This window comes from Patagioenas fasciata, chromosome Z (assembly GCF_037038585.1).
Source record: "Patagioenas fasciata isolate bPatFas1 chromosome Z, bPatFas1.hap1, whole genome shotgun sequence".
In the NCBI taxonomy this organism is placed as follows: Eukaryota; Metazoa; Chordata; class Aves; order Columbiformes; family Columbidae; genus Patagioenas; species Patagioenas fasciata.
The window spans coordinates 21,357,913-21,426,048 of record NC_092560.1 but is presented as its reverse complement, the minus strand read 5'-3'; the positions used below and the strand labels follow the sequence as shown (position 1 = coordinate 21,426,048).

The window sequence follows — 68,136 nt, the reverse complement described above, 5'->3', positions numbered from 1 at the left end:
ATTCAAATGTACAGAGCCAAAGGATCTGTTTCCTGGAGCTGACCTTTAATGATTCTTTAAGATGTTGCTTCACAGGAATAAAAATATGTGGAGCAATATTGTTGCAATCATATGTCTTTGCATGTGTTCAGAAATGGACCTTATGAATGAATACTGTGTCCTCATACTCTAAACAAGCAGATATGTGTCTTTCAGCTCCAGACTTTCTACCTACTTTGAAAATGTACTGAAAAGCCTTTATCAGTATGCTGATGGAGAAAAGATGAGCATTTCGGCTGAGCAATATCTTCATTTTCAGATTTAGACTTATTTCAGAGAGAAAGTGACCTTGGTTAGCTGGCCATGTGTGCTGTTTTTAGTGCTGCCTAGTTCGTTGGTCACAGAAATTTATGACAAGAGACGTTGAGCTAATTCAAGATGAAAACATTTGAGTGCAAACAACATCAGACTCTTCAGAATTCTATTTACATTTTACAGTAAAATGTATGAACCTTGGCAACTGGAGAGGGGCTAAGTATGTTACAAATTATTAAGTGTAAAGTCTGGGCTTCACTTGACAAGTGATTACTGGATACTCCCAAGAAGGAAGAGGTTAAAAGCTTATGTTATCTATAAGCAGGAGGATTTCTTATCTGCCCTGAAAACTGAATTTTCACAACCAATGCAGTACCCAAACAGTTAGGAAACAGGATCAAACTCTGCCAAAGTTGTTTTCAGAGCCCATTGCACGTAAGCACCAAGCACAGGAAGAAGAAATAAGAGGTGGCAGTGACTGGAGATACCTTCCTACAGGAAATAGGGCACCTGTCTTCTGACCTGGTGTGTTCTCACAGGGGATTTGTTGATTGCCAGGTGCTCACATGTGGGATGTTGGAGGGATATTGCCAAGATCTGTCCAGGTGTCAAACTAATATCCCATGTTGATCATCCACATGGGCAACAACTGTACTGTGAAGGGACACTTGGAATAAGTGAAAGGGTACTAAAAAATTCTGGAGGCAAACATGAGATTAGACAGCTACCAGTGGAAGCCTGAGTAGTGTTCATCTATATCCTACAGAGGAAAAGGAAAGTCTTGAGTAAAAAAGGGCAGAACTTGTAAATTAACAGCTGGCTGAAGGGCTGGTGTTACATGCAGCACTTTGGCTTTTATGGTCATGAGTCACTCTGAGGAAGTTAGACCACAGAAGAGATCTGCTTGACAAAGCAGATTAAGAGTATCTTTGTCAACAGGCATGTCAGCCTGACAAGAAGGATTTTAAATTAAGTACCAGGGAGGTTGATGGCAGCTGTTTGCAGTTAACTCACAAAGCAGAGGTCAAATACTGTGCTCAGTTTTGGGCCCTTCACTATAATAAAGACATTGAGCTGCTGGAAAGAGTTCAGAGAAAGGCACCCAAGCTGGTGAAGGCTTTAGAGAACGTGTTTTATGAGGAGCGGCTAGGAAAATGGGACAGTTTAGCCTGAAGAAAGTGAGGCTGCGGGTAGACCTTATCACTCTCTACAGCTACCTCAAAGGAGGTTGTAACACGAGGAGTTTTTGTCTATGTTCCCAAGTATCAAGAGACAGGATGAGAGGAAATGTTCTCAAGATGCGCCATGGAAGGTTTAGATTGGATATTAGGAAAAAATTCATCATGGAAAGGGTTGCCAGACATTGGAACAGGCTTCTCAGGGAAGTGGTTGAGTCACCATCACTGGAGGTGTTTAAAAGATATGAAGTTCTTAGGGACATGGTTTAGTGCCAGCATCAGGTTAACATTTGGACTCAATGATCCTGAGGGCCTCTCCCAACCAAAATGAGTCTATGATTCTATGATATAAGCAGAGAGCGGGAGGAAGGCAGCTCTTGAAAATCAAAAAACAGATTAAAAAGAAACTCACCTCAAGTGCCTGCACATAAATGAACATAAGCTTGGAGACAAGCAAGAGGAGTTAGAGCTCCACATGTGATCACAGAGCTGTGCCACTACTAAAATGACTGAGACACTCCACAGTATAGAGTTCTCTAATGATGGGATACAGACTGTTCAGAAAAGACAGGCATGGATGACAGGCAAGGATGACAAGCAGGAAGGAGTTGCCATGTATGTGAAGGAAGAGTTCAAATGTGCACTTTTTAATGAGATGGATTACAGGTTAAATCATGACAGGAAGCCTGTGATTCAGGACCAGGCTAATAATGATGACACCATGGTGGGAGGGTATCCACCCAAACAGGGTAAAGAAGTGCACAAAGCCTTCTTTAAACAACTGCAGGAGGGGTCCAGGTCAAAAATCCTGGTATCCATGAGGGTACTTTAACCTCCCTGACATCTGCCAGCAAGGCAGCATAGTCAAGAAAATTTCTATATAAGATTTCTAGATATCAAGAGATTATAAAGGATACAGGTACTCAATGGGTCAGCCAGGACTGGCACACAATTGGATCTCTCATTCATTAATAAGGAAGATCGTGTTGTAGATGTGATAACCAGTGCTTGTGTTAACCATGAAACAATGAACTTTGAGGTCCAAAGGAGAGAGAGGAATGAAAGTATCAGAGCACAGACCCTGGGCACAACTGGTAGGGTGAGTCCCACTGAAGGCAGCATGGAAGGGCAAATAAAATCTGGCAGATATTGAGGACAGCATCCTTCACTCACAAGAGCCATACCTCTTGATGGAAAAAGGAATAGGCACAGCAAGAGACCAATGTGGACAAACGGGAAACTCACAACAGCTGTTTTCAAAAAGGAATGTGTATGGGAGGTGGAAACAAGGACTGGCAACAAAAGAGGAATATAGAAGAAACTCTGCCTAGGCATGCAGGGATGGTGTTAGGAAAACCAAAGACTGGCACAGTTGGAATCTTGCAATTAACATCAGGGGCAAGAGGAAGAGCTTCCACTGTCACACTAACAGTAAGAGCCTAAACAAGGAAAATATGTTCATGCTTTGGTAGTTAACGAGCAGGGTACCACAGGGCCTATCCTGAAACTTGTATGGCTTGCTGTTTCTTTCAGTGTCCCAGAGGATGAGGCAGAGGGCAAGTACATCAAATGTGCAGCTGACAGCAAAGTGGGGGCATGCTTGTGCCAGCAGGGTGAGGGAGCAGCTCTGGGAGATGCCCATGGATTGTCCTCTCTGCTCAAGGCTCACCAGATTCCTGCATTAGAATATGTTCAAAGGTGGCCATCAAAATGGTGCTGCTGGAGCCCTTACCCCACAAGAAGAGGCAACAGGACTGGAGCTGCTTCAGCCAGAGAAATGACAGCCTTGAGGGCACCTAAGAGCAGCCTGGCAATGTTGGCTTCCGAAAACACAGGACAGGTTCTGGCCTGGAGTAGAAAGCAGAAACATCCACCTCAAGGACAATCCAGCAGTGGAACTGCAGCACAGAAGTCATATTACAATTAATGATCTAAGTGAGTATAGCCATGCTGTCTCCTGTAAAAGATACTGCGGGGCTAGCTGTGAAACTGGTACCATAATCAGGACATTTAATATATTCTATGGCTCCAAACATGATACTTTTCTTGTAGACATGAATGTTTATTTGGGGATTGTTAAAACACAAATCGTTAAATTCACAACTTACAATAATTCTTCTTTTTTTGTGTAATCTCACATTCTTTTTATCTGTTTCAGCTACCTAACCATACAACATTACGACTGTGATGACATATATAAACAGGTAAACACTGCTACTGAAGGATTCCCAAGAACAGCTCAAGAGCAAGTACAGTGTGGAGTCCCAGGTTCTCCCACTGGGTAGCACAGAGCAGCTGTCAGGCTTAGCACACAGTGGCACCCTTGCAATGGTGGAGACATAAGGCTGAAAAGTGAAGGTGTCAGTGAGGAGCAAGGGCTGGCTGCTCACCTGAGAAGGGAGACAGAGCTGAGGGTGAACGCCAGGCAGTTTGGGCACTGACACGGCTGCTGAGCAGCTGCAACAGGCTCAGGCTGGAGCAGCAGGAACAGCCTCTGCTGAAAAGCAGCTCTCCAGTGAAGGAAGGCAACCCAGGCTTCTGTTTCCTCATCAGTGATGGAAGTGACCTTCAACTTACTTTCCTTCTGAGCACCTTAACACATGCCACTGAGTCCCTTAACTCATCCCATGGAGGGAGGAGTGGGTATGTACCAAGGGTGCTGACAGAACATGGGGTCCCTACTCAGATTTTTGACAAACATTTCAGAGGTTTTGTCAGCTTTACTAGAGGAGTTGGTCTTCTATTTTTGCCTCCTAATGTCCACAGGAGTATTGCAACTTCAGTTGAACGTTTTTCTTCTTTAGAGGAGAAAGGAGGAGAAACGGTTACAATGACCTTCTTTCTTTAACTCTGAATGTTAAAGCCTTATTTAGTCAGAAAAAAAGAAAAATGTCCTTTCTTATTTTCCTGTGTATACATCAAAGATTATGACATATCTCAAGAAATGTCAACATTTTCTGGCTGGGGTAAAGGTCTTGCAGTACTATATGATCCAGCGGCAAATTCTAGCACATCTGCCATCTCAAGTAATTTCTGTCCATGAAAAATGCAAGTTTGCTTTTAAAAATGACTGATTGAACTATCTTTTTTTCTGATACTCTTCTCCTGACAACTTGCCTGCACTTTCAAGACACCTTATTTTATTTATGTGTAGCTATAGAGCAAAGCAAAAGTGAGCCATCTGTGTTAACAATAATAACAATCTTTTTTATAAAACACTAGAACTGTATATCATGTTCAGTGAATAAAATGTCAGTTTTATACATAAATCTCAGAAATTATATTTTCCACTTCAAATGAAAAAATTACAATGGCTTCCCATACTCATTTTAATATATTTGTAATATAAAGAACTAAAAGAACACTTTCTTTTAATTTTATTATATAATGCATATGTTTTAATTCTGGAAAATTATATTTTCATGCTTTCATATCTAGACACAGGTAAAGGTTAAGTGTGCTTTGCTTACTTGCTTTTCACAAAGAAAGATCCCATGCAGCATTTGGATTCATATGTGAACCTAAATTTTCTGAACATTTGTGTTTGTACTGAGGTGTTCCAATAGAGCAAACAGGTCAGTTCTGACTCATCTTCAAAGACTCCACTTATCATATAAGTGACATTAAGATCTGCTTTTTTCATAAAAGGAGCATTGTTTGCTTCTGCTGGGAAGCAAAAAGAAATTCAAGATAACTGAAAGCTGGCTCTGTAAACTGAGGACCTGGCTTGTTTTGTGAAAAGTTTGACTGAAAATGGCATGTAAAATGAAAAGAAAAAAAAAAAACCACAACAAAACCCCTAAAACTAACAAAAAGAAGCTAAGGCATGTAAGAGATTTGATCATGGATCGGTTTACACTAGATGAAGATGAGCCTTTTGTACCTTTTTTTCAGATACTCATTTCCCCACTGCCAATTTCATCCACTTGACCATTCAAATATTCAGTTCACAAACACCTGCAGTGTGGTGTCAGCACACCAGAGGTGATAGACAAATAACATTAATAGCACTAAACTACTTCCCATGCAACTTAGGCAAAGTTGAAAAAAAATCTAATTTTTCAAGGGGTCCATGTGTCTTGAGATTGGAGAATAAAAATCTTAGTGAACTATGGTAGCTCTCAAAGCACATCATATTCGAAAATTTGTAAATCTTTGGCACTGGGTAAGTACCACAGGGTAGCTCCCAGAGAACTGGTGGTTGACTGCATAGCTAACAGCATGAGGTAAGGCAAAACCAGCACATCAGTTTTCATCACTACTCAAGTACACATAGAACTTGCTATATTTTCATAACTTTCTTCAGTAGGTTAGGATACAGACCACAGCTAAATCTCATGTGTCTACATGGAGACCTACTCTCAGCATCAAGAGATATTGTTTAAACAAGGAAGATTGCACAAATATATGTGAATTTCTAACATATTAACTAACTCTCTTTGCCTAGCTTTTAATTCATACAGGCAATTAATGAACTAGGGGTTCACAGACCACCTTCTCCTCGTTACATTGCTTAAGCAGACAAGCCCTTTCTGAACAGAGGCAGAGAAACACGGATATTGAGCATTTGGGTAATCTCCAAGGTCAAATCTTTCCACGCACAACAGGGGAGCAGGAGTCTCTAAGGGCAAGAATACCAAAATAAAGCCTATAAAAGGGATTGCATACCGCCAAATTGTTCACCAAGGTTTCCAGCATGAAATCCAAGGGAGTATATGGGCGCAAAGAAGAGAAATGATCTTCAGATATTCAGCTCTAGTAGTCTGGTGAACAAAATTCATAGGTGTTGGCTATGCAGAAGGTTTACAAAAGGTCTGCATCATGTCCACCTTTATAAGGGGAAGTTTTATGATGCATGGCAACCTCAGTCAGTGTGTTTGCTCTTTTTTACTGGTCCTGTGTCTAAGGAGCAGGATTTATCCTTTCTAAGTTTATTATGAATTTGTTGTATTTGCTAAATATTCATAGCTAAAACCTGCATGCTGCTTCTTTGATCTGGCAGTTGTTTTCAGCTAAAATCCCAAGAGTCTTGTTACTAGCTCTGGTTAACCTTCTGATGTGATAATAGTGTCTTTGTGTCACGTGTGTGTCAATAGACATGTACAAAGAGAAAAGGTTTAAGCTTGGAATGAAGTAGGGTGCAAACTAAGCTAATAAAGAAAATAGGCTCAAATGGTGAATAAAATGAAAGTCAGAAAAACAGTTTCATTTAAAGATTATTAAATATTCATTTCTTCAAATGGAGAATGAATCAAAGACATGGAGAAGTGTACTAAAAGCCTTGGTCCTACACTGAAGGAAAATATAGCATATTTGGTTATACAAGACACAGATGGCAATGTTCATTTCTGTGGCCCATGGCAAGTTGGCAAGAATAAACACAGAAAAAATGTACTTCTGTGACCTGCAAGAATTGGGTGCACTCTGACATTTTGACTTGATTGTAGAGAAGCAGAAGAATGAGTAGGTAATCCTTTTTCTGCTCAATGTCAGTTAAACTATGGTTGAACCTTTTCCCAGAAAACTGCATAGTGTGTTGTCTTGGTGACAGTTAAGATGTTTCTTGACAAAACATCCTCACCTCACTGAAAGTCATCCTCACTGACAGAGCAGGAAGAGAGTAAGAGCTTGAGTAAGGCCAGTTTTTCTGAGGTGAAATTGTCCTTGCAAAGAACAGAGAAGCCTTTCATTCATTTCAGAGTCTGTTTATTTCTTCATTTCATTATGCTTCGTAGTACCTGCTTAGAATTTAGCATTTCAGGATGCTCAATATGATCATTGTCTTTTTATTTGATTATTACAATAAATGGTTAAACTGAAAACTGTAAGTTTAAGATTGGAATGTTTCATTTTCTGAATAACTTATCTTTGTTACTTCATCCTGATCTTGAAAATGCCATTTGAAGATTTTTTTAAGGTCAGTTACATGTGAATTTCCCCAGTGTTCTTTGTGTGTTTTCAAGTGAGCCTTTCTTTGCAAATAATTTAAAAAAAAACCCTTCACAGTTGTTCTGTTTTGAATTCAAGTATTTGTCTGTGACCTTTGCTAAACCTTGTAAAATCACAAGGAGATAAGCATGAAAGAAATCATGTGCTGTTCAAGTACTTAACATCCAGGGAAATGCACTGAAGTAGAAAGGGGATTAATAGGAGGAGGAGAGTGAGGCCAAGCCACACTGTGTTGGTAGAAGAAGGATTAGTAAGCAGACTGAACCAGGAGAGAAATTAGCAGTGCTTATTTTGGGTTAAACACTGCTGTAGGACGTGCAAAGATAGAACAGGATCTCAGAAGAGGAGAGGTACCAGAAAGAGAGAACAGGTACAATGCATGGAGAGCTGTAGCTTCACTTTCTGGTGGAGCTGCCATTAGAGAACAGCAAGGAGACACAGAGGGGAACTACTGAGTGTAGGACAAGATACACTAGTTAAACGCAGAAAAAAAAAAAGATGTGAATGGGAGCGGGGGACGTGTGTGTGAAAAAGAAGTTCAAAAAAATGGTGCCTTAGGTTTTTGCATTTTGTGATAGAGAAATAAATCTCAATGGCAAATTGACTCCAGGAATGAACATTTCGGAAGCAATTAGAAGCCAATGAGCAGGTATAGCTCTAGGTAGTTACCATCTTTTGTGCAGATAATGAGAGAAGAGAAGAACATTAGTGTCTGTAGTCGGGGCCATTCACTTTTTCAGTTAGAGTATGGCAGCGCAGGGTACAGAGGCACTTTCTGGAGTGGGAGGGGTAGCCTGAAGGTTTATGTCACTTGTTTTCATTTTCTCTCTCTCTCTCCCTCTCTGTTTCTCTGCAGAGGCAGCTAGGTGTCCCATCACAGGAGACAAGCCAGTGTGCGCGGACTGCCAGCTCTTGGAAGGAGCTGGCTCTGCTGGATCCACCATCATGCAGCTCCCCAAGCTGCTGTTCCTTTCCCTGTCACTGCTTTTCAGCATGCTTGGCCAAGCTGGAGCTCAGTTCCCTCGCCAGTGTGCTACTGTCGAGGCCCTGAGGAGCGGCATGTGTTGTCCAGATTATTTCCCTGTGTTTGGGCCAGGTACTGACCGGTGTGGTGTGTCTACGGGGAGGGGTCGGTGTGTACAGGTGACTGTTGATTTGCGACCCCACGGCCCACAGTACATGCATGATGGGCGGGATGACCGTGAGCAGTGGCCCATACGCTTCTTCAACCAAACTTGTCAGTGCAACGGTAACTTTTCTGGTTACAACTGTGGGTCATGCCGCCCCGGCTGGACTGGACCTACCTGTAGCCAGCAAATCAATATAGGTAAGAGAATCAGAAATAAAACATGAAAATTTCCTGTTGGCAATGTTTGCTTCTAAATGTAATTAGTGTATTTGTTTTCTTTAAAATATAAAATGTCCCTTATATTTATTTAGCAAATGTATGTTGCCATAACAGTTATCAAGGGAGCTGCTAGGTGAGTTGTTCAGCTTTTGCACCATGCACCTATATCTGCTACCCAATAAATGATGAAAGAAAACCTGCAGCCTGTGCAGAATTAGGGACAAATCCATTAAGGAATAGATATCTAAGTTGAAATCATTGGAATTTTTTAAGAGTAAAACAATATATACAGACATGTATGTGTGTTTGAGAGTATGTCTGGGAGCAGTAGATATCTAGATATGATGTTTAATACCTTGTCAATACTTTAAGTGTGACACCAGCTCATTTGATTCAAAATCCCTTAATACATTTCTAAACAATGTACCTGGACTTGTAAATTTTTACTAACCTAGTTGCTATCAATGTATTTAAAAGCCTTAACTCATGATTATGAGCTGTTCAGACGAATCAGCACAAAGATTGGTGAGACTTTCTGAGAGTTCTCCAGTTTCAGTTTAGTCCAGCATGTCAGTAAACCGATGACGATTTTTTTTTAAATGGTAGTGAAGTCCTCATGGAACTAGAAAAATGTAAAATATTGTAGGTAAATTGAAAAAGATAAGGAGGCTTGGGGACAGATCCTTGTTCTCAAGTCAAAACCATGTGAATGAGCAAGACTTCAGTCTTTATTAGAGAAAGTTTAAAGATGGTCTTGAAATCCTGTAAAATCAGTAAACCCCCAAATGAATTACAGGTTCTGTTGACATGAGAAAAAACAGGTCTCTAGCAGAATTGCACAGTGTCTCTTGCAGAAACAAATCCGTACTGCTGTTATTTTCACCAGATAGGAAATGCTTCATGAATACGAGTGTGTGTTCCTGCAAGGGTTAACAAGGTACTGCTTACCAATTCAAAATCTTAACAATAAGATTACTGAAAACGATTTATTGGGTGCTCTAGGAAAGATGATTTTATTCATCACTTGAGCTCCAAGAAGCAACCCAGAAAGCAAAAAGTATGACTCATTAATTGCAGCTGCTAAGCCAGCTTTCACCCTTTGTTGCTCTGGCTTGTTCTCATTAATAATGATAACTCTGAAAAATAACCAAGAAATACATATTAACACATACAAACTCAGGAAAATAGAACTGGAAACAGGCAAAAAGCAGCTTTAGCTGATTTTCTGGGGTATACAAGAGCTCTTTTTACTTTTCTCACTTATTAAATCCTTTACTACTCAGTAAGATGCGAAGTAAATCATATTTATCATGCATGAGAACAGGAATTTAAATGGCTGAAATTAGGTTCTTATTATGATTTAAGTTTCCATATGGAGGTCATCTCTTTTGACCATCCACAGAGTTGGCCCCAGCTGCTCAGACTTTGGAAATAATTATTGAATTACTCTTGGTATCTATATAAAATAGCTGCAAAATGCAGTTTGATGCCTTTTTATCTTCTAAATTCATGCCTATCTTTACTAATAGCCCCGATTTTTTATTGTGGTTCATTTCAAATGTTTTGAAATCTGAAAAGGTTAAGATGTCTATGTAAATAAAAATTAGATTTTTATATTTACTGTGCTACTTAACAACAAAAATACCTTCAGTTACCAGGGCTAGCATATCAGTTCATTTCAACAAAACAGAAAACCATGTTTCAGGATACAGAGTCCTTGGATTAAATTGATGCTTTATAAAAGATTGCCTGTAAAATTCAGTGAGGCAAAAATATCCCCAACTGGACATATACTGAAATGAAATTCACTTTTACTCCTCATATTAATTCATGCTTAAGACCTGTTGCTTCTCATGTCAACACACTCATTTGGACAATTATGGGTTTTACCGTATTTTTTATAATGAAAATAAGTGTATGTCGAAGAGTATGTGTGAGGACCTCTACCTGTTTCATAGTCTAAATTTAGCCTGAAATCTTCTCCGTCCAGGTGAAAGAGTGCTGGACTCGGATTGAGGTGATACAGACTCTGTTCCTCTTGTTGATATACTGATATTTCAACAAGTCAATTTTCTGCCTTGTTTCACTGTCTACACGTGGATAATGATATTTTTTAATGTTTTTGAGATATTCTGCTAAAAAGAACTAATATATGGTTGTTGTTAATAATAGCAAGTGATGATATTAAAGAGCAATGCTGTACAGTGTGATATTCACAATTCACAAGTGAATCTGCCATCTTTCCTGCAATGCTTCAAGCATAAACAATCTACTGCTTCCCCAAATTGTCAAGCAGTAGAGCTTCTGATTATTGTAAATCACTATGTAGTATTCTTTTGTTGTAAAGCATTACCACAGGAAACCTTAAGTATATTGGAAGAAGTTCTGAAAGACTCCTGTGACAAAGAACAGTCTGTAATTTCTCTGACAGAATGGAAGGATAATCTGTAACAATACTTCTAAAAGCACTAAAACCACAAGGTTTCAGACTTTGTTTTTATTAGGCTTAAACTTTCTCACAGTAGAGAACACTTTTTATTTATGCGCAATATGTTATTAATTGCTCCAATAAAAATTGGATGAATGTTTGAAGAAAATTAAAAAAAAAAAAAAAAAAGAAAGAAAAGGAAAAAATACTTATACAGGATTACTAGGAGCAAAATTAGTTAGTCTTGAGTCTTGTGAGGCCAGACTTGAGTGTCCATTACTTTAGTAACTTGTTTCCTCTGTATCCGCACAGTCAGGAGGAATCTTTTGGATCTAAGTGCAGAAGAAAGGAGGCGTTTTGTGAATGCCTTACAACAAGCCAAGGTGACAATCCATCCTGACATTGTTATTGCCACAAGAAGACGTGAGGAAATATTTGGACCAGATGGAAACACACCACAATTCGAGAATATCTCAATTTACAATTACTTTGTGTGGTCTCATTATTATTCTGTTAGGAAGACTTTTCTGGGTACAGGGCAGCAGAGTTTTGGAGGAATTGACTTCTCTCATGAGGGACCAGCTTTTGTGACATGGCATAGGTACCATCTACTGCAGCTTGAAAGAGACATGCAGGTAAAGTTCACATTAATGTTAAGCCATGTTTCATGCTATGTTTTTTTTTACAGTTAAAGAACTTACCCCCATAAGCTAATAGGCAAAAATAGTAGCAGTTCTTTCTACATGTTGACATGATTCTGCTTCAATTTCAGTAATTCATTAGGTATGCTAAAGTTAATAGAGTGTATTTAAGTTTTAGACTGTCATTGTTATCGAGATCCTAAATACAGTATTTCAATCAGAATAATGGAAAATTTAAAAGTTACATGAAAGTCTCCTGTAAAAATACATACAAATTCCAGATAACCTATAGAATGTCCTTTATTGGACCAACAAAAATTATTACCAGTGTTATTTTTAATATCAATGCCCTGATTCTTTACTAAGTTATACTAATCAAAGCAGCAAAAATTCTAAAAAAATGTTTTACAGAGATGGCTTGGGGCTTTGTAATCACATTTTATTTGTATAATAATTGCTAGAGAAATTAGTGTTTTGTTACACTGCGTTCCATAGATCAGTGATTCTTTTGTTTCCCTTTCCTTGTGTGGGCTTCTCATAAGAGGGATAGATGATTTTATGGGCCATCATCCTTCTTAAAGAAGAGAGAATTAAGTTTTCAAGATTATGTTTAAATAGTCTTTGAAATTGCTCCAAGTGTTTCCACTAGCTTTAATGGCTTTATGTCAGGCTGCAATATAAACTCCCTTCAAATCCTCACATTTGACATCAGTGGCATTTCATTAGGTGTAAGCCCTGAGGAGTTCTAGCTCTCAGTGATTTAATAGATACTCCTATTTATGTTAGTAAACTTGGTCATTAGTTACACTAATTTGTCTGCCTAACATATCCTGGTATAGAAATAATGGAAGCCAGGACACACTCCAGAGATGTTGAATTCAAACCACACTATAACCAAACAACAGTAATTTGAATGGCTGGTATCCCTTTTCCTTCTCCCATCTGCACAGTTGTTCCACAGTTGGCTTAGTTTTTATGCTACAAACACTGCTGTTGCTGACAGACTATTAAAAATACTTACAAAAATCAGATATCATTAATAAGTGATGTTTCTTACTACTTGTAACATGGTTCCATGGAGGAGGTACTGTTTTATTAAAGAGGGAGATCCATGACTTAGTTCAACAGTCCAGCTATCTGTTCTGTTGAACAGCCAAAGGCATCAGCATGCAAAACCACTGAAAGCTTCCATGTAGATTTCATAGATTTTTCACAGATTTTCTCTCCTTTATGAGGGAGGACTCTGACTCCTACTAAGATGTATTTAACTGTCTTTTTAAATCCTTCTAGCTGTGAATATTACAGCCATCTTCACACACATGTATTAACACCATGTTTATGTGGTTTAGAACATGTTGCAGGACCCCTCCTTTGGACTGCCCTACTGGAATTTTGCAACAGGACAAAACACCTGTGATATCTGCACAGATGACTTGATGGGAGCTAGAAGCAATTTTGATGTCTCCCTTATCAGCCAGAACTCAATATTCTCTCAGTGGCGAGTGATATGCGAAAATATAGAAGACTATGAAACTTTGGGAACTATCTGTAACAGTAAGTATGACTGATGGAAAATATTTGATGAAAAAAATCCTTTTAATAATAAATAAATAGAATAATTTATATTGCAATGGCTTTTCCCAGCCAAAAAGTCTTAAAGTTGTTTTTGAATAGTCTTGATCCAAGTTTCATCAATCTTGTGAGATAGTACATACTTATCATCTGTCTTGCAGTGAGGCACTAGGCATTTCAAAATTTGATCAAGAGCTTGTAGCAGAGGAAGAGCTAAATGCTTTGAGTTCACTTCTCATGCAGTATCTATACATCTCCTGTGCCATAAATAATTAAATGTGGAAGTGTCACTTTCTAACTGAAACTTAAGTTTTCTTTTGACTGCTTCACTTATCACCTTCATGGCATTCTGCTCCTGAAAGGAGAACATCTAGCAAATCCTAGCGTCAGCTATGTGGAACATAGTGAAAAATATTGAATCCTAACACATTTACCTCAGCTATAAGAGCCACAACATTGCATTAATCACCTACATAATCAGTTATAGTCCTTTTCCCAGCTGCTCTATCATGATATCCTCAAAATTTTTCTCCTTGGTCTCATCAAGAAATTCCTTTGGAAAACTACAGAAAATTTTTCCAATGCATTTACAGAATCACATATTTCAGTAAGAGGTTCCAGATTTTTTTTTTTTTTTTAAATCCTGTTGCAAAGGATACAGCACACAGGACCCCATGAAGATCCAGATTCTTTGCCTGACATGAGGAACTGACTCATTCATTCAGTTGATATGTCATTTGTGATGGATTTTTTTTTCCTCGTGGTTCAGTCATTAAAAGGATGCATATTCTGTGGCCTACTGTTTCACATTAGAATTGTTTTCTTTCTTCTCTTCACCCCAGGCACTGAGGGTGGTCCCATCCGAAGAAATCCTGCTGGTAATGTTGCACGGCCTATGGTACAGCGTCTCCCAGAACCCGAGGATGTTGCTCAGTGTTTGGAAGTTGGTGTATTTGACACTCCTCCTTTCTATTCCAATTCAACTGACAGTTTTCGTAACACAGTAGAAGGTAAACACGGCAAATAAAAGGACGTGAGACAACTACAAATAAGTCAAGGGAGAAGTTTGCCATTTTTCATGTTGCAAGTATAAGTTTGGAGCATAAGTTTGGAGTTGTTCTCAGCATTAAGTATTGGCTTGGTATTAAGTGGAAGTAAATTCTGAGGAAATTACTTTGTAGCTTGTATCAGCTTAAATGCATAAAAGCCTCAAAAGTCTCACTGACATACTAAGTACTACCTGACATCAGGTCCTTGCAACCTAGTAGTAGGTTGCCATTGCTAAAAATAGATAGCCCTTGACTGCAAAATTATGTAGCTACATCCTTAAATGAGGAAAAATAGTGGTCATAGCAGTGACTCTTTTATCTGAATTAAACAAAAGAAAGCAAAAGAGATTGTAAGCTTTGGTAATACTTAATTAGATGGTATTGAATAATTGAGGTCTGGGTACAAGTTTTACTGCTAGATCTATTAGTCCTTCTCTGTGGGCCATATAACTCTGTTCTTCTCTAAGCTCTACACATTAAAAATGAAATTTTCAGTCACTGGCATCTGAACACACACCCCTCAACACAGTAACAAGTCTAAAGACTTGATCTATGCTGTTCAGCCAGTATCCTGCCAACTGCTTCAGCACTTTAGTAATCCAGAGTTTTTAACAGGAAAGACAAGGATTTATGAGAAAAGATTACCAAGTGGCAGTTCAGATCCCTGTCAGACCTCCCGTATATCCTCTAACTCTTTCGTAGAGTCATAAGTCCTACAGAGGGGAGGATATACTCCATTTTCTTTCTGTTTTATTACAAAACCAAGAATCTGCACCAGGTCAACTATATATGAGAGTTTTGGATGCTTATCATGTTTGACAAATGGGCTGTCAATATCCAGGTAAGTATTTAAACATGGCTCTAGCCAACGAACTGTACAAGTTTTGGCCAGAGCTTGAAACGGGGAAAGTTTTCATGATGCTTCAAATCCTGATTTCTGACATGAGGGGTCCCACGTGCTGGGTACTGACAGAGTTACATAGGGTATCTCCACTGAAAAAAACAGAGCATGTGAAGCTTTCTGAGATGTGTTCACAGTAAGCCTGGAAATGACGTGTAGAAACATAACAGCTGGCTCATTAGCATAAATGGCAACATATACACACCTAACTCAGTATTTAGAAAACACATTCAGTTATGTTAAAAAATATGTAGGTCCCAAATACACCTTTCTTTTCATGCCATGATGTGGTTTATTTTGGCCATTTTTGCATTAGATCACCACAGCCTTGCACTCAACATTCTCAGTATTCTTTCATAAAGGCTATTTTAATCTGAAAATTATGCTTGCTAAGGACATTTCTCAAATGCCATTAGGTAGAAATTTAGCTACTCATTTATGATAAGCAAGGCAACACAGCAACTTGACAGTTTTTCAGAGAAAAAAGTATCCATCTGGAACTGCAGCTTCCAAACAAAATCTTCACTGGGATTTTTTGTGTTCTTTGCATACTCAGGGTACAGTGATCCTTCAGGGAAATACGACCCAGCAGTTCGAAGTCTTCATAACCTGGCTCATCTATTTTTAAATGGAACAGGAGGGCAAACTCATTTATCACCAAATGATCCCATTTTTGTCCTCCTGCACACATTTACAGATGCTGTTTTTGATGAGTGGCTGAGAAGATATTCTGCAGGTAAGATGTTGTCATGAACAGAGGCAGGATGGGTGGCCATCAGTCTTTGTAGTCATGGGTACTCAGCTGCTGTTTGTGGGACAGCAAGATGCCCCTAAGCTTTGGGGAGAGGGCTGGAATTTTAACAGTTAGTATAGTTAACAGAGAAATAAGAAGCAAGCTCCCTTCATCACCACACTGACATATGTTCTCAAGTCACTGTCTGTGAAGGGACTTGGCCAGAGATATCAAGCTCAATTCAAGAAAATAAAGTGTGCAAATACATTGTCTCCATAGAGCAAAGACAGTGCAGCCATGGAAGGTGCAAATACTTCAAGGACATTCTGACATTGTGTGGAGCAAGTATCAGTGTGGCTTCTTGTCAAACAAGATCTGATGCTATGTACATCTTCACAATTCATTTTGTCCACCTTGGATATTTACTACCAGCATTCCATTACCATTACCATATCCTTTCAAAGGATGGTCACTGTGCTCTTGCTTTTTTTAATTCTGAAAAGAGAGAAAAGGAATAAGAAAGGAAGTGAAGGAGAGAGAGGAAGTGAAGGAGAGGGAAGAAGAAAGGCTCTGCAAGGAAAGAATAAAAGAGAATATGAGGAGGAAGGACGTTGTCACAGTGAACTGGGGAGATAATTCCGTATAACCTTAAAGTCAGTGCATTAGTCTGCACAAAGCAGTGACTGTTTTCCTCTTAGGACAATCCAGTCCCCTCTTCTTTCTTCTACAGAAGACAGCTGCTGTTGCAGAACTGAGACTTCTTTGTACAGCTTCCACAACCTGTCTCATGTATTTTTCCAAAGTCAAGTATTACGGAGCCATTTTATCCCCTTGTGGTACTCACATAACTTATCACAAGTTTTTACCTCATGTCACCAAGATGTTTTGTTTGGGTTTTTTTGTTGATTTGGGGTTTGGTTTAGGGGCGACGGGGTGCAGGATGGTGGGGTGTTTGTTTGTTTGTTTGTTCTTCAGTTGATTTCTCCTGATTTACCATAGCATTGCAAAAAAATTCCACTGAAGTTCATATCAGCTGCCCTCCTGATCTGCATGAGAGAGATCCTCATCACTGTTACTATCAGACAAAGCCAGATTGTAGCAAAAACATTTTCCAAGTCCTTCATGTATCCATATTGCTCCTTTGTCATTCAAGAAGAAAGGAAAATGCCAACACAGGATGGAAGTTATACCATTTACTGTTGGTTTCCATTAAAAAACAGAGATGTCATTAATGGTCGTGCTTTTGGACAGAGCAGAGCCCTCCATCCTGGATCTTTCACTGGAAAACCAGTCCTTTTAGATTAATCTAAGATAGGAACAAAAAAAAAAAAAAAAAAAAAAAAAAAAGGTACTGAATGCCCTGAGTCACTGTGGGGGGGAAAAAAAAAAAAAAAGTCGTCCAAATCATTGTTATTGTATTTACAGAAGTGTGATTTGACTTTTGAATTCAGATATCTCAACATATCCACTGGAGAATGCCCCTATTGGACACAACCGACAGTACAATATGGTGCCATTCTGGCCTCCAGTTACCAATAATGAAATGTTTGTTACTGCACCAGAAAACCTGGGATACAGCTACGAAGTTGAGTGGCCAGGTAAACTGTCCAGCCTAAATGCTTCCTCTTTTTTTCTCATCAAGTCTTTCCCCCCTTAAGTTTATAAAGCATGCAATAATATTGGTTCAAATTTTACAAACAATATTTGTTGCATTTTTAAAAGTCTATTTCTCTTTTCCTGACTGGCTTTCCAAATGAGTTGCATTTGGGATTTGGTACAGCTAAATAGCTACTGATTATAGGAGGTTCTTCCCACTATCCACTCCAGTTTTTGGAGAAGCTGTCATTTGGACCTAAACTTTGCAGAAGGTCCTTATTGCTATATTGTATGTCCTCGCTTAATCACTACAGACAATGCAAATCCCTCACAGGCCAGATAGCAAAAGAGTCCAGGTCTGCTTTTAGAGTGTAGTAAGACTGAAATTTTCTCACATTTTGGAGCAAATATTATCCACTGAACTTTAAATTAGTTCTGCTTCACAATTCCTTGAATAATGACAGATACTGAAGCTTTGGCCTGTCCATCTGCTGTTTATCCATATACTTAACATTTATTTTTAACAACTTTTCCTTTTGCTTTCCCTCCTGTAGCTCGGGCTCTCCGTGTCACAGAGATGATAACTATTGCAATAGTGACTGCACTCGTTCTTGTTGCAATTATCTTTGCTGCTGCTGCATGTATCGTACGTGTCAAGAAAAATAAGGATGACTTGCATCAGCCTCTTCTTACTGACCAGTATCAGCACTACTCCGATGATTATGATGGCATACCAGCACCAAGCCAATCTGTTGTTTGAAAAGAGAGCACTTTTTTGCATCTGACTGAAACTGTTGATTTTGCTGTATTTTGTAGATGGTGGTCATCCATCTCCTTCAAAATAAAGAGCATAAACTGTCAGCTGTCTTGATATGTTTGCCTCAGGCTTCACTTCCTCTTTCATCACACCTAGGCATCAATAAATCACCTTTGCAATACTAATTCTGTGTTGATTTTAATTGAATTCCACTAACTATTCGGGGTTCCCCTATAAGCCCGTTTAATGCACATTTCTGTCAAATCTGGTAGAATTCAGTTAACTTGCTGACAGCCAATATCACCTGATTTCACCTAGCCTTTATACCTAGAACTATTTTACAAAGTACTTTCGTGAAAAGGTGAAATTTAGAATGGGACAGAAGTAGAATGCAAAATACAAGTAAACATATTGGCTAGGTGAGTGGAAATGTGTTTCGAAATAGCTAGCATGTCAGGCAGGGAGCTACAAGGGAATTCTGAGGGGAACAGTGTGTTTGAAATTCAGCTTTGTTCATAGAAGATAGTTTTGATCTTATTGCTGCTTTTAGGTTAATCTGTGAAAACAGATTCCCCACCAAGAAGCCCTTCCAACATTCAGACACTTCAGCTGTATATTCATACAGAGCTTGATGAAGGGCACATCAATTTGAAGGGACAGCTGGCAGCAGCCTTCATTTTGTTTTTATTTTGATTTTCCACTCTCTCACTCCTTTTTTCGCTCCTGGTAGGGCATTCTCCATGACGATGAGAGACCTTGCTTCAATTTTCTCCTGCAGGAATTTTAAACCTACATCTCTAGAACTTGGAGAGAGGGCCCTAGGCATCAGGCACTAGAACAGACTTAGAAAAACAGGCGTATGCAGTAGCTGTTGAATGCATTCATCATAAGCCAGTTGACAAGCAACAGACACCTGCTTTTACAGCCTGAGGTATGGCTTGAGGAATCTGGCTTCAAGCCTCACCTCCTCTCTCTCATCATAACTGGGTAGCAATAAATCACCTGATTGTCTTCCAAAGGAGGCATATTGAATCTAAATTAATAGTCATCAGCTGACATACAGAGATGTTCCTGGGTTCAGACTATTGAATCCCACATAATGTAATAAACCCTCTAATTGTCAGACTATAAAGTCAAGGTCTTTCTTGACTCTCTTTCTGACTCCAGCTTCAACAGAAATGGCAAGTAATTTGGATTGAGGTTCTTCAGTCTGAGGCATCTTTCCTAGACATTAAGTTATTAGGGAAAAGTAATGGCCATTTATCTCCTCCTTCCAGCCATGCCTTCTGTGTGCTGTGTTAATCTCAGCAGTTTTGGTGAGTAATAGGTATGCTCAAATCACACTCAGTTGCAAGAAGATACATAATTTATACATTGAGAGTAATGTAAAGAGAAAGACAAGTACTCTTGGCTAGGCAAGTGGAAGATAGGTTATCATCTTAACTCATCTGACCAAGCATGTGGCACAGACAACAGCAAAAATTTACACACATTACTGTTATTTAGAAAGAAAACCTTCATCTGTGGCACTCAAGGCACAGAAGTTAATTAGACAAAGGTTTTTTGGGTTGCACTCTCAGTTTTACTTACAGTCTAGACAATCAGTATTCTAGGTGCATAAGCAGCAGCTTTGATTTCAACTTAAACGCCTCTTTCTGCCACTCTTGCTTGTAATGAGTAGCAATTTAACAAGTCATCCACTTTAGTGATTTCAATAGATTAAAGCAGGGTGATCCAATGTACTTTGGATTGGGGTCAAGAGACCTGGATTTTATTATTAGCTCTCCTACTGACCTGCTGAATGTTCTTAGGTAGCATATTTTTACCTCTGTGACTCATTTGATTCATTTATAAAATGGAGATAACAGACCTTCCTCTGTGAAGTGTTTTTACTTCAGAGGGTGAAAAGAAGCATACAGAAGCTTGATAGCAGAAGGAAAGCGGCACGGCAAAATCAGATCTTGTGAAGGGGACATTAGCCATTGAAGCCATACAATCTTTGAAGCAAAAGCATACACTCATGTTTTGAGCATCTCATGAGTCTTGTGGGTCAGAGAACGAAGAGACCTGTCTGTTAGTTACAGCTGCCACACATAAGTGAAGAAAACAAGATACATTTTTATAACAAACTTCAAAAGAAAAGGAACCAGCAAACATAGGAATTAGAGGGGGAAAGAAAATGGATACCTGTGTATGATTCATTCTTGATGAAAATCTCACAAGTCTTTTTTCCTTTGGTCACTTTTTGCAGTACTCTGAACTATATCTGAGTGGGGAGAAAAAGTTCCTGCCATTGGTATTTGTTCCTGAGCTAATCTGATTGGGAAAAACTGGTTTGGGTTTGAAATCTGAAATGGTTTTCATAGGAGAAAATTAAAAAAAAATAAATAAACACCAGAAAACTGAGTGTGTGATCACTATAGGTTTTCACTTTTTATATGGAGGCAAGAAAAGGTAGCCAAAGTCACAGAGAAAAAAAAAAAAAATGAAGGAAGTGAAAAGCTGGAAAAAAGTGCTAACTGAGAAGTCCTAGGTGCAGCAATTATGAAGTACGTGGTGTCACATCTCCCTGAAACTTTTTCTCCCTTTTCTTCTTATGAAGATTTATTCATATGGGTGTTGGATAAGGCAGTGGTAGAGGATATCTGGAAATGCTGAGAAAATAGAGTTAAGTTCATGCTGACCATGCCAAAAGCAACTGTGATATAGGTAGAGAAGAGTTAGCAGAATTAAGGAAAAACTGAGAGGAGCCTCAGATCTGGATATGAGCAGGGATCTCTAAGTGCTGTCAGACAGAAACTCTCACACAAATTAAAATCACGTAATTTATGTAAAATTTAGAAATTGTTGAATAAATATTGATAATGATGGTAAAGGAACTAAAATCCATGCATGTAATGATGTAATTGGTCACAGACCCTTTTTTCCACAAATAGTTATTGGTCTAACTTGGATTACAACTACTATATCACCCTATATATACACACATATATATATGCACATATATATATGTGTATGTATATGTGTATATATATATATATATAGGGCCTCTTATGCGTCCCCTACAACTGAAGATGTTAATGATTTTTTTATATTAATTTGCCTTATTAGTTCTCTAACAGTGTCTCAGTTTGGATTTTGAAATAATGAAAGTAATTCAGATTCTCTCTACACAATATTAAAGGAACAGAGGCTTTGAGAATATGCAAGCAAGAAAAGGAACTAAGGTCTGAAATTTTAGAAATAAAACCAAGACTTCTGAAGCTGCATTTGACCTTGGAAAGGAAATATTGAAAAAGTTATTTGACCATATAAATGAAAATGCAACAAATCCAGACTCAGGATTAACATGATCCAATACATTTTTCTGTGTCAGTGGTAGTCAACCTTCATTTTCAGTAAGATGAACTATGCTGATCTTGTAGAGAAAGAGTTAAAGGCTTATGGAACAAGAGACAGAAATTGCTTTACAAGACAGAAAATAAACAACGTAACTGCATCACTAGAGTAGGTAATTACCATCCGTGACCTAAAAATTACATACGGAACTGCGAGTCCATCTATAAGGTGTTTGAATAATTTTATCAGGTCAGCCAAAGTATTGTGCAATTGAAAGCAGCAATATTTTATGGGGAATGACAAATAAGTGTTCTGTCACAACTACAGGCTTCTTAATTTAGACTGAATAACATGACAGTCCCCAAAAATAAGCTGTGAAAATGCAATTGAAATCAAACATGGCACAGATTTATAAAAGTTAGATCATGCTAGCTATCTTAATATAATATCTTTCTTTGATAAGATAATTCAAAGATTTTATTTAGGAATCATATTGATGCTGAACCCTTTGATAAAGTGCCAGGTGCTTAAGACTGGAAATTTAGGAACCTGAATAGAATCTGTAGACTGGGAGGAGAGTTAACTAGAGGACAGATGATGATACAGTATTGAAAGAAATAGAAGGGCTACAGGGGTCAGCCCTATAGCCCTTTGCTAACAGAATTATGGAGATGGGATCAGCCCTATTCAGTTATTTCAAGATAGATGTCAATGCAGAAAACAGCACTATGTGGATAGTCATCACCCCACTTCGAGATTTGAAGAAAGGCGAGAGGAAGTTAAACAGAATAGTAATGATCTCTCCCCTCTTCTCCAACATTCTAGGAATATGAATTTCTATTCCCACATGCAAAATTTTCCAGTAAGGAATAAAAAAGCATTGCAAACAAGCTTATCATTGAAAACCTTGTGCCACCAGTGTGATACTGGTGTGAAAACAGTAAAGGCAGTTGATCTTATGATGTAGCATGTACCACATATCTTGGAAGTTTAAAATACACTCTAAGTTAGATGCCTACCATAAAGGCAGCATCTGGGGAAAAATTTCCCTTACAAACTAGTATTTCTACATGAAAGAAAACATTTTCAAAGGCAGACTGAAGAATTTAGTGGAAGCTGGTGGGTGATTAGGGTGACTAGTTAATTTCCTCTTACCAGTGGGCAGTAAAATCATAACTTGCAAGAATATCTGCTTTGGACACAATGCTGAACTGTATTTGCAACTTAGAGAAACATTTCTAACTCCAGAAGTTTCACCTCTCCTATGTGTGGAAGGCCTAAGCAACAATGGTTAATAGTGCCTGTATATTCACAAAGAATTGGAATGACTCCCAAAATTAGATTTATTGCTAAAGTGTATTCAGTTTGTCAACTTGATTCTTTTTATTGTCCAAAAAATACCTGCTAGCTAGATATTTGACACTCAAAAGAAAAATTTGTCAAGGAAGCCTGATAAATACTAGAGACATTTATTTTCAAAATATTAATTTGGAGCAAAATGTATAAATATCTTCTCTCAAAACTGAGTTTTACCTTGAAACTCATTTAATCTCCAAATTAGAATGAATGTCCTGGCTTTAGCAGATGCTTTGTTCAAGTATTGTTTTATGGTAAAGGGAAATGGTATTCACAATATCTGCTTCTTGATGCTCATTGGAGGAAATTAAAATAGCAAAATTCCAACTGAAATTTACCTTGAATCAATTTATGTGTAGATTTTTTAATATAGAGCATGGTGTGCATTGTTTTTGTCATCCTGCCTATCCCACCCTTAATACCCAGAGACATCTAAAGCAAGCCACTGCCAATTCTAATTATGTGCATCTCTTTTACCCCTTCACCCCTAAAATGCTGGAGGCAAATAAGGGGATCTAAACAGTAATTTTACAGTAGGTTTGCATGCACATCGAAATTGACATTAAGACCTTTGGCAATCAGCCAAGCATGGGCTTAGATTTTATAATTAAAGCTCTTCAAGGAATAGGACTGGTATCTTGCTCAAGTCAGTGCCCCTGATCAGTACAACAGGGACCCATGGTCCTTTGCTTGAAGCAAAGGAAGCTCCGAAGGAAGACAGAAACATTGCTGCAGAAACATCCTTAATTTGAGGCTGAACCAGTGATAGGAAGACTGCCTGAGAGGATTTTAAGCTGTCCACACAACCTGTCTGTTTTCTACCAGTGTTAAGTTTTATTTGCTGCAGTTCAGAAAGGTTGAGAGAATGTTGATATAGATAAAAGGCCTTGAGCTGAAGAATATTTTTCCAAAGAAAAAACCTCAACAGAGAAGAGAGGAGGGGGAGAAAATGTTTGTTTAGAAGCTGAAAGTTGTGTTGCAGCTGAAATGGTCTCGGGCTATTAAGCGCAAAGTTTGCACGAAAAACAATATCTCTCTCTAGACGACCAGATAATATGCCAGGGAAAAAAAAAAAAAAAAAATAAAGTAGCTCCAAACAACATCATTGTACCTAAGGCCTCCAAACAGAATTCTGTCTCCTCATAACACCTTCTACAGATCAATATATAGTCATCATTGTCAGTATGTGCAGCAATTTTATAAAGAATAAAATAAAATAAAATAAAATAAAATAAAATAAAATAAAATAAAATAAAACAAATAGTACCAAGTAGTCAAAATATTGTGCCATGCATGAATCAACGGTGAAGAAGCTGGTTTTAGTAGGACTTTGGGTAACAGGGATCATCTGTACTTCTTGTTTATTAATGTTTATGGAAAGAAAAAGGTGTCCTTTCTGAACACCTACTAAGCAACTGCATTTAATATGAGCATAAAGCAAAAGTTTCACGTTTAAAATAGGGTGAAATTTCCACTTCACATCTCCTTAGGAACTGTATTCTTACTTATACCACGTTTTCAAGCTGCTCGCAGTAAGATGGTCGCGTACTGCATCCACATCCAAGCAGGTGCACACAAGGTATTCTGCCGCCGACAGGGTTTGCCTACCGCCACAAGGTGGAGCTTCACCAAACAATTCCGGTTGGTTTTTAACCCGGAATAGAAAACTTCTCCACTAAAAAGTCAGTTAAAGTTCTAAATGCAATTTTCTAAAAACGTATTTTAGCTTGAGTCCCTGTGCTTCATACTCCAAGAGAACTCTAGCTTGTTTCTCTTTGGAACCCTATTTTTAAAACAAACCCTTAATAAAAATTACACATTCAGGTGTTATATCTGCAATTATTGGTTCACAACAGTAGGTCAGTGCTGTTTATTGGGGAAGGTAGGCTTTTTCTTTCCTTTCATTTTCTCTTTTCCCTTTTCTTTTCTCTTTTCTTTTCTTTTCTTCTTTTCTTTTCTTCTCTTTTCTTTTCTTCTCTTTTCTTTTCTTTTCTTTTCTTTTCTTTTCTTTTCTTTTCTTTTCTTTTCTTTTCTTTTCTTTTCTTTTCTTCTCTTCTCTTCTCTTCTCTTCTCTTCTCTTTTCTTCTCTTCTCTTTTCTTCTCTTTTCTTTTTTTCTTTCTTTTCCTTTCTTTTCCTTTTTTTTTTTTTAACTGGGGCAGAGAAGTGGGTGCCATATTTTCTTTTTTATTCCTGCATCTACAAGTGAGAAGAACATAAGGGTCTACTAAACACTGATACTATTTGATAGTAGCAATTCATACTCTGATTTTGTTCTTTTAGCACTGCTAATATTTTTCTTCTGACAGCTTTGGAAAATAAATCAGTAGTTGCAGCAGCAGGGCCTGCAAAAAAGAATATAACTTATTCAAGTGAATTAAAATTCAGAAAAGTGATACTGATAACAAACAAGCTTACATATATGACATAAAAGTGGCCATATACATTTTCTTCAGCTGGACACCATCACTTCAATGGCAGTCCTGGCCTTGATTTTAACCTCAGTTTGGTTTGGGCTCAGGTGCTGGAGATAACCTAGAGCAACTCCAATGCTCCAGAACACAACTGTTCCCTGGAGCTCCCTGTGGACCACAATGCAGCTCCTGCTGCCACCATGCGATTCCACTGTGAGAAACCTCTGCAACGGTGATCAAAAGAGATTACAGTCTCACCGCCTGTGAGACCCATTCACCCATTCTTGATAATTATTGATCAACGATAATTTGAAAACAGGCTAAAATTAGGCCATGAACAACAGAAAAGGGGCTGGAACAGTATTTCATGGATGGCATTTCCTTTTTTGAGTAACTTTTGCACATATTCTGTCCTGAGTCTAAGGATGGATATAATTACCTGTAATGGGCTCTTAAAAATGTCTTTTGTAGGAGTGGAAATCTGAGGTCAGAGAGGAGAGTACTTCACATTTCAGCTTCACCACAGACAGCAAGTATTCCTTCTGCACAAAATTACTACAGAACTATTTCTGATCTAGAGGGAAGTAGCCATAGATGTTAATTACAGCTCTTACTCTTCACATGTTAGTGAAGTGGCAGGAAAAATAAAGTCTGTCCTCTTAACTATGGAAGATGAGATGAGGTATAATGACAGACAATGAAGGATAATTACATGGAAAGCAAAGTTCAAACATCACTCTTGGTAATCAAGCAATAGTGGATATCTAGCATGAATGCTGTGAAACCTTAACATCTCAGGGTCATGTCCTGTATCATCCTCAGGGGTTGCATTTTACATCCCATGAAGCAGAAGCCTCAGCTCTGATATTTTTTTGAGTCATATGAGACCACAGGAGCTCCCCAGACCTGACCAGTTGGTGTCCAGCAGTTCACTCTGCTGTGAAAAGACCCCTCTTGCTCTGCCTTCTCATCTGGTATTCAGATGCTGCCCAGCAGCATTGACATTAATGGGCCAGATCACGAAAAGGGAGGATTTGCTTTTCAAACATGCCATCAGACTGCAGGCTGGAAAACCACAAAGAGTTACAGGTGATGCCAGTATTGGAAAGCTGGACAGCTCAGGAGAACTCCATGAACAGGGGACAGAGGAGGACAGTAATTATTGCTGGTTCATTCAGAGCGAAAGTTATCTTTGTGTATTATGTCTGTTCGCTCTCTGAGTTTTCAAAAGACTTGTGACGGTTGGCATGGTGTCTTGCTGGAAGCAGGCCCTCTGCGTGTCAATGAACTTCACTTATTTGAGGGAAACCTCTGCCTTATGGAAAAATATTTTTGTCCAAATTTTTGACTTGAAGATATCCATTCGAAGTAGGTTAATTGATTGCTTTGCTGACAAGTGGGGAGATGGGGGGTGGGGATAAAGAAATTTAAAAAATTAAGAAAGTTTGAGGGATGGGAAACCATAAATGGAAATGAGAACTAAAATGTAAATGAGTTGGTTTGGTTGCTTTAATCAAGTTTTTGGAAGAAGTTTAAACAAGGAGTAATGAGTATTCCATAATGGAAACACTTGCCTGTATTTAAACAGCTGTAGTTTTATTTTCCCTCCTGCACTGTCCTTTCTGTTCAAGTAGCTCTTACTCTATTACTCTAACACAGTCTTCTTTTCAGGCTACCAAACAATCTTGTTTATTGTTTCACATCCATGTGCTGTGTGAAAAAAAAAAAAAAAAAAAAAAAAACAAAGTGCTATGACTCCTGATAACTTTCTCAAAAGCTCCAGATCCCAAGTGAAGCAGCCTCTTCTGAAAAATCGCCGTTTTCTGCAGGCAATAGCATCTTCTAAGATCCTGGGAGGGTGACAGCGAAGCACTGGTTGTTTGCGACTGTTCCCCAGCTGCGGGATGCAGCTGCCAGCCCGGGACCCTCCAGCCGCCCGGCAACGCTACGGGGCCAGCGATGCAGAGAGGCCGGGGACTGCAGAGGAGCCGATGATGCAGAGGGGCCGGGGACTCCGAGCCAGCTGCCGCCGCGCAGTGCCCAGGGAGCCGCCAGGTGGCGGGACAGGGCTGTGCTGCCCCCGCCCTGGTGCTGCCCGTGCCCTGCCTACTCAGCTTTGCAGGATCCAGCACAACCCTCCACCCTTTTTTGTGGCATATTTTACTTCTTGCTTTTCACAGTCCGATTAACTTCGGCTCTGGTTTACAGGCACTGCCAGGCACAGCTTCCAGTTTCTCTATTGGCTTGCGTGGCACTTCCACCCCAGAGAAGTGAATGGAGTCTATTAACTCTCAAATAAAATTGCATTGCTGCCGTAGGTACGCACAGTCAGGACGAGAAGAGGGAAATTTTTATAATCTACCATCAGATGTTAGTGATGTTGAATTTTCACTCATAGCTACCTGGGGGATATATCGGTGATGGTCCCTGAGAGATAGGTACATTATACATGACATCTGCAGACATGACTCCTTTGAAACATGGGGAATGAGTCCAAGATGCCAGGGAAAGCAAGAGATCCTTACCGCATTTTTACTACAGCTTTGTTTCCTCCATAGGAACGAGGGTCTGAAAGGATGTCTGCAACACCATAAAACTAGTCAATGAGGTTTTGTGTTTCCTTCTGGAATTGTAGTTATTTCAGTGAAAATGGTTTGTAGGCCAAAGACTGTATATCAAAAATAAAAATTAAGAATAACAGTTCATGGCCTTGAAAGCCAAATGCTGGGGTGACTATTTATTTGACGCCACTATGTATTTTTAAGGGAAGTGATATTCCCCAAAAGTTTCATTTTTTTGAATGACTTTGCCGTTATATAAGGGAAAAGTCATTACTATCTAGGTCAAAAGACTTTCCATATGTCTAAACAGCACATAAAGTCAGCCTGTATAATCTCCACATCTCACTACCTCAGCCTATTCATTGGCATAGACTGTGCTTCTGGACCTCTTTTCATGGAGCACAAAGGGTAACTTCCATACAAATCAGAAAGGTAATTTGAACTCTTGAATCTATTCCAATATTAGAATTTGGGCTGATATATTCTGCTACTATGGGTAGGCATGGTGTTCTTCCATCTAAAATCAGTGCTTTCAGATGTCACCTTGTTAGATACAGGTTACCAGGAGAACAAGCAAAAGATAGATCAGATGAGCTAGGAGAAAGGTTGGTACTGGGACATCCTCCAAGAACTGCCATGAGGGTTCAGGAAGACAGGAAAAGTAGACTTAAGATACCTGATTGTATTTAAGACTTCACAGACCCACCCAGAGCCACCTGGCAAAAGGTATGTTTGTGGTGGTAACAGTCAGCTGTCTGCAATTAACCTTAGCCTGAAATCAAATTTAAATGTGATCACCTGATCTTTAGGTTTAGTCATCTCATCAGGCTGCAATCTGGGTCTTCTCCCAAGGCAAGCAGAGTTCAATTAGGATCAGGAAACACAAGCAGAAGTGATTTAAGCTACAGTCCCTGCTAGGTAACTGCTGCTATCAGAGGCTAGTAATCTTCTTACTTGCCTGACTAAGGCAAGTTGCAGATTAAGCAATTCAAGCCAGGAGGAAGACATCAGCTGGAGTTAGAAAGTTAGGCTTTGTAGGGACTGCCCAGATATATTTAGTACTCAAAGTGGCTTGTGTTAACTACATGATTCCAGGTCTAGGCTATGCAAGAGCCATCAGCTAAAGTAAAACAGTGGGGATGATATCATAGCGTATGTATATGTAATTCTATATTACTGCTGATAGGCTAAATCCAACGTGGTCAGACCTGCTGAGGTATGGGGATGGATAGTGCTAGGAGACTGCAGGAAATGAGGATTACTTGCCCAAGCCAAACATCTGCAGCTAGTGCTATAACTAAGAACTTTATTCAGATTTGAGTAATTGTGTACAGTATTATAATTGGTTTAGAAGGTTTCCTCTTGGTCTTACCTCAATTTATAGAAAGCTGATGGGCTAAAGCAATAACAGTATTGGGATTAATATTTGTCCTGGCAGAGAAGACAAGCATTAATATTTACTTTTTTTAAGAGAACAGTTTTCAAGATCAGGTCTGTGCTTAGTGAAGGTGATAGGGAAGGGTAGGTGGCTAAGGTCATCAAGAGGCATTTAAATATAGGTCATTGCGGTCCTGACTGGGGTTGATTAATATATGTTAAAGAGAATGCCTTTATAGGACACTTTGTAAAACTGCATGCTACGGTACAGATAGTGTCTGGATCAGGTTTGCTAATCTGGATTAAGGTCGTCTGTCTAAAGAGAGAATATGAAATTAAATCAATATTAAAAGAAATAAATTTAAAAAGTTGTGGGAACTGCCAGGAGCAATGGTTTTATTATAAGATTAGGTTTCAAAGCAGCAAGGACTGATCTGCTGGTTTGGCAGCCAGAATTTGGATTAGCAGAATTTGGTTTAGTAGCTGAAAACATCCCACAGGCTAAATCAACATTTTGGGTGTGTTTGGGTTCAGAGCAAATGACACTACTAGAACCACGTGCAAAATGGCAAACAGACCAGCTGAGGCTGGTATAGGGATGATCACTGGGCCCAGGGACCAATCAAGGACTGTGGTTCAGACTAACAGGCAAAATTAGGCTGATGCAGTCATTGGGACAGACCTATAGACTATGCTGGTTGAACTGGCTGGCTGGATAGTGGCACAGAGCCACTGTGCTGAGGGTGAAATGAGGCTGGAGGTGCTTACTTAACTGCATGCTTACTACAGTTGGAACAGATCTTCACACAAACCAATGAACATCTCTGACAGAGAAGAGTATTTTGGTTGACCTCAATGGACATCAGTGTTTCCCCTTAGTTTGTTTATACTTAACACAGGTATAAACTGAAAATCCTGAGGTAAAAATTGTGCGTAACCAAGTTGGGAATGTGCTAGAGTTGTGGTCTGCTTTCCCTATCTAGGCAGGAAATAAATCAGCCTAGGAATTTTTTTACCCCTTGATCTTTGTCCATAAACATTAAGTGAAGTTACTGTTACAAGTTGACAACAGGAAGACTATTGATTCCACTGTGTTTGTTCCATGTTAAATATTTTCCCAGTAGAACTGGAAGGGATGGAAAGCAATTCAAGCCACTTAAAATAATGAGCTATTTCCTCTCCTTAGAGCACTTAAAATAATTGTCTTGGGGGAGGGTGAGAAGTCATTCCTGGCAATAACTGAATGGGTTCTCTTCATTTTATTCCTTTCAAAGATATCAAAGTTTATATGTACTAAATTATTCTTCTACACCTGGCAGCTTTGATAACACTGTTCACTTCCTATAATAAATAGGATCAGCCTTCAGCACTACTTTCATTGACATTTATCTTGTGACACTGTTTTCTATCAGTGCAAGGCTAGACACAGACCTTATCATGTTTGTGACAGGTCTTGAGCCTGTCTGCATAGCTGCTACTGTAATGAATAAATATCTGCTCCCTTTATTTAATAAGAAGACTAGATGACATCAAGTGGTGTACAAAGGAAAAAAGGGGAGAGGTTGCACGAGGACTGTCTTTAATAAAACGTCAGAAGTGAACCTTTCAATAAAAAGTAGGACAGCAATCATGACCACCTTTACATGCACCTACCAACCTCCTGTGCTCTTCCACTGTCTGCCTGGGGCGGATGAGAAGCCTTGTGCTTTGAATAATGAACGTGCTATCATTGCTAGGAGACCCCAGAAGATTTGTGCCAGGTCTGGCTCTGGATTGCTATCATTTCCCTGGGAGACTCTTTATTTGCAAAACTCAGAGCTGGTAGAAGAGATAGTAATATTGTCTCAACAAGAGTACTGCTGTCTTGGTTCAGAAGACAGAAACCATCTGCTATGGTCATGAAATTTCTGAGGAATGAAGCTTTGTCTTAGTAGCAAGCCATACCAATTAATGCACATTATAAAGATTCTGAGGGTGGAAGACCAATAATGAAATAGAGATCTATTGAACCGCACTGCATGGGGGCACTATGGAGGAAGAGTTGAGTGGCAGAAGGAACTAGTATTGCAATGATCAGCAGTTTTCTGGGGTAGGAGAAGTAACAAAAAGCAAATCAACAACACCTAAATTATGGACTGCAGAAGATTTTACATGGATCTTTGTATGATGGAAAACAATCCTAAAAGTATTTAAACAGTCTTAATAGTTGTCTCAGTGTCAAGTGACATTCCCGTAGTTTCTCCGTGCTAGGAGTTTCACTGCTTGGAGCTGCATAGTCCATTCCTATAAAATGAACTGAAGAGTACCCTCCCTAGAGACTGGTTGATGTAGGCTGGGAATAATATGCCTTAGCTCCTGTTGAGACTGTGTAAGCTCTGGTGATGTAATTTTGTTCTTTATTACTGTGATTCTTTCTCTTTGAATTATTTTTTTTTACTTGAATATATGACCAGCTTCTAGTGTTTGAAATGCAGTTAGCCTGAATCTTTTTATTTTTGAAGTCTAGAAACGCGAGTAATGCTGTTGACAAATATGTCATTAAGAAGAACAATCTCATCTTCCACTTTTTAATATGACAAATGTGTGGAATACCTTACATCTATGCTGCTGAAACAAAAAAAATAAAAATAGCAATGAGGAGTTTGTTCCTTGTGCTTTTGCTAGAACTGAAACTATGCACCTTCACGTTATTCAGTTTCAGGATCCTGAATGTTGTCATGGTGCCAGAGAGCAGTAAAACATCACAACTGGCTTACAAAGCCACGAAGTCTTCTCTGTCCAGCCATGCTGAACAAAAAGAAATTTGAATGGCTTTGTAAGTCATGTATTTTTTATGAATCAGCCTAATAAAGAGACTCTTACACTACTTTTTGTATATTGGTTAGATTGGCACAACTGCATGTGCTCTTATTGTGGCTCTTCTTTGCGTTAATGATCTTGTTTCCAATGCTTTCTCTTTTCATCTATAGCTCCAGGCAGGATTTAACTGTTTTGCTACTATTTCCCAAGTAAACAGACTCCATTTCAGTAAAATATGAAAAGATGCTTCCATTCAGGTCTCTAAGGTGGTAAGTAGGATGTGGTTTCCATACTCTAACCAGTAAATTGGGCATAACCAGCCTCTGCTTGAATCTAACTCTGTTTAGCTGCTTTGGCATCTCTCAAAAGTATTAGAACCGTCATGGTCCCAGGAGTGGTTTAAAGAGCACATGAGCTTCTTTTAGCAACTCTTGAAACCCTGAGTAGGTTCATATTGTCTGCAGTTCAGCTCTGTGCCTAGCAGTAGTGGTAGCCTTTTCTTAAAATACAATCTTTGTTCACCTCTGTCCATCTTGGACAAATATCTGCAAATTAATATGCAAACACCTACCTTTGGTAAAAATGGCTAGTTCTTAAGAAAATTAGCTGATTCAACTTCTCAGTGATCAACTGTAACTAAGAGGCATAACTTCAGCCGTTTATTCTTAATCCTTTCCAGGGTCAAACCAGAAATCCTAAAGCCACAAAATGTTTTTTTATTTCTATAAAATTATTACAAACTCTAAACTGTTTCAGGGTATTAAAACAATGAGATCCTCAAATGTCTGGCTATTTCCAATGGCAAGGCTGAAACCTGGAAAAATATTGGCATCACTAAAAGATGATGCAAGCTGCAAAGGGTAATATGATGGATCTTCTGGGCTGGCTTAGAGTCAGTCATGGCTCTGACATGACATTTTGCCCTGCTGGGCATAGTCCACCTGCAGCAATGCTGGGCCAGTTTATGTGCTTTGATGTCTAGTAAAATGGTAGATTTTCATGACAGCTACTGAAATAAGATAAGGGAACCTCAAGGTTTTTCTGTTCTTGTTTAACAGATGAGAGGTAGAAGAGATGTGAATACTCAAACAAGAGGTATAAGAAACAACCCAACACTTTTTACCAGGGAGAAGAAAATGGGGGAATGATTACAGGAAAACAAACAAACAAAGAAACCTACCTGACAAGTCCATTTTTTGTTTGGATATGTGCCTTAATTTTTCTTCTCAGAAAGTGCCGCTTCTCCTTTAGCACCTTTTTACATTCCAGCTACAGCATATTTAATATACCTACAAAGCTCATAGACCTGACTGTTGTTGAAAAGCGTACTTTACCTATGCTCAGCTGTCTTTCTCCATCCTGAACTCCCAAGTCCCTCAATGATATATGTTCCCTCATGCAACATGTTCCCTTAATGAGAAGCAGGGCTTTGCTCTAACCCCTTACAACCAGGTGCAGTGAGAAGGCACGTACATCATTAAGCTGGTCGCTGACTGCTGGGACTCCCCCAGATGTTTGGTTTTGACAAGACCAAATGCAGAGTCAGATGTCAGATCTGAAAGCAGAAAACTACTCTCTCCTTCATTTTTACTGAGCCCACAATTCTGACCTTAAGGAAATGAAATTGTACCATACGCCACAAAAGAAAAAAATAAAAGGACAAACAAACAAACAGAAAAGGCAAAAAAAACCCAAACCAACCAACAACAAAAAACCACACCAAAACAATAACAACAAAAAAAAAAAAAAAAAAAAAACCAAAAAACACCATAACACACACAAAAAAAAAAACCCACTACAAACAGACAGACAAAGAGACATGGTAGTTACGTGTAGATTAATGACTGGGAGACACTGAGTGTAAAGGAAGCGGGCAAGTGGAAGACGAGAGTAGGAAAATGTCATTACAGGAAAAGTGAAGGAGATTCTGAAGAAAATAAGTGCTGCAGACTGATCTAGAAAGGATTTGGGTTTAAGCAAAGAGAGCTGGAAAATGAAGGGCTTTGCCATCTTACATGATGGTTCTTAATGTTCAGGAGTAATACTGGGGAATACAACAGCTGGTTGAGCTGTAAGTGGAAGACCATAAAGAAGGAAAAATGGGATACTGTTGGACTTGGACTGGGACTTGATTGGCAAAAGGAAAACTAGAATTCAGCAGTGAGCTCATGACTAACAGAGCAAGAAGAGTAAGACTGAAATAGGAAAGCTGAAAAGAGGGAAGGAATTGAAAGATGTGGGAGAGACATTATAGTGAGTCAGAAAGCAATCGAACAGGAAAAGGTAAGATGTGGGTGAAAAAAAAGCCTGTGATCACATAATTAAAGACAATGTTGAGAGTATACAGCAAGATACTTTGAGTTAAGCTGCACAGAGTTATATATATGTTCTTGCAATACCTTCCAAACTTCTGAGTATTTAATTTCTGGGGCTGCTACAGGAGTGGATACATACTGTTTGCAGGAAGAGGTAATTTTGTTAGCAAGGAAAGAGGTAGAAGGGCTAACTCTTAACTGAAAACTCATGGTGCCTAGTTACTGTGCTTTAATTGCAATGTTTATAGCAGAAAATATACATTTTCCCCAAAGACATGCAGCAAGATGCAAAGTCACTGAGTTCCAGTGGTTTGGATGTTTCCATCATATGCTACAAAGGTCTACTATTTTGTCTGCCATGTTAGTCTTGGAGGTGGCAAGAGAAACTTGAAGGATTCATTTGCAAGAGTATGTTTAATCCTATGATTTACCTTCCCAAGTCTTTACAGAGAAATATTTCTTATATACATAGCAGGAAGAGATGTAATTACACTGTCAACCATGATACTGTAGAAAGAGAAGTTAAATCAAAGCAGCTCTTCTTCACAATATTTTAAAGCACAGGACAGCACATGGTCAAGACTTCACTGAGTAAGGCTGCATTTGAGTATGTGATGTTGCTGACACACCTCTGACATGGAGGGAACTGTGAAAAAAACTGAGCAGGTGGAAGGGTAGCGTGATCGTACGTGCTCAGGTCAAGTTCTCCAATACCTATTCTGTTTTGTTTCTTTTGGGTTATAGAGTAGGCAGCAAACAAAAACGTACATGGTTTCTGAGACTACCCTACTGTACTGCCAGCCAACTCACATGTTCATCTTCTTTGCAAGTTGCTAAGGAAATGCCTGATAAAACTGATTATTTCATTGCTTCAGTATAGCTTGCTGGAAAGACTGAAAGTTGTCTCACAAAGGTAGCTGAGTTTTCCATAGCATGGATACTTCTTCCTTTTGTGGACAGAGATAGACAAATCAGATTATGTTTTGGAAGCAAAGCACCAGAAACTGAAATAGTCATGACCTCTGACAATATTAACATACTTCATTATTCTACATACAGATAAGCAAGAACTATCAGAATAAGGCTCCTCTGAAATTTTTCTTTCTTATGAAAGATTCATTATGTCCTAAGGTTTTACTATGCAATTTGAAAAGTTTATAACTGAAAGGACAATTTTAGTTTACTCTACAGATAGGAATTTGATGCATATAGACATGAAATGATTTTTCTGAAGGCCTCAGAACACCTGAACGATGAACTAAGGTCTCCTGAATACTATTTCAGTACTATTTGACTGTGTGCTATGCTGACACACCCAGCTTTTTCCCTGGGATCTTTTTTCCCCTCTTCAGGACAACTGATCCTCAGGTAACATTTTTACACCAGTATGGCACAGACTACAAATTTTCCCCCCAGATTTTCCCTAGCTCATGTGTGAGGTATCTTTCATCTGATCCACTGTGGACACTGGATGATGTTTTCTCAAGTCAGCACACAGGCTGCGATTTTTAACAGAATATAACCACTGGTGCTTGTGTGTATGTCCAACTCTGTCCATGGTAAAAATGAAAACGGCTCCTGCAAAGTCATGGTGTTTGGAAATAGTGTAGCAATTAAATAATAACATTCAATTTCACAGTAAAAACAATCCCTATACTCAAGGACAGAGGATAACGATGGATGGTTATAAGCTGTTTCATAAGGACAGGCAGCAAAGAAGAGGAGGAGAAGTTGAACACATACAGGTTGATTGTGGAAGTCCTATCAAAGATTGCTGGATCAAGCTCAGAGGGGTTGTCTCCAAGGAGGATCTTATAGTGGGCATCTGCTATTGACCTCCAAACCAAGGTGATAAGGCAAACAAAGCAATATTTGGGTCACTTAAGCAAGCTTCACATCAACAGCACATCATTCTTACGGGTGACCTCAACTACCCAGAGATTTTCTGGAAGAACAATGCAGCAACTCACGTGTCATCCATTAAGTTTCTGGAATACATAGGGGACTACTTCCTCATGCAAATGTTAGATGTGCCAACCAGGAATGAGGCACTGCTGGACTTTCTACTCACAAACCAATCTGTTTTGTAATACCTTGGTTAGTGATAGTTTTGACTGCAATGATCATGCTCAGAGCTCAGTAGGGAGGAATTCCATGGGAAGCTTTGATGGAGGATAAAGCAGCTAACAAGTGCTGGAAGTTTTTCAAGAGTGCTCTCCTGTAAGCACAGAAACAGTGTATCCCCTTTAAAGGTAAGGTAAGCAGGTGGAGCAAGAGACCCCCTTGGCTTAACTGCAAACTTCTGAGTCTGCTCGAAATGAAAAGTGTACCAGAGATGGAAAGGCGGATAAATACCCATCGAGAACTACAAGTGCATTGCCAGAGTGTGCAGAAATGCAGTTAGAAAACCAAAAGTTCAACTCAAATCGAAATTGGCCAGATATGTCAAGAACTACAAGAAATAGTTCTTCAGATATGTAAACAACAAGCAGAAACAGAAGGAAAATACTGGCCCACTATTAAACAGGAGAGATGAAGTAGTCCCCCAAGTGTGCTGAAAAATCACACACTCTGAACATTTTCTTCACCTCTGTTTTTATCAGCACTGTTGGGTCCTATGCCTTGAGAGCAGAAATCCAGGTTGACGCAAACACAGGCCCACCATCAGTGAAGGAAGAGCTGTTATATGAACTACTATAGGAGTTTGACCCCTACAAATCCAAGGGCCCTGATATTATCCTCTGGAAGGTGTTAAGAGAAGTGGCTGATGTCATTGCAAGGCTGCTCTCTATAATATTTGAGAAACGTGGACATCACAGAGGACTGGAAGAAGTCCAGTGTCACTCCCACCTGCAAGAAGGGATTAAAGGAGGATCCAGTAAATTATAGGCCCATCAGTCTTACTTCAGTCCCTGGGAAGGTTATGGAATGAATGCCTTCCTCCTGGGGGCTGTCACGAGTCAGATGAAACACGTGATTGGGAAAAGCCAGCACAGATTCACCAAAGGCAAGTCATGCTCAACAAACCTGATCACTTTCTATGACAAAGTAACCTGCTCGGTTGACGTGGGGTGAGCAGTGGACATTATCTCCTTGGCTTTCTCCAAGGTTTTCAATACAGTTTCTCACAGCCTCTTTCTAGGGACACTAACACATTCCAGTCTAGACAAATGGTTTCTGCAGTGGGTGAGGAACTGGCTGACAGACCATACCCAGGGGTGGTGGTAAATGGTTTCTTTTCAAACTGGCAACTTGTCATGAGCGTGGTTCCCCAGAGATCAATATTAGGCCCAATGCTGTTTAGCTTCTTTGTAAGTGATCTGGATGATGGCATCAAGTGTACCCTGATGAAGTTTGCCGAAGACACCAAACTGAGTAGGGAAGCAGACACTTCAGAGAGGAGAGTCACCCTGCAGAATGGCCTGCATAGGCTGGAAGACTGGGCTAGCAAGAACCTTATGAAGTCCAATAAGGACAAGTGTAAGGTCTTCCACCTGGGAAAACATAATCCAGGAGAGCAGCACAGGCTGGGATCTACCAAACTGGGGAGCAGGTTGTGTGGAAAGGGACCTGGAGGTCCTGGTGGACAATAAGCTCAGTACAAGAGAACAGTGTGCTACTGCAGTGAAGAAAGCCAACAGGATGCTGGGCTGCATCAACAAGAGCATCACCAGCAGAGACAAAGAAGTCACTGTCACACTCTATTCACTGCTTGTCAGGCCACACATGGAATACGTTGTTCAGTTTTGGTCGATGATATGCAAAAAGAGATGTGGACAGTCTGTAGATGGTCCAATGAAGGACCACAAAGATGATCAAAGGACTTGGAAGCCTGTCATAGGAGGAAAGGCTGAGATAACTGGGCTTGTTCAGCCTTGAAAAAAAAAAGGCTTAGAGGAGACCTCATCACCATGTTCCAGTATTTAAAGGGTGGCTATGTAGAAGATGCAGATTCTGTTTTTACAAGTAGTCACTTGGAAAAGAGGAGGGCTAATGGGTACAAGTTACAAGTTATCCAGTTGGATACAAGATGGAAATTTTTCACAATGAGGACAATCAGCCATTGAAATAATCTACCCAGGAAAGTGGTGGATTTCCCAGCAATGAACACTTTTAGGATTCAGCTGGACAAGATGCTGGTCATCTTGTACAGATGGTGCTTTTGCCCAGAAAGGTTGGACCAGTTGATCCTTGAGGTCCCATCCAACCTGGTATTCTATGATTCTGTGATTCTATGATTCTACGATTTAGAAATTCCCCCAAGCAAGTCTCATATTTCCTCCTGTAACATGTCAAAACAGCAAAAGATTAGCATGATTCATATGATATTGTTATTCTGCTGCTTCCTTATGTGGCATATCTGACTGGTCCTAGAAGTTTTGTTTGCTTTCTGCTGTAGATGTGATGTAAGCCAATGCTTGGGCCTGATGTGAGGGGTTTGGCACAACCCTAGAGGAAACTGGATGGTTGGAGGGTTTTTGTCTCAGAGAAAAAGGCTTCAATCTAGACTGTTGCATTAACTAGACTTGTTTTGTTTATTTTATTTCTAAAACTCATACACATTATGAAGTTCACAGCAGCTAAAGGACTCTTCTGTCAGTGTAATGGGAACACAGCCCATTGAAGTAGTTTGTAAACCAGTGGCTCACAAACATCAGGGAATGTATGGACTGTTTCTTTCTTAGGCTCGTTTTGCTGAGGAGACTATTGTCAGTAGATTTAAAGCTGTTGTACAGCAAAGTATCTCTTTGTAGGAAAATATTATGCAGTATGCAATTGTGAAAAAAGGTTAAACCAGTGGACTTGCAGGTTGCTCAGATAGCTGCATGCTCTTGGGTGTTCCCCAGAATTCTGCAGTCTCCAATATTGTTTACAGCCTTATATAAATCAGTATAGTTACCACTGTAACTCTGAGAGAGATGCTTATTACAGCATTCAAGGCTTTCATATTAAGCTTAACCCCTAGGTGCAGTTCATTGTTCCATGTATTTTTAAAGTAAAGGCTGGGTTGTATAACTGGTATATACAGTCTTTGCCAAGTGGCAGTAATAGCTACTGGAATAATGCACGTACATTGGCAAAGCAGTACAGAAAAATAATAATTTAGATACACTTATAAGTTTTCTACATGCAATAAATAATGCTTCTGAAGTCAGTATTGTGCATTAGTACAAGTTGCTGTGAACACACTGAAAAACTGTGCCTTCTCTGTATTCTTGCAGTTCTGATTTGCCTTCTTGCACAAGCCTGTGAAACAGCAAGTGCAGCAGTCTCACCTCCTTGCTTTAAACAAAGCCAAGAAAATAATAATTTGTGTTCATAAATGTCTTTTTCTGCTCTCTTTTCCCAGCTCATGGCAAGGAGCTCAGGAAAGAGGATTAATCACTTTCAGAAGGCATTGCTGAGACAATATGTCAGAACTGACAGAAATAAAATACCTTGCTCCCTTTTCCACCCCCATGTTCATCCTGCTGCAATAAGACAAGGAGTAATGATTTTAAACTAAAAGAGGGTAGATTCAGGATAGACATGAGGAAGAAAATTTTTACCATGAGGGTGGTTAAACACTGGAACAGGTTACCCAGAGAGATAGCAGATACCCTATGCCTGGAAACAATCAAGGCAAGACTGGACAGTGCTCTGAGCCCAATTTTGGTTGGTATGACCCAAACTTCTCCTGCTCTGTAAGCACTCACCAGGCTTTATTTTTCAGTAATAGTCACTTTGATTATTATTATTAATGGTTTCTGTTAAGTGTACCTGACCTTACTTATTTGCAGTAGTCCTTCAGTTCTAGTGTACCTTCATTCTTCCCAAGGGAACTCCTTAAGAAGTAAGAAGGGCATTATCCTGCCTGAGTAAGAGTCACACAATGTGACACCGAAGCATGACCAATGAATATCCAGCTCAAACCACCTCATCCTCCCCTGGGTGTTGGTTTAAATAAACAAATGATTGCTTCCTTGAAGCTTCTGACAAAGCATATGGCATTAGTGAGGTAACTCACTGAAAGCAGGAAAGGCAGGACTCCTGTCTACCACACCTTGTTGTTGTCATGTACCTGGAACTCTTTTAATGTTCCTGCAGCCTTTGAAAATAAGATGAAGGTCCCACTTCTGTAGCCTGTATTTCCAAGGGAAGGTCCACTTAGAGCAATTATTTATGTAAGGCTTATTTACTTCAATGAGAGTGTGGGACTCCTTCAAGACCCAGATTACTAAAACTTCATTTCTTACTGTTTATTTGTCAGAGTCCCCAGCTCCTTGTCATAAGCTATGCAAAGAATATTTTCTCCTCATTACATATGGTATTGTCTTTTTCCAGCACTTAAGAAGCATAATTTATTATTGAAAATATTTTCCTCATTTAAAAAAAAAAAAATCTGTTTTATCACATCATGAAAAATAACCCTTCAAAAAACTAGCTGTACTGCAGGAAATATTTTTGAGTGCTTATTCATCCACAGTCTGGTATAACTCCAGGTTAAATGCCAACCAAACTTTTTTCTTCACTGAAGGAATCTGTCTGACACTGTCAATAGAAAACTTGTATGGATCTAGGTACCTGCTGGCTACTTTCCAATAGATTAATACTATTTCAGCATAATACTTTTTAAAGGGGAACTCGTGATGACATCTGAGCACTCGGCTCAGTATGGCTAAGCATTTTAGGTCGGCCAAAGGTCCAGATCCATCTGACTGCCCATACACTTAAGAGGAAACCTTGAATAGTCTCTGGATTGGGATAATATTTCCAGCATCATTGACTCAAATTCATCTTGGATAGCACTCTAGCTGAGAGAGAGCCTGAATAGATCTGCCCCTTTGGGTCTGGCTTCAGGGAAATTCCTACATTCCAGGATCATATTACAGCTACTTTTGACCTCTAAGATATCTTAAAGACTTTATTTATTAGAAATTAAAAAGAAATGTATTACAAAGAGATACACTATTATTAAAATTTATGGTATAAACATCTGAGCCGCTGTGTCTCATCCCTTAACTATAACATTCTTATAAACAACTTTGCTTTGGTTTTGCTGTTCTGTTCCATTTTGAATTCTAGGACTCCTCAATAGGCACAATCTTTTATGGAAGGCAAAAGAAAGCATAAACTGAAAATAAGCCTTTTCCTTCTCAAGCTGCTCCTTGCTTTGTCTACTGGTCTTTCATGTGATTAGCCTTAAGAATCATTCAAGAGCTGAATCTGCAAAGAACTACCATTAAAATAAGGATCCTACCTTACAGGCTAGAAACCAGTCACCTGGTTAAACTGCATGCCCAGAGTTCATAAAGTCAAGTTGACAATGAGACCCTTGGAAAATGCAGGTGAGTTGCATGGTGGCACGATGGCTTTGTTTACAGTACTTTCACCCTTCTGGACAAAGACAGACAGTTCTTGACCTCATAGATTTAAGATGTCAGAAAAAAATACATAATGGAATAATTTTGGGATCACCAGTTTACTTTCACAATCTTTAGCATAATATTCACTGTACAATTTCTTACGTAAAAACAGGGTTTGACATAAGACAAGTCTAAGGCAGTTTTCAGTAGAAGCATCTTCTATTTCTCCACTTTGATACTCAGCAGGAGATGCAGATGAGATGGTGTGATAACAAAAAGCCTATCCATCAAGAGGCTGAAAGGTCTTGTTTCTTGTCTACACAAGCATCCACACTGTGATGGACTGAACTACCAAAACTTTAGGCTACAGAAGGAGTTCTTACTACATAAATGGCATTACTTATAGATTCGAAGCAAGTAAGTTTCAAAAAGTCTGCATCTCACCCAAAGAGTGGACAGCACAGGGAAGAAGACAACAGGGTAACATGAGAGGACTACAGAGGTGCTGTTCACCACTGTGGAGAGAAAATTTGTGTGGCCAAAGCTCAATTAGAGTTCAAACTGGACAGCACTATACAGGAAAACAGAAAGGTCTTTTAAAAATGTGTTAACAGCAGAAGTAGGACCAGACTTTTGGGCCAACACTTTATGAGGTCATTGACCTCACAAACAGGGATGTAGACAAAGGAGAGACATTTAATGTCTTCTTTGCCTCTGTCTTCAACACCAAAGATGGGCCCTGGGACCCCTGAAACTCTGTGTTGGAAGACTGTGACTGAAGGAATTATAAACTCCCAGGTGCCTCTGGACTTGTTCAAGACTTAATGCTCCAGGTGGGTGTGCATAAATCTATGGGGCCTGATGGGATTCATTCCAGAGTACTGAAAGACCTGGCTCATGTTATTGTGGTGCCTCTCTTAATTGTTTTTCAACAGTCTTGGGAGTCTGGAGAGGTCCCAGATGATGGGAAGCTGGCAAATGTTGTCCTAATTTTCAAGAAGTGTAAGAGGGAAGACTCTGGTAATTACAGGCCTGTCAGTCTCACTTCAGTGCCTTGTAAAATTATGCAGATGATTATTCTGGAAGTTATTGAAAAAGACTGGCTAGCACAGGTTGATGAGTGGGAAGCCCTACTTAACTAACTTAATTTCCTTCTTCGACAAGGTCACCCATCTAGTTGCCTAAGGAAAGCGAGTGGAAGTGTTTGGTTTTTTTATTAATTTAACAACGTTTTTGATACTCTTTCTCAGAGTATCCTTCTCAACAAAATGTCCAGCATACACCTAGACAAGTTCATAATACATTGGGTGAGCAATTGGCTGTTGGGCTAGTCTCAAAGAGTTACCATAAATGTGATGTCATGGTTTAACCTGAACTATCAATATAATCATAATAGTCACACACTCCTGCACCTCCCACTCCCGACTAGGGAGAGAATCGAAAGGGAAGGAAGAAACTCGTGTGTTGAGATAAACACAGCTTAATAACGTAACAAAATAACACTAACATACTACTAATAATATATATAAAAATAATATAAAATAAAAGATACTCAGTGCAATTCCTCACAAACTCTGTCTGCACCAAGTCAGCCAGTTCCAGGAAGCAGCACCTGGTCCTGAACAGGCAATTCTGGAGAGAGAAGAGAGAAAAAGGCAGAAAGGCCCAGAGGCCTCTGCAAAATGGTAGGAAGAAACCCACAAACAGCACTCCACTGAAATAGAGCAGAACCAGAACAGGTTTCCATCCCTGTCCATCTTGACTCCATCCCATCTACTAGCTGGAAGATCCCGACTCTCCTTAAATATGAAATATGACACTAATTGCATGGAATATTCTTATTGATCAGTCTGGACGGCAGTCAAGGTCTGCCTCACTTATGCCCCTCTTCTTAGCTGCCTCACACCTGTGGGCAGAAAGCACTGAAAGTCCTTGGTTCCCAGACAACAACAATTTAAAATTTTGACTCTGTCCTGAGATGTTATCTTCTTGTTCTCAAACTAAATCCAAACAATGACTGTGCTAGCTACGAAAAGTTTCCATCTGCATGAAAAAAATTAACTCACTTTCAGACAAACCAACACATGGGGTTACATCAGGCCGGTGGTCAGTCACTAGTGGGGTTCTCCAGGACTCAGTTTTAGGGACAGTGCTCTTTAAAGTTTTTTGTCAATTATCTGAACACAGGAATCAAATGTACATTAAGCAAGTCTTCTAATGGTAGCGCACTAGGAGGAAGTACAGTCTCACTTTAGAGTCAGGAGGCCTTACAGAGAGATCTGGGTAGACTGGAGAGCTGGGCAACCACCAGCCATACGAAATTTAACAAGAGAAGTCCCGAATTCTTCACTTGCAATGGGGTAATCCTGGTTATACATACAAACTGAGAGATGAGAGTCTGGAGTGCAGCCCCACAGAAAGAGATCTGGGTGGTTGGGTTGGTAGCAAGTTGAACATGAGCCAATGCTATCCCCTGGCAACCAAAGGGGCCAACAGTGTCCTGGGGTGCATCAAGCACAATGTCACCGGTCAGTCAAGGGAGATCATTGTCTCACTCTACACTGCACCGGTGTGGTTCTAGGCAATTCAATATAAGAAGGATCTCAAACTCTTCAAGTGTGTGCAGAGGAGGGAGACCAAGGTGGTGAAAGGCCTTAAGAGCAAGACTTATGAGGAGCAGCTAAGGTCACTTGCTTTGTTCAGTTTGCACAAGAGAATGCTGAGGGGTGACCTCATCCCGGTCAACAACTTCCTTGCAGGGGGCAGCAGATGGGAGGTGCTGATCTCATATCTCTGGTGACTAGTGGACAAGACACAAGGAAACAGAATGAAACCTCATCAGGGAAAGTTCAGACTGGACATTAGAAAAAGGTTTTTCACTGAGAGAGTGGTCAGTCACCAGGGAAGTGGACACAGCACCAAGTCTGTCAAAGCTCAAGAAGCATCTGGACGATGCACTAACAATGGTTTAGTTTTAGGTAGTCCTGCGACGACCAGAAATTCAGACTCGATGATCTTCATGGGCTCCTTCCAACTTAAGACATCTATGAATCTAAAATAGAGGATCTGTACCACAGGACAAAAACACAACTTAGGGACTTTGGTGTACATATTTCTGTTTATTTAAAGAGAAACCTATGTCCTTGAAATACAGATTAGTCTTCCAAGTCTGGTAACCCTGGAGATTTAACAGGGTGACTTTAGCATAGACATATATTTTCATCTTTGTAATTCAAGAATAAACCCACTGACTTGTATGCTGTTATACTGATGCAAAGCCTGTGGGACGTGAGAATCAGGCCATCAGTAAAGCATAAATTCATTAATGCACAGAGTGAATTATTTAGTTTATTTTCTGCATGTTGCTCATCTGGAACAACAGGAAGAACTTATTTTCATTATTTTTTGATTATTTACAGTAGGATTTGGAGAACTTTTTTTTTATTAATAGGAACACTTTTTTTAAAGTAACATGAAACTTTGGATTATTTCTTCTTACCTTTTCATTTTAAAAAGCTTAATAATTCAGGTGACCTGAAATCTTAAAAAATTAATCTTTCAGATATGTTTTCTTAAAAATCTCTTCAAAAGAAAGCTTGAATACAGTTGAGTCACTAACTTTTTTATAAGCTGCTTCTTGTATAAAAAAGAACCTTCCATTTATAGTTCAATATTGTAGCAACAGTAATAAAAATTCAAACTTAAAAAGATATTAATTCACTTAGAAAGAACTTCAACATAATCCTTGCTAATTTACAGGATGGCACAAATCAATATTAACTTGAAGCTATAAAGAAGCTGTTCTCCAAATATCCATAGATTAAAATAGAACCAGAAGACATATTTGGAGGTGGTGGCAGTAAGAAGAGGGATTCTGATTTTGTGTGTCTCACTGGTTTGGGCTTTCTTTTCTGACAAGAATATTGCATTTTTTTCTGTCATCTGAACTAAAGAGTTCAGGTAAATAGAAAAGACATGAATGTCTTTGCATATGACTCAATAAACCAATTTCCAGATGGTCTGGTTATATTGACTCAATAACAGTCCTGGCCTAAAATCAATGCACCTATAAGCACCTGGGATTTTTGCTTGACTGTACTAAACCCTTCCAAAGTTCTCTGATCGATAACTCTTAGTTTTTAAAGCACTGGTGACATTTTTTGACAGAGAACACCCAGTTTGCTGTAACAATATTTTGTTTTCCCAAGCTCACCACACCACTTTTTGTGATTCCAGTTGCTATAAAGGACCTGGCACCCAAACAGGTTGGCCTCACTCTCTCAAGCCCCCTGACATGTGCCAGCTGCAGCTCCACACAGGGGGCTATTCATACACCAGGTTTTGTGTCTAAAAGGTTTTTTAGTGCCGTGACAGGTGTATGCAGAAACACCCTGGGTAAGGAGCAATAGGATGTTTCCAGCACTGCTACCTTCATAGCCAGCACATGCTTGGCTATCAGAGTTATAGCAACTAGCTCAGCTTGCAAACTCTGCTTTTTAAAGAGGACAAAGGGGGTACAATAATAATGATAATAATAATGAGGCGTGGGCAGGACGGGAAAGAATGAGGCTGCCTGCAATAAAACGTGTTTGACAAGTGGGAACAATATTCACAGTGAATCCCTGTTAAAAAGTGATCTAGGGTCACAAGCTCTGGAGATGAGTTACTTTTATTTTCTTTTTTATTTTCCCCTTTTTTTTTCCCTCGCCTCGCCCCGCCCCGCCTCGCCTCGCCTCGCCTCGCCTCCCCTCCCCTTCTCTTCCCTTTCCCTCCCCTTCCTTCCCCTCCCCTTCCCTCCCCTCTCCGTTCCCCGAAAAAAACAACGCTGTTCCCCAGCCTTTACCGGGCGGTCCCGAGAGGGTACGGCACGCCCCGCCGGGAGGGGGCGCCCCGCCGCCGTGCCGCGCCTCTACTCTAGGCATTACGGTAGGAGGGCCGCGCCGCTCCTCTTCCACCTGCCAGAGGGCTTTAAAGTTGCAGCCGGGCGAGACGCGCGATGACTCGGATCCCGGTGCTCGGGGCCGGCCGGTCGCTGCCAGCAACTGTCGGGACACATCGCTGTCCCGCAGCCGGAGCAGGCCCGGTGCGCGCTCCCTCTTTGGCTTAGGGGGCTTAGGGGGAGTTTTTTTTTCCGTCGCCCGCGCCTTCCTTGTTTTGGCTTTCTACCCGGTGGCAAAGGAGGGCCGGGGAAGGGCGGGGGGGGACTGTTTCGCCCAGGAAATCCCCATGCCTGCGGCGGGTCACCTGCGCGGCTCGGCCGCCGACCCCGGCGCTGCCGTGGATTACCGCGCCTCCGCTCCCCTGCAGCGGCCGGGTGGCCGTGGGTAGTGCCGGCGCGATCGCCGCGGGCCTCTTCGTGGCAAACCATGGAACCCAGTGCCCCGCCAGACCTGCGGGACGTCGAGCAAAAGCTGGGGCGCAAAGTGCCCGAGAGCCTTGCAGGGCCGTTGCGCGGGGAGGAGCTGCTGGGACGCCCCGTCGCCGCGCCCGCCCGCGGCCCCGCAGCAGCCCTAGGTCCCCGCCGCCGCCGCGCCGCCGCACTGACCAGGCTGGAGACGAAACTTCACCTCCTGAGGCAGGAGATGGTGAGTAGGCGCGCGCCAGCCGAGGGGCCCTTTGGCATCTGTTGGGGCGTTTGCAGTACCCCCCCGCACCACCGCCTCCTTCCCGGCGGCACAGGCCCTCCGCGGGGAGCGCTCCCCGCAAGGTGGGACGAGGGCGGCTTTCCTCCAGCCCCGCGACCCAGCCCCCCAACAGGAAAGTGCTGCTGCCCGCTCCCGGGAGCAGACGCCGCTTCTCATCCCTTCGGTCAGGCCACGCCGCGTCTGCCGGGGCGGCAGCAGCGCGGCCGCAGCCGCTGCCGCTGCTCAGGTGAGGAGGCGGTTGTTCAGCTGAACGCTGTGGGGGACGTGTAACTTGTCTCTTTTTCTCGGAGCTCTCCAATGGCTCGATGTTGGCTTCTGTTGCTCTGTCAGCTGTCGTTAGAAGTACTGAAAGCTGCTGTATCAATAAACTAAATAATGCACACATCTCTCTCGTAAATCCATTTTCTGCATCACACCTGTTTCCTGCTGATGACTAATACCTAAAGAGACACTGGATGTTTTTGGGCTGAAAATTTGGCCTGGTATTCAGTGACTCAGTTTCTGGACATTGGTCGTCAGAGACTTATTTAGTTCCAAATAGACTGTGCAGAAGATACACAATAATTCTTGAACAAACAACTATTTCTAATTTGGCTGAGAGGTGGGGTTTTTTCCCAGTGATCTGTGTTGGGATGGTGCTGTATTTAGTTCAGAACTTCTAACTTATTTACTGTCTTAATGCAGGTGTGTGTCCTACACTGTATGTCACCATCTCAATAAATTTTTTGATTATGCCGTAAAACCAGCTTAATTCTTTTAAGACAAACTAAAAACACACTTTGCAAGTAAGCAACTAATGAACACTCAGCAGATATGATCTGACAGTGCACAGCAACTCAGATGCACAAGCATACTTGGCTTCCATTTTTTTTTTAAAGTGTAATTGTTATGGAGGTCCCGAAAGACTCTGTTTTCTAACAGTTCTTTCTATAGCTCTTGCCACTAAGTTTGTTTGGAAACAGTATGGAAGCTGATCTTGTTGGAATGAGGATTTTGCTGGCAATTTGTTGAGATGACTTTATGCTACTCGTTTGGAACTCAACCATTTATAACAAACAATGCAATCTCATCCTATGCAAACAAGTATAATGCCACACCATCAGTCCCTGTGCAACCTTACATATATGTAAGCAAAAGGTGAGTGTGATTGTAAGAGTTTTTATAGATTAAGCTTCCTAGGGGAAAAAGGAAATCAAGAACACGTATTCTGCAAGTTAATATCCAAGATTATGACTTTAATCTTAAGACAATTTATAAATCACAGTAGCTATCGTATGGCTTCATGTGGTTTAAGAAATACTCACTGTCAAGGTTTAACAAAACCAGGAGTCACAAAACAAACTATGGAAATATTTTAGTGCAATTATCACTGTGAATTTCAGTTTTAACACTAGGTTCCCCACTGTCAGCATATCTCGTGTTTATTTTTGAATTTTAAGCTTGCACAAGGATTGTAGAGTGACCTGCAGGTAGCTTATAATGTAAAACTGTTAGGGATGTCAAACTGCGAAGGAAACATGAGTTCTTGTTCTTCTTCAATCAGAGTTCTTGGCATGACTGTCTAGACATAGCATGACAGGTAGGCCTGTGAAGAGGGGGGAGGGGGGAAAGCAGTGACTTGCCTGTATCACCTTCTCCTGTCTGGTTGGTCTCTTCACTTTACACTTGCAAGTTTCATGTTGCAATCTTCAATTTGCATTTTCTTCTTCCTGCCACCCAAGTTTCCTTATTTTTTCCTCCTTCACCTCAGCATGAATGTGTTTTAGTCCCAACATCCTTGACCTCTCCTATACTTTGTCACTTGAATAACTGACTGACTTTCACATCTGAACTCATTACTCATGCTAAGAGGAGTTCTGTTACACATCTCTTCCCATTTGACTTCTAGTCTGTGTATGGCCATTAAACCACCGATATAATGACTGTTTGTAAAATGTGAAGTATTGGTACCCTGTCTCTATCTTTTTCATGCTGTCAGCTGTCTTCTGTAATCCAGAGGATGAAGCTGAACCATCTTCATGAGATTTTCCTCTACTCCCTTTGGTCATTTAAGGATTTTCCTCTGTCCTTAAAGTTTCTTCAGATTCTTAATCTGCCACTTTCCCCTCTGCATCTTTCTTTGTGACGTTGTACAGATCTGATCAATTTAAGAACATTATCAAGTAAAGATCATGCTGTTTCTTTCTCTTGTTTGTGCATATCATTCCTAAAACAGAGACAAAACTTCTATCTAGCTTCTTATTTCACACCTCTTTAGTGTAGTATTATTTGGCTTTACTGCAAGGCCTAAAAGGCCTTGAACATATAGAAAAGTAGTTTGTAGCTTCTGCAATAGTAAACAGATGCAAAAATGGAAAACATTAAAGGTGTAGAAGACCAAGTATCATTCATCAAGCTATCTTCTAGATGCACTATGATGACAGCTTCTGCAGTCCACTCACTGAACTCTGGATGGACACAACCATGCTTTTTTTGCTTGCTTACTTCAGACTTAAGACAAACCTTTTGTCTGGTTTGCAAAACAAAGTTATTCAGGCTCTTCTTTCCTAGTCACATATAAAAAATCTTGACATTGTTTACTGTGCTGACATCTTGATCTTTGATGCTGAGCAGTACTGTCACATTACCTTGTATTGTTTTTGTTAATGAAGATATTTTGGAAAGATGTGGCTACTTTTTGTTTCATTTTATTTTTGTTTGTAGTTTTTTGTTTTTTAAACTTGGCTTTATAAAAATTGTGCAATTATGCAGCTCAACTTTTTTCCTTTCCCACAGCTATTGTTTGTCACGACTGTGCGTGTACTGACAAGTTTAAACTACATCTGACAAACAAAGCGATTTTATAGGTACTTAGAATGTTTTGACTTATCATTGCATTTAAATCATGGTGATCTTGACTGTGCTAAAGATATATTTTACTGCTAACGATGTTTTCTCTTTGCTTTCCAGCCCAGATCAACTATAAAATACCTCTGTGTTTCCCCCGACATCCTATTGTTTATCCCTTGACAATAAAAACCAAGGAAATCATACCTGAACCTGCTTGCAATGCTTGCAAGTAGCCATGAAGCCTTAGCTCAAGCTGTGTATAAACCTTACAGTGACCAGAGTAAATTCAAATGTACAAGAGTTTAAGTAGGTGAAAGTATTTGGTCAGTTAAAACTGGAGGGCCATCTCCTTTCTTGTCAATGCATTCTTTGTCCTTCCAAAGAATCTGATCTTCCGTTCTTCCATTTACATTGTATGAGAAGCCAGTGCTTACTGTGTTTCAGAACAAAGTAGTGATGTCTGTTGGACTGGATACTTCTGAGCAAGTATGAGAGAGAGAGATGGCAGAAGCTTTGATAAGTCTCTCTCATAGATTTGCCATGTCCTTGAGCAAGAAAAGCATGAATGAAATGGTGGAAGTGATTACCTCTCCTGTGTCATCTGCTGTAGGGGAATGTTAAGAGATAAGGATAATATCGCACTAGTTTTGGCTGTGAGTTAAAGTACCTGAGAGATGGGTGGTGTGTCTGTGGGGCAACCATACATCTGCTAGGTATAGGCATTGAGACTTGCATCTTGCTTCCTCAGTTTGTGTGCTGTTCGCAGTGGATGGTTCTTTTCCCCTCAAGCCTGATTTCGCTGATAGTCAATGGAATCACACACAAAACACCATGGAGTATCTTTCTTGAAATGTGGGACTGTTCAGCCAGGCTGCTGTCACATTCTTTACCTTCAGTTTTCCCCACCAAGGCCATGATGGAGACTCTGCTGGATCCTGAATACTTTTGAGGCATAAGGCCATCAAGTAATAGGAGAAGCAAGATGAAGTTGCCAGCATGGGTCAAAACTCTGTGCTCTGGTCAGCCTGGAATGTCATGAGTACTTCCTACTAGCCTATGTGCCTTTGATTCCGTATGGAATTTGTCACAATGTTAATGTTAAACTCTTTCCTCCTATGCTATTTTAGGTGGAACCGTCTCTTGGAGGATTAATAATAACCCTTTATAGCTACAGCCCTGTTCGTGGTGTATCATGCTCCTGAGCTCACTGTTCAATATGTATGACTTCAACAGCTACACACTGTGAAAAAAATAATCAGTGAGATTTGTTCTGCAGCACAAAATGATCCTGCTTCAAAAGCCTTATTTCCCCTTCACAAGTTCTGGGTTTACTCAAAGGGAAATTTTCTTTAACCCTTGAATAAAAAGAGTGTGTTGGTGTTTTTTTTCTTTGCTTGGTTGGGGTGTTTTGTTTGTTTTCTTTTTGTTCTGAAGTTTCCCAAATCAACTTTTTATTGCCTGTTTGAAAGCTTAAAAAGTTAGACAGACTATAGTCTACATTGCATGCAATAAAAAAATAACATGGTTTGCATAAAAATATTTCAGGCGGAAAAGATAAACTGGCTCTTGGAAGTGAGGCATAAATGGCAGTGCTAGGAGATTTAGATGAGATTTCTTCTGGTGAACACTGTTGAGGATCAAATATTGTTAATGAGTCTGAAAGCCAAACAGGTTATTTTGAATGCAGCAGATTTTAGGGTGAAGGAATAAAGAAATTGAAATAATTCTATTGCCAAGAAGCTGCGCACATCAGATTTACACTACAGCCATTTGAGAGAGAGGTGTATTGCTGTGCTCCTTCATTGATGTTTTTCCCCCTTTGGTCTCTGAGTTTACTATAACTCTTTGAAATGCCAATTAACATGGAGCTCTGACAAAATGAAGCAGAACTAGAAGTAGTTTTTACTGACTGGAATTATGCCATATATTATCTTTACAATTCCAGTGCTTCTCTTTTTTATCTCTTTTTTTTGTTTGCTTGTTTGTTTCTTTCAGTTTATCCTTAGCCTGTGAATGAAGGTACTGGTTGAAGGGCAGAGCTGCTGTAACTCTGTTCTACCAGCTCTTAAGAGTGTGAACAACTTCATATTTACTTAGATTTATAAGATCCGCAGTTGTGGGGGGTCTGCCTTTATTTGTTTCTTTAAAAGACCTTTTTAAGAGTCAACAACTGTGACTTGAAACTTCTCTTTAACACATGCTGTAGGTACAGGCTGCTACATTCACTGTTTTGTATGATAACATCAATTGACTTAATTGCAGCCAGGATCTGGTTCAGTGTGTCTAGTCAGCAGTGCAAAGCTGTGTATCAGATTCTGGTTTTATATTCGATTAATTGGAATTTTTGCTTAAAAACTTGTTTGAAGATAAAATCTTAAACATAAAATTACTAGTGGTTAAGCCTTAAGCCTGTGTAGGAGGGTTTGATTAACTTTCATTTCTTAGTGAGCAGTTATTCAGTGAATCCCTGAAGTGAGGCTCTTCTTGGAAGGAGAAGGAAGGCATACAGAAATACATATGAACTTATTTCACCTAGTCCTCTGGAAGTTCACTGAAAAAGTTGGTAATTTTGGACATTACTAATAAGTTCTCTCCTTCATGTCTTCCAATTTATATGATGTAGTAGAGAAGTTTGTAATTTTTACATATACTGTAGATTGGCCAGTCATATCAGGATACTCAGGTTAAAAGGGATTTGTAGATAGATCATCAGGGAAAATAAGCTAATCTAGCAAGAAAAAATTACAACCTGATTATAGTACCAGAACTTTGCCAAGTTTTCCATCTTTTCATATTGTCTTTGAAAGGACAAGGTGAGCAAGGTTATTTAAATTAATGCATATTTAAACATAACTTCTGACTCACAAATTTTGCCAGTGCCTGGCAAAAGAATTTGAATTGTGGAACATCTCCATGTTATACTCAGTGCTTACGGCTGTTCTCATTCAGCTATAGCAGCCACTGAGGGGTTTAAGTGCCCAGGAAGTACAAATGAGTATGTGCTTACATTGTTAGCCGCTGCTTCACTAAGAGTCTGTGAAACATTGCCTTACCTAGCAAGCAGCATCAGTGTGAAATACTTGTGTACTCAAGTCTCATGTATGAATTGTCACAGCAGTGTCAAAGATACTTCCGTTCACGCTTCCAATTAGACTGCCCGTGTACAGATGAGACTTTTCCCAGCCTTTATTTCAAAGAATATATGTTATAATTTAATTATGTTTCTTTCTTGATTACTTTGTTTCAAGGACAGAGAAGATTTTGGGTTTGAAGTTGCTTTTCAAAGTCTGATTGCTTACAATTTGTAATGAAAAGACATGAAGACTAAACCCCTTCTGTATAGGCCTCTACAGTTTAAGTGACATAAGCTTTTAGCAAAAAGATTACAAACTTTTTGATGAAATTAGCAGACAGCATGATTTTCATAGAATAGCCTGCACTAAGATCATCTGGTTCAACCTTTCATGGGAAATGGAGAGTGGATGAAATTATTGAGCATCATTTCCAATTGTGTCTTGAAAACCTCCATCAGTGCAGACTCCACCATGTCCCTAGGGAGGTTGCTCTAGTTATTGGTTGTCCTCACTGTGAAGAACTTATTTATTTTATCAACATGAAACCTCTCCTGGTGCAACTTGTTTGTTGTTGGGGTTTTTTTTTTGCATTTGTTTTGTTTCATTTTGTGGGTTTTTTTTTGTTGTGTTGGTTGGTTGGTTGGTTTTTGGTGGGTTTTTGTTTGTTTGTTGGTTGGTTGGTTGGTTGGTTGGTTGGTTGGTTTGGTTTTTTTTTTTGTGAATGCAAAACCTTCTGTACTGGAGATATATAGGAAAGTAATGACTTTATAAGCTGTGATGACTCAGGAAAAGCTTGATCAAATATTACTCTAAAATAACTGCAACAAAAGTGGATTTTTGCAGGCTTGTCAGAAAGCTATTACATTATTTACATGTCAAAAAACCTGTTAATTGCAGCTGTTAAAAGCAGGTAAAGAAGGAGGCAAGAGGAACTTGAATTCTTACTGAGGTGTGAGGATGTCCATCAACACAGCAAATCTGAAGAGCAAGTTCTGGATGATCAGCTTACTGAATGCTTAAGGCAGGGGAAAAAACCCAAAGAAACAAAACAAAAAAAAAAAAAAACCACACAAGAAAAACAAACAACAACCAACCAACCAAAAACCACACAAACCTCTGTAAGACTTGGACGTGTCTGGTTTTCTTGTAAGGAAAGTCCGGATATATTTTTGTCACTTAAGCTGTTCTGTCTTGCTGTCCTGTGGCCTTGTACATACTGTAGTTGTATTTAAGTACAGTTTTGAAATACCATCCTTGTCATTGAATAACTTCAGTTAATGCCGAAAAGGAATCATAGTACTAAGAATTTTAAACCTGTGAATCTTGCACTTTTCAGCCACTTAAGAAAAACAGTAACATTTTGTGGCCCACAGGATAAGTTGTTCAAGGACTGGAGAGAAAAGTGGATAGGAGTGACTTCTACGGAGTCTGAAGAAAAGGTTGAAATATTTGTCCTGAAATATATGGCTGCACTAAAAGCCAAGGAGGAGATTAATAATTAAAATAATGTTGATACTTTAATGAAGAAGATAAAACAATCCTACACATCTGTGTTTTGCAATGAAGTATGTGACTGTGAGGGGCTCTTCCTTTATCAGCTGAATGGCTACAAACCAGATCAAGCTGGGAAACCTGCTGTGCCTGCAGTCACCATAGTAATGCTGCTTATGAAGTAGTAAGCCTTGCCTCGAGGGCAGGGTGCTTTCTGAGCTTGGTTTTGCTCTGTACCATGATACACAGAGCTATATGAGTACACAGATGACCTTGATATCCCTAGAACCAAGTATGCTCTTATTTTGAGTCTCTAGCAAGCTGTAGATGTGCTAGGAGTGAAACCTAGAATGACAGTGACAATATTTTTGTATGTGTTCATTGAAACAGTTGCATTGTAATCCACATGGTATTGCTATTTGTTTTACTGTAGTAAATAGGTGCCTCACCAGGATACTTAATTTAGTAGTTGAATTTACAGCTCTGTAGTGGCTTCTGTCAAATGAAAACATCGCTAAGGATTATGCCTGCAACAAGCTTCAAGAGATGTTTGACTGTATTAGGAAGATTTTCGTGATACCAACAGGAAGGAACCCTAGTCTGGAGAGTGACCAAAATACATATAGAGGTTCTGTAAGCTGCCTTGTGTTACAGCTTTGGAAGATATAAACAACACAGCTCAAATGTTTTTTCAAATATAGAAACATATTTGGATGGTCACAGTATTTCAGAAATATCCTATTCTGTGTTGCAGCAGTGAGTCCCTCTGGCTGCCTACCTGCCAATGAGCATGTGGAATAAAATGTGTTTAAAGATTCTTCCCCTTGAAGTTGCTCCAAAGGTCATTTCCCTCCTTCCGTAAGAGGAGACAGAGAGAGGACACTCGAGAGTATACGTATTTCAGGTGTGAAAGTTAGCTACTCTGTTTTGTCAAAATGTGCAACCTCTCCCAGAACTTCCATAAACATGGAGAGGGCCAATACTGGTGCAGCCAGCTCTCAGCAATCTAATCCTTCTCCTAAACTTCCCATCAGCCTGGCATTTCTTAACGTTTTGTCGAGGGAGTAGTATGGCACGTTTGTTAATTAACAGGAAACAGAAACTGGCTAAGCTGCTAGGATAAGTTATCTGAATGTTTCATTTGCTGTGCTGTAAAATAAACTCCCTGCACTACTGTATTGCCCTGCTGGGTACTGTGCCACATGAAGTGAAAACATTTACTGCTTGTAAAGCAATGCTAAATTGCTGTTTAACTACTGGGAGTTTCAGATTTTATAAACACCTTACCAGCTTAATTTGTAATTTTGTTCACTGTTGTTAGATACCAGCTGCATTCATGACTAAAATGCTTCCAGGAGAGTCATTGTACTGCAGTGCTGCTTTGACCATGACACCTACCTCTGTCTAGAAACAGAAGGAAGCACCCATCCAGGAATTAGAATGTAACAAATGTGTTGAGTGTTTCCAAACTCGCACATTTTTACCCCAAGGTAGGAGCAAAGGTAGAAGAGCTCTGTTGCTGTACATGTTTCCGAGTATAATTTTTTTCTGTCTTCCTGAAGAATTCCCACTGGTTTAAATGGTTGCACTGCTTTTTAAAACTCAGATAAGTGCTTATGAGATGCAGCAAACATTGGACATGACTCTCTTATTACTGTTTGCTGAAAAGATATCCATATGTTGTGGGAGCATTGTGTCTGAAATATTTTAGTCCCAAGTGGTGACCTGTGGCAGGTTCCTAGTGGTACAGGGTTTCTAGAAGAAAACTGTAAATCTTGCAACAGTAGAGAAAGGTTCTTTGCAAGAGAAGAGCAGTACTACTAGCATGCCAAAGCAACAGTAATTTTCTTCAACTTCAAATGCCTATGGAATTGAGGTACTCCTTCGTTAGTGCCTGGCCACTAGTTGCTGTGACCAGTGGAGTGGAGGCAGAGTTGCTGTTTTTCCCATAGGCAGATGAAGTAACTCTCACTGTCCACCAGTTCATGTAGCTGGTTATGCTTTCACCAAGTGCAGAGCAGCAGTCCTCCCTTTTCAGAGGAAAAAGAGATGCAACCTAAACAGCAGTATGATGTTTAAGCTTTTGTCACTTGTCTCCTTAATTTTTATTAATTTTTAGTCTGTTGAAATCTAGTGACAAAATTACTTCAGAAGAGCCCTAGCCAGCCCTTTTCAGATATAACCATACTTCTATAGTCCAGCTTGGTTGTGTCCCAGATTTCCTTGTTTAGTTCTCTCACTTCCCAGGTGACTCCTGAGTATTGGTAAAGGCTATATTTTTCTTTTCTTAGCCATCTAGTTCAAGTCTCGCACCTTATTTCTGCTCCCCAGGTAGCTTAGTAGTTAGTAGTTCCTCAGTAGAAGGAGAAATGGGAAATGTAACGAATGACTTGGATTCCTTCTTACTCATACCTCTGGTAACTTCGTTGATAATTACGATTAATATTCTTCGGTGAACTAGGATCAAGCCATAGCACCCCAGCAGCCTGCTATGTGGAAATCTTTGCTAAGAGCAAGTTTAGGTATTAAAAGAGCAATATGACATGACCTCAAGTGATGTAGGAAAAACTGAGGTCTGCACCATATGATGTGAATAATTGTTATTGATCAGAGGAGGACCAAATAAAATGGAAAGACTGGTACCTGAAGTGCCTGGTTTTGCCGTGAAGGTTATAGTTCGTGACTGATTATTTCTGCTGCCTTCTCATGAGATGTCCTTGGATAGAAGCATAGGATTTATGTTTATTTGATTTTTAATATATGTTTTCACTTTATTACCTGAATAATCATGCCTTGTGACTTCCAGAACATATTACTGCAGTGTGTTCTGTAGGAAGGAGCCAAAGGGCCTCTTGGCTTTTTGGGCCAAAATGGATCAAAAGCTGCAGTAAGCTGCTTGGCTAGTTTCATTGACCAAATTCAGCATTCCAGCTTGTTAAAAATGGTACTAGCCTCTTGTTTGCTTTCTACCTTTTTAACCTGGAAATTCCAGATGCAGGTTGGCTGCTAGCTGTCTGATAGATTCTTAGTGGGTGAAAAAAGAGCTAAACTATCTATGGATATCTGGGAGTTTGGAAGGCTGTTTATGGTTGAAAGACTCAAAATAGGCAACTTCACTTCATTTTAACTGAAAGATCTCAAATTTGCTAGTACATTCAAATGGGCACAAATCTTGTGTATGAAGCATATTTTAGCATGATGGTGTTTACAGCAGTGGGAAGACTTGGATTAAGTTTTAGTTTAAAAGAAAGAAACAAGGCTGAATCTGAAAGACATGCAACTTCAAATAGTGCACAGATTAAACGTGAGGGGAAAAAAAAGCTTATTTGATAAAATGTTGACTCATTTTTATTCAATAAGTTTGAAAAGCTTTAGCTCTGAAACATGATGTTCATAAACTTTTCATAGATTTAAAAAAAAAAGAGATCAGCATATCACTTTTCTAACTCTATTAAAGTAGTTCTAAGGGGACATGTGATCACTTACAAGGCTGTCTGGAAGTTCCTTCTTAGTCAGATAAACCCTCAGTAAACAGGATGGGAGTTTGCTGCCAGTAAATATTTGGTTGTTAGATTAAAAATATGCTTTTAACAGGATCATCTCCAGGGACACAGAATTACTACAAACAGAATCCCATTTTGAATTCTGGGGAGATTCAGGCTAAGATTTGATTTTTTCTTTTAATCTTATGTGTCTCTCCAGGAGTATTGTAAAAGCAGACTTGAATTTCAAGAAAGTTCAGTTAAGCAGTAATATTGTTGTGTCTCAGTTCTGACTTAATTAAGAAGTTGGAAGTTTTTGTTGATTTTTTTGTTTGTTTTAAAAATAATAATGAAGTGAGGATCACTGTTGTCTCAGTAAAAGCAACATTTTCAAACTTCAGATATACCTCTAAGCAAAGCCCAAGATCTTATTTCACTTTTTAGTTCTGCACTTCTAAGCATGCTTACACAGCACCAGTAATAATACTAATTAATTTTAAAGACATGGGTAAGTCCACAGTGCTCATTAACCCAGCCTAATTCAGAAATGAAAGGTGTTTTATCCAGTTTTTGCACTATATTTTTAAAAGCATGTTTTGATCAAGACAGGTATAAATAAGGCAGAGTGCGAAATCCAATGAACAAAGACATCTAGAGATGCTATTGAGTCACAGTGGTGTCTCATGGTGGTGGGGACAACACATACAGTCCTGTATTGTGGCTGGTGTCAAGAACACATTACGATGATGCTGTGATCGTCCATCGACTGTAACGCTTTGTGACACCCACTGCCAATTGTTACTGCTGCATATTGACCTGAATGCTTGCAGTGGTATTATCTTGTCTGACAATGTATGTGGGTCCACTGTATGGATTTTTCTGGACATTTTCACCTCTGTCATACTAGATATATTTCTAAGGCCAGTTTAGGCTTTTATGACAGCACTATGGTGATATTTGGAAACTTTCAGTAAAAGCTTCCCATAGTAGTAGAAGCTTTCTGCTCTTAAACCCCTACATTTTGGCACTACTCCCTTTCATATTCATTCAACGAGACTTTCAAATAACCAGGAGCTTCTTGGAGTGTTTCTCTCTCTGAATTCTGTGGTGCTTCCATATTTAAAGAGCTGATTTAACATTTATTTTACTTGGGCAAGAGGTAATGAAATAGGGACTTAACTAACTAACCCTTATTTTTTTCCTGCTACTTGCTCTGTTATATAGCATGTTTTTCTCTGATAATAATCATCACATCTACTTTGTAGGTATTTAAATTGTTTCTTTTTTTCACAGTGAGATAAAAAGATGGCCAACAAGTAAAACAAAAAAAGACGGCACCCATGAGAATTTTGTGTTACACTTAAGCATACAAGGTACCTCAAATAGTATAATGTAAAAAAAAAAGTGTACTGAGTGAATGATTCATCCAAATAATTGAGATTTTACTAGGCATTAATGCAAATGCCAGGCTGCACACAGATACTCCAAAGAAAAGGATCATGCGCATTTCAAGGAGATGGAAAAAGGCTTTGAGACCTACTTTTTTATTACAGAGATAGTGTAATTAAACAATTGCACAACTTGGTGGAATGTATTTACCTGTCAAGTCTGAAGAGGATCAATTAGTATGTATAAAATTAACATATTAAAATAGGGTGTTGTATGAGAAATGTAAATCATCAATACTGTGATTTCCTCTAACAGATGATAACCATACTATCATAATATTTGGTTCATGTATTTGCAAGAAATGTCTTTGAAACCCGTTCATTAGATTATTTGGTCTTATTGCTTACTGAGCTAACTTGTTTGCTCTTGAAGTTGTTTGGGCTCCTGATTATTCTGGTGGTGGCTCAGAGCTGACCTGCCCGCTTCCTTGCTTTAGCTGGTGGGTGTTTGGTAAGCTCTGCTTACAGAAGAATCCTCCTTATCTGATGTTGAATCACACTCTCTTTCTCCTTCCTAGTTAAAAAATACTATTCAAAAGCTATGTTATGTTGTTGCTAAAATTTACAGAAGTACCTGTAGAAGTACTTGTCCTAAGCATTTGGTGGAGGATTGTACTAGAACTGCAGCAGGTTGAAACAAGATCATGACTAGGCTAGAGCTTCTGTTTAGCCTAGCAAGATCAAGGGTGCAGACAGAAACTGAAGACTTAATGACTGCTCACTTTCTGAACAGCTGGAACTTCAGTGATTTAAATGTATGCTGCCTAGAAATCTACTATGAGGGTTTTAACAATGTTTGAGTCTTCAGGAGAAACAAGAGTTTAAATAATCTCTTTTGTAAAAGAAAGCAAAAAGTAAGTGATTAACACTGCGTCTCTAAATTTTCACAAACTTTTCATTGTGACTCATTATGGAAGTGCAGCAGAGAAGAGTCAATGTAACTTGCTCAATTTGCAGAAATAAACTAGGTCAGCAAATTACAACTACAAATCAACAGTGGGTCACATAAATTTAGCTTTTGCATATGTAGCTTGTCCTTCATTTGAAAATTACCGCAAGCCTAAAAAACATGAAGGAAGAAATGGGAAAAATGTTCCAGCAACACATAACACAAGTCCATGCTGAAAGAAACCAGGTGTGCAAAAAGCTGTTGATCTACATGTGTCAGTGTTGACCAGAATTTAATTTACTTAAATCAGTGTGGGGTAAATCATAGTCAGACACACATGGCATGATGACACTGGAGAGCGTACCTCGACTCACTGACGGTCTCAGGTCTGCCAGAGTTTGGTCACCACCTTTATTGTTTATGCAGATGAAGAAATTGAAGAAGTGAAAGAGCTCACGTACGTTGTGCTGTTGATTGGGTTAGCTTGAATTATTGTAGTACCTGATTTAATGCAAGCTAGTTGACTTTGCAGTGGAGTAAATGTGAAGCAGACGTGGAGCATTCTCACAAGCAGTTAAGAGTTCCACCTTTGCATACATGATCCCTTCCAGCTAAGGATAGTAAACCTATGTTCTTGTGCTCTGTCACATAAAAGCTCTCTGGCTTTTAGACAGGTGATGCTGAAGATTGCGTTCAAATTCAGAAGTCAGTGTAGGCATTCTGCCTTTTTGTCTTGCTTCTGAAATACCATTGCTTAAAGTAGCTTATTTATACAAAGAAACCAGTGCAAACATCCTTCATCAGTAGGACAAGTGGGCAAGAGGTTTAAAGTCATAGACATGCATATTTACTAATTAAAGTAGGATGGAGTTCATGCAGAGCCTATTAGTCATCCTGTGTGTTTAAGGGGCAGACGTTTCTTTTGTACCTTTCAATTGTGGATTTATTTTAGGTATACTAAATGGGAGGTGGGTGGGAAAGGCTTGTCTTTTAGTCACTGGTATTGAGAATCTATTGGCTATTGTAGTATCATTCTGAGCTTGCTAACATTCAAGTGACATCCTCCATGCTTTATAGTGGATGCTTAATAAACAAATCCTGTGTGTGTGACCACACTACTCCCTGTTGTAAACATGATAGCTCAGTGACTCCAATTAAATAATTCTTGCATTTACTTATTTTGAATTTTGAAGTTTGAATAGGTTGCTTATGGTCTTTTTAGCTTGTTATGTATATTCTCTGACAGAATTCCTTGATGAGGTTTTATTTTTGAGTTATGTATCCTTTTATATCTGCTTGCTAAATTCGTATCTTCATAAGACTCAACATTGCCAGCCAGTGTTTATTTTATTTTTCACACTCTCACCTTTCTCTTTGGGAGTTAATTTTCTTAGTTACTTTACAAATTGTTATTCAGTGTTTGTAACAGCAAAAATAACACCAGGACAAAATGGAATAAGTTTAGCTTTTGCGAAGAGACTTCTCAGAGTTCAAACCAAATTATTCTTTGGATGTTAATTGTTAGATTTTTAATTTTTTTTGTTACAGCTCAAATGAATCAATATAATTCATTTTTCCATGGGAAAAAAAAAAGGGGGGGGGGGAGGTAAGAGTAGCTGGGTAACCCTGAGGCTGTTCATCCCGAGTGACAGAGGAAACAGAAGAAATTGAAAGGGAAAGTGGAAAGCTGTCTCTGACACACCCTAGAGGAAGGAGAACAGCAGTAGCATTAATACTCCTCAACCATAGTGGTTATGCACACCAGTCTGGCATGGAAAGATTCTGCTGTTTTGAATTTCTGTTTGTAAAATGGGCAGTAGAGATGGGTATTGGCAGTGTTAAACAACAGATGGAATAGGCTCCACTGCCCATTTCATCTAACCTTTTCATGTCTGAATTTTCTTTGCAAGTTCGCTCCCAGCTTTCAGTGGGGTACCTAATTTCACTACCGTTTCCATCCAGCTTCCATTTATTGTGGAATATGTCCATAATTATACTGCTTTGGAAACACAGATTCCATACTAGATGAGTGTTCGACTCCTGCCCAAGAAACTGCGCAGAGCAGAACTTCGGAGCTGGATGACTTAAATAGTTCCTTGAGTCCATTAACCTGTAAGTTTAAGATTTTATGTCTTGTAGTGACTTATTTCACTGTGCTCTGACTCAGAGATTTGTCTTGAAGGAAATATCTTGTTTTTCAGGCACAGTGATTTCCTTTCCTTTTACTAGTGGGCTCTTTACAGAACACAACATAAAGGTGTTGAGGAAAAAGTGAAACTAATATATTTTAAATAAGCTTAGGAATCTCTTTTCTTCAGACCACATTTTAGGGCTACCATTAATATCCCTGCAGACTTCCTGTAGTTAAAAGAAGCAGCAGTGGCAGCATGTGAACCCTGGAATCTAGAAGAAAGTAATCTGCAGAAAGGAACTAGGGTTGCAGACAGCTTTGACAGATTAAAAGGATATATTGAACAGAATTTTAAACTTTGTCATTTTTGGAGAGGAAGGGGACTGTCTGTGTTTGGATCCAGCTGGAAGCTATGTCTGCAGAGCATGCGGCAGGGATACATGAGTCCATTCTGCCTGTAGTCTGAGTGCAAGTGGAACTTTGATCCAAAAGCAAAATGACCAGGCTAAGGCACTATTTTGGGTTACTTCCAGGAAGCGATAATTGTCTTTGTTAGCAACCCTGGTCATTAAGAGTTTTGTTGTAAAACCAATAACCTGTTCAAGTTATTTTTAAGAGAACACTGTATAAAAATTACGTGAGTATTTTTATATATCTGTATATACATATATCTGCACAAATGTCCATAGGTTTGTGTATATATATTATCTTGAATAAATTATTACAATGTTGGGCACATGTTATTATGGAAGAACATAAGCAAGGCTAGTGGTGCCAGGAAGAAACATCTTGTTAGAACAACTGGTATTGTTCTAACAACAATAGGAGGCAGAGACGCACAGACAGATGTTTAGGCCAGTTATCCCTTCCAGACTGAAGATCTGGTTGTGTCTGAATGATAATCTGTTCTGTCCACCAGACTGTGTTACTTGAAGGGTGCTCACTGTCACCTTAATTTCATTATTTCCTCTTGCCATGACTAACTGTTTAATGCTGAATATTTTCGATCCTTCCTGGGGATTGGCACTACTGTGATTATACCAAGTAAGCAAAAAGATTTGAAAGCTAGCCTGTAGCCAGAATTCCTTTTTTTGCTCCCTTGTCACAATTCATTTCCTCTGTACACCAGAAGTTTGTGATGAGGACTGATACATACTCACATACACCTTACTTACGGTGATGCTGTGCTCTACCTTCAAAAAGTAGCTGTAAGAAGCTGTTCTGAAATACCTGTATTAACTATGATACACTGTTTAGATTACTTCTGAAATGCATTGTTTACTGTGCATAAAGAATGGAACTGTCAAACATGATGAGATCTTGTTGTGTTTAGTTCCTTTAGTTGAACCATATTGGAACTGACTTGTTTACTCCAACAGTTACATGCATTGGAGCTACGTGAGTATGTACTAATGGGATTGGGCCGAAGCTGGTAAGAGGCAAGAAATGTTCAAAATGACATTTTTGTGTTATCTAGGAGATGACAGAGTAAGCCATCTTAAAGAAAGATGACAGTTGATGAACTACTTCTAAATGTTTGCTTTAGGAAAAGCACACTCTTGATATGAGAGACTTGGGCTCAGTGCTGTAGCTTGGAGGAGGACTCGAGTATGCAGGAATGCAAAGAATTACTGCCAGTAAGGCTGTTCCACAGAAATGCTGAAGCTGTGGGTATGTTTAGAACAAAAAATTATTTCCTGTGAATTGAATTTGAAATATATGAGATGCCTTCTTTATCTAAAAGGGACTGTTTCATTAGAAGCATATTGGTGCTAACTCTGTTAAACATTTCCTTAATCAGCCTTTTGGGAAATCAGCTGTCTCCAAGCTTGCTTATGTTCAGCAAGTTGCTGAAGTCTGTAGTTGCATTTGAGGAGCTGGGTAATTTGCTGCTTTCATGACAGCCTAGTTGCTGAACAAATGTTTTATAATGATTTATGGGTAGGAGTAAAGGAACTGGCGAGAACAGGTGAGCTACAAAATGATCAATCTCTTTTCAGAATCTCACATCTGAAACAATGATAGATGAGCAGTATTATTATAACTGTGAATGGTAAAGTTATTTTGCACAGTACCAGGTTAGCTATGTTAAACTGTGTGATATTGGACTGAGGATAATTCAGAAGGCATTCTGGGGACTGAGGAAGGAGACTGAGAATGCATATGAGTGTTACATAGACAGTATGTTACTAGTGAAGTTTGAAATATCTTTTTGTTGGGTTCACCCTGAGCAGTAACTAGGCACCCACCAGATGCTCACTCACTTCCCTCTACCCCTCCAGTAGTATGGAGGAGAGAACCAGAAGAACAAAAGTGATAAAAGCTCATGTTTTTTATTAAAGACAGTTTAATAAGTGAAGAAAGTAAAAACAAAAAAAATGAGGTGCAAATTCAGTCACTCAGCATCTTCCACCAGTAGATCAATGCTCAGCCAATCCCCAAGCAACAGCTACACTGGAAAGACCAAACCCATGGGTTTTATTGCTAAGCACAGCATTATATAGCAGGAAGTATCCCTTTGGTCAGTTCTGGTCGACTGTCCCATCTCTGTTCTCTCCGAAGGTCTTTCCCAGTTCCAGCCTACTCACCAAAGGTTGAGAGTGAAAAACAGAAAAGGCCTTGATGCCATGTAATCACTGTTCAACAACAGCTGGAGCACTGGTATGGTAACATTGTTTTAGTCACAGATATAGAACACAGCACCATACTGGCTGCCATGAAGCATCACAGCTGGAGTCAATATGGTTTTCTAGAGGATCTAACAGAATAAAAATCTATTAAAATAGCTTTTTGAACAACTGTACCAGGTCATTGTAATTTAGGATACTAAGAAGATAGAATCTGAGTATGGATTGTCCAGATTGTACTCTTGGCAACATAAGATGCAGTCTTTACTTCCTGAGAATATTGATTCCGTTCCAGCCCATTGTGGATGAACAATACAGGTGCTTTATTTCTGTATAGTAGTTGTGGACTTGGAGAATAGCATTAAATGTCTATTGTCTGGCATAGCAGATCTTGTTTGCTTCCTTATTTCTCAATTGAATGAAGATGCTCCAATTTTTGATATACTGTATTGTCTTTTTTTAGAGTTAATAAACTGAAAGTTTTTAGTGCCCTGTGGAAGAAAAGCATGTAATATCCGTGTATATATGAGACATTATGGCATACATATTTCTGTAGGGAAGGACACTCAAATGATATACAAGGGAAAGTATTTTCCAATGCATGTATTAAAGTACTGATATATCTGCATGTAGTATACTTGATTAGTACAACTAAAGGATGTAAGAATTTGTGATAAAATATGATATACATTACATGCTAGGCATGATATCCCATTTGAGTAAATCTGAAATGACTGGTGTATTTTTTTCTGGTGGTTTTAAAGTATGCATGCCCTGTGTTGACACTGTGTCAAAGGTTCATCTAGGTAGAGGTCTTACTCTGGAAGTAATGAGACTGGAAGTATGTTGGTTGTGATGTCAAACATTTAGTGGTGTTGAGGTGCTGTTGGAAAAGGCTGGAGAGTTGATTTGGTCACAGACTAGCATTATCTTCTCACAGTATGGATGGAAGTAGCTTCTGGCTCTCCACACTTGATAAAATGGTCAAATCTGGAATCAATCTTCAGTTTGCCAGACTGCCTTTTCAGTATTTTTACTCGGTTCATGTGATGAATAGGAGGTCACACAGACTTTTTTTTTTTTTTTTTCCCCAGTACTTGTGATGTTTCAGATGAAAAGAAGCAACAAATAAAACCCTTAGACCTCAACTTCCTGTGTCATCTCATTGTGGAAATTTTATTAAAACAATGGCTTGTAAGGTTTGTCCGTTAAATAAAACATCAAGTCAGTTAAATAAATCTGTGAAATGTAGCATGGTAATATTCCACTGTGCTTTACCATTAACACTTCTGTTTGTATACATCAACCACCACAGCTACATTGGAAAGTAGGACTTTGTGCTTAATTTGCATTTTTTAATTACTTTTTGCATATTCTTGCTCTTTTGGCTCATCTATAATAAGTTATTGACTGAACTCATCACCTTAATCTAATATGGGTTTAAATAATTTGAAATTTTCAGTTTCAATAAGTTCAATATTTCAGCTCTCAGACTTTTATACAGTGGCTTGTAACATAAACTCAGGTGGAGTGTGAATAGAAGTTAAAAATCCACAGGCTTTTTTCCAAATGTTGCATATCTGGAAATTTTAGATTACCCAGGTAGCCATAATATAGATAATTTGGGGTGAATGCGTAGCTGTCTGGATCTGCTAAGTAGCTTAGAGTAATTGTAAATGGAATTGGATTTGTGTCTTGCTTCTCTGAATAATGAAAAGCTATCCCCAAGAGCTGTCATAGCAGCTGTTTTCCTTCTCTAAATAGCATTGTACTAGTGTGTGTGCAAGCCTTGTCATTGATTAGCATTCCTGTTAAGGGACTGCTTATGTAGCCTGATCAGGCTCCCACTTGAATTTCATTGAAAATTTAAGTATAGAAATACTTCTTTTTTTAAAACTAATTATTTAAATAGATTTGTCCTTTATGTGACAGGTGGGTTTTTTTACTGTGTGTTTTTTTTATTTTTTAACCCATTCATTGCCTCCAGCCTGCTATTTAGAGTTTCATTTTGAAGAAAATGAGTAATTTTTTTAAATCACTTTTGCCTTGTAGGTTAATCTCCGAGCCACTGATGTGAAGCTTATGCGCCAGCTACTCATCATCAATGAAAGTATTGAATCAATCAAGTGGATGATTGAAGAGAAGGCCATTGCCAGCAGAGGTAGCAGTTTGAGTGGCAGCCTGTGCAGCTTGCTGGAAAGTCAGGAGACATCCTTCCACGGCAGCTGTAACAGTTTACAAGACTGTAGTGATGGACTGGATGGAATATCAGTGGGGAGTTATTTGGACACCTTGGTGGATGATGTCCCTGGTCACCAAACACCTTCAGATATGGACCAGTTCAGCGATTCTTCTGTTATGGAGGACTCACAACCTCTGCATAAGCATCCCAAGATTGATTCTGATGAGTACTACTGTTTTGGTTAATAAAACCAAATTCCAGTGGGACACAAATGCACTTGTACTTACCATTTTTCTTTGCTACTTTATTTCATGTACAAAAACTGCCAAACTTCTCTTGGAAGGAAAACATAACATGTACTTTGTTTCCAATAACTTTTTTGTTGCT

The 68,136-nt window shown here is 39.4% G+C and overlaps 2 protein-coding genes across 2 annotated transcripts in view; both read left to right on the top strand.

Moving 5' to 3' along the window:
• Positions 1 to 7,625: 7,625 nt before the first annotated feature.
• On the top strand, positions 7,626 to 18,550 carry TYRP1 (tyrosinase related protein 1). The gene is made up of 8 exons (XM_065861092.2): positions 7,626 to 7,791; positions 8,278 to 8,748; positions 11,510 to 11,832; positions 13,188 to 13,392; positions 14,253 to 14,420; positions 15,917 to 16,096; positions 17,545 to 17,691; positions 18,244 to 18,550. Exons 2-8 carry the CDS (start codon positions 8,367 to 8,369, stop codon positions 18,447 to 18,449), a joined length of 1,611 nt encoding a protein of 536 aa, XP_065717164.1. The 5' UTR covers positions 7,626 to 7,791; positions 8,278 to 8,366; the 3' UTR covers positions 18,450 to 18,550.
• Positions 18,551 to 47,065: 28,515 nt separating this feature from the next.
• Positions 47,066 to 68,136, top strand: part of LURAP1L (leucine rich adaptor protein 1 like) — a 21,994-nt gene continuing 923 nt past the window's right edge. The window contains exons 1-2 of the mRNA XM_065861192.2: positions 47,066 to 47,536; positions 67,620 to 68,136. The exon at positions 67,620 to 68,136 is cut by the window's right edge and continues 923 nt beyond it. Of these exons, the coding sequence (XP_065717264.1) occupies positions 47,318 to 47,536; positions 67,620 to 67,994 (594 nt within the window). The 5' untranslated portion in view covers positions 47,066 to 47,317 and the 3' untranslated portion in view covers positions 67,995 to 68,136. The remainder of the gene's footprint in view (positions 47,537 to 67,619) is intronic.

What these genes read in the sequence shown, in the direction of transcription:
- TYRP1 (XM_065861092.2), top strand. Translation starts at nt 8,367, where the DNA reads ATGCAGCTCCCCAAGCTGCTGTTCCTTTCCCTGTCACTGCTTTTCAGC. An exon ending in TAGCCAGCAAATCAATATAG is followed by an intron (nt 8,749 to 11,509) that starts GTAAGAGAATCA and finishes GTATCCGCACAG; the next exon opens with TCAGGAGGAATCTTTTGGAT. An exon ending in TTTGGGAACTATCTGTAACA is followed by an intron (nt 13,393 to 14,252) that starts GTAAGTATGACT and finishes TCTTCACCCCAG; the next exon opens with GCACTGAGGGTGGTCCCATC.